We start from the raw sequence: 68,009 nt of genomic DNA on the forward strand, positions 1-68,009 counted from the left end.
TTGAAGTGCACTAAATCTCTCTCTCCGCGACGATAAAACACAACTTAGTTGCCAACAATAAGTTAGGAGATCGAGTTATCACGAAGACGACGATGAAACACGACTTAGTTGCCAACAATAAGTTAGGAGATCGAGTTATCACGAAGACGAGGGTTAATATAGAATCATTACTGATCCTCTGGAAAAAATAAAGCCTCCCAAAGCATACTAGTTGCAAAAATTCAACTGCATAAAACATGAATTGCAGTTCTCATTGTGTGAATTGTATTCTCTCATGACGTACAAAATTGCAGCCTTTTTCTAAGTGAAACCAACTCCGACATTTCTAATTGATGCAAGAAAGCCTTATGCAATATCATTGCACCCAAATAATATTGAAGCTATACTCCGATGCACCGGAGAACGAACTAAACATTACAAAATTTCACTCACGAATAAACCCGTATGGCATTTCAGTTGCCGATTGATTCAGCTATCGGATGAAATATTCACGCAGTCGGAGAAGACAACTGTTCTAAGACTTCCAGTGATGTGTTGCCTTACGGCTTTGACTGCGTCGAAGTAGGCACCACTAGAAGGGGATTCCAATCCATCAACAACCTACGAGAAGTTGAGAACACCGAGATGTAAAAACTAACGAGGACACGTGGATGAAAATGTTTTGCAGAGAAAACTGTTATGCATGACAGATTAGTAAAATACCAGCAAGGAAACTCCAGATATGTCAACGGCCTCTAATGCGACAACTTCCAAAAGTCTATCGGGGGTGGAGACGAGAAACTCTGGTTCACAATTGTTTAAACTGCCAAATACAATGAGAACATGTCAAGAAAATCACTCCCATTGATATCAAATACACATATACGAAACAGCAGTAGAATGAAGGCATTGCTTTTCACATCAATAAGTTTTGGAAAAAGAACAGGACGCGAGCACGTAGATTTACATCAACTTGCAACATAATGAGTCAGAAAACAGTCACCCCTTTATCTAATGCCCGTCACTACTAATTGAAAAAAAATCCGCTGACTCTTAGATACGAGACTAAACAATCAGTGACCAAGATAAAGTAACGTGCATCTCTAGAAATCACAAACATCCGAATATTGCGTGTTGGCAGTAATCTGTTTTTGCATAAAAGGAGTAAACAGTTTGGAGACTAACCCGTCTATTTGATGGTCTATGGAGGCACCTGAATGCAAACTCACTGTATGTACGCCAAGCCCTTTCAACGGCTTGCAGACTCCGCGTACCTGTAGATGATGCAGGGCAGCATAATAAATTATCAAGACAGATTATCTTGGAACAGAAACCTTCAATAGTGATATAGTATCGTATCAATTAAAATTAGATGCACACTGTCGCGCAGTATATGTGATTGCACATTTCAGATATATGATTAACAACATAGCATCATCTAAGATCCCGACAGGTATATACACAGACAATTAATAGCCGACTAGATGGGAAATGGATAAGCGTCCTACAAACCTCGGAGGCTTTATCTTGAGATGGCACTAAATATAGAAGGAAAGGACCAGTAAACGATACACCCTCTTTCTCCTTCATTGAAATTATACCAGCAGCAGTAGATGCGATCCAAGAAATTTGCTCCCTTTTCGAGTCAGCTCCACTGGCCTCCAGCACATCTATTCCAGTACAGTAACAATTCCAAAAATCAAGTCCCCAAGCACTAGCAAATAGAGGTTCGTCCTTTTCACCACTTATGGCTGCTCCATTGTGCATAGCATCCTGTATCGTGTTCAAACACATAAGCAAAAACTTTGACGGGCTCCCAGAAACATTGTCCGAGACCATTTCTTCCCAAGAGCCTTTGGACCCTTCCCTCTTAATAATCTGGTGAGTCGGTTTCCCCAGATTGGTTGCGATCTCCGAACCCATAAACTTAATACACAAATGCAATGCTATCTTTCCCTTCTCCACGATCTGAGACTTCTCCGTTTTGTTCCCAGGAAGACGTCCACGTTGATCATTTCCTTTCACAAACTCCTTCTTCAACCTAGGAGATTTCTTATGCTTTAGCTTCCAATCTTCTTTCGAATCCCTCTTTCTTTTCCCTGTGGGTTCGGGTTTCCCCTTTCTTTCATTGAAAGGGTCCTCAAGAGAAGGAAGGCTGAAGCACATACCCTAAATAGCAACCAAAAAGCAAAAAAAAATCCCAATTTTCAACAACGTATCCCACCACTTTTAACATAAAACAGATTAGCTATAGCAAAGCCATAGCTTGAATTAACTATAACCAATACTTTTGCTTCAAATCATCAAATAATTAGCAAATCCAGCTTGAAATTAGCAACCAAATAGAATAAAACCTTAAAGATTAAACATTTACCTTCAAACAGCACGAACACCAAAATTAAACTCATATATTCCATAACAAGGAAATCAGAAATTGAACATCCAATAGCTCAATATTGGAAAATTTTCAATTGAATACGTTACCTGGCACTGGCGGCGCTTGCCGGATTGGCGGCGTTTCTTGGCGGCGATGAAAGCAGCGACGCGGCTGGAGACTTTTGACGAGGCATCCCTTTTACTTTCCGCCTTTCGATTGATCCTTTTGTTCCTCCTTCTGGTTATGGAATTATCGCTTAGCCCCATTTTCTCGCACCACGAAAGCTGAGAGAGAGAGAGTGGCGACTGCGAGCAGGTTTCCACTGGTTTTTGCTGTGTGATTTTTCACGCACTGAGTGTGTGTCTTTAGATTTTGGGTTTTAGGGATATGTTCGGTATTACATGTGATGTTGGGGGTATTTTCGTCATGGAAGTTTCGGGCCGAGGTAGTTTGGACTTTGGAATTTGTAGTTTGGGCCTTATAATCTAACTAATTTATAATGAATATAATAATTTCAATTATCTGTATTTTAAGAGATGATTAACTCAATTTTCTGTCAATAAAAAATATTATAATGCGTCTTTTTTTGTATATGTCACACATCACACCTTAGATTAGTGATAAATTAACTGTCTTTAACATGCAACAAAAATTCGATAAAAAAACCTAGCCACCTTATTTTACTATTATCCCTTTATATAGTATATTAGAACATGGAGTATAAGATAAGTCTTCCATATTTTAATACCGACAAAATCTATACTAATATAAATGGAGACTTGTTTGGAAAATTTACAAAAGTGCCACTGGGCTCACATTTAGCGGGAAACATCATGAAATATTGCCACCATCTTAGTTTATTTTTTATTATCTTATTGTAAAAGTCACTTTGTTTAATGTGAATCTTATGTGTGATTAATTATGTATGGACCGATCATTCCATGTAGGGTTGCAGCCTACATATTTCTATTAGCCTTTCATAGGCTTGATATAAAATACCACATATTTTTGTTAGCCTTTCATAGGCTTGATATAAAATACCACATATTTCTGTTGATATAAAATACCACTATTTTATTACAATATATCTATTTTTTCTTCTTCCAAAGCAATTCACTATTAGTTTCCCATGACTTTTGTCTGTGTAAAAGAAAATTTTGATATGTTACATACATATTCAAAACCTTTCATTCTTATGAGTCAAACGACATGTCAGAAATTCATTTTTTAAATGAAAATCAGAAACTGTAAAAGTATTAATTACCTTGATGCAGTTGTGAAAAAATACTGTTTGTCATCCAAGATTTACTTCTCATTGCAATTTGTCCCTGAAAAAATTTCTGTAGTGTCAAGATGTGTCAACACTAAATTTAGATACATAAAATTAATACAATAGGCAATATATTGATCCCTAACTTTCATTTCTCTGGGTCCATTAAATTTGAAAGGATTTCAAATTCTTTTCTGCAATGAAAATTCCAATTTGTTTGTATTATATAAAATATGATAAGCTTTCCAGTTACCACCAAAGATTAACATCTTTAGAGCTGTTTTTATTGTTTTGTATTCGTAATGAGTCCTAAAAACTGGCGCACCATTGTTAAGTAATTATGATGAGTAGTATTCAAAATCTTACTCAATTCAAGTGATCATTTTTTGAACCATTTGTCAGCTTACTGCATTTGTAATATTGAACACAGTACATTGTTCATGATTCTGAGGAAATTTCTAAGTAATTATAAGTTGGAATTTATTGAATAATGAATATGAAGGGTATGGATGATAGAATTAGTTGCACTTATAAAGGAAAGATGTCATACCTTTTTTTATCTTCTTCTCTCTCTTTAATCCTACTCCTTTATGTTATAATCATAGTGTAGGCTTCAAGCTCCCATGCGTGCTATGTAACATATGTTCATCTGTAATCATTTTGTAGATTCTGCTCTTTCATCTTCCTAGGCTGCTTCTCTCCTTTTTTGCATATATAGGCGACTGATATAGTATTATATTTGTCTAGGATTTGGTTTTGTTTTATTTTCAGTAAATAAGCCACATTTACATAGTATATCTGCACATGTTAATAATATGACAAGTTCTGTGGGCCTTAAATGAAGATTAATAGTTATAAACTTAAGTAATTAAATGGGTTTGCTTTGACCAATTTTAATAATAGAACTATATATACTAAAAAATTGGCTGATTTATGTGGTACATAGTTTTTTATTATATTCTGGAAACTAAATTTTTTTTAGTGATAGATTTTTATTTTGCTATATAGAACGTCAGATTAATGATTGTGTTTTCTAGGGAACCTGCAATGGTTTCTTTGATATATTTTAAAATGGCATGCAGACTCTTTTTTACCTTATAAATACTCTTCCTAAACACTTCTACAATAATTCATTTACCTTTAGTCCTTTACTACTTCAGATATCTCAGCAGTATCCTCAACTGTAACTAATCCTCTCACAATTTAGGTAGTTCTTTTTCTATCTAAACTACTCAACTATACTTTTAATCATAAACTGACTGTTGTTTAGTACCTTATTCATGTTTTCTCAGTAAGCTGACTTCTATTTTCAGTAATGAGATTGTTGTTTACCTTCTTTGACAGTTCGTATTGCAGTTAAGTCCTGTCTTGCTAATTGATTTTTCAAATTTTGTACCTTGATACCTGCATAACATACGATAATGAGTAAATTTTGTGTTGAAATATATTTTGATAAGAAATTTTATAACATAGTATATGAGGGAGAGGCTGAGTTTTTTCTCTATTTGTTTCCTATATATAATCAGCTTAATAGGACTCATAATTTAGAAAAACCAATCCAGTAGAATCCTACACAAGAAATAAAATGATATCTACTATTAGTTAATATCTCATGACACTATCTGATTCTATTAGAAGCTCTATGTAGTGTTCTAAACTTATAATGAGCTTGTTGTCTACCTTATGTGACATTCTGTTTTGAATTTGAAAGAATCTGAGTTCCTTTCTTGCTACTTGATTTGCAATTTGTGTTCCTGAATCCCTGCAAAAAAACAGTTCTTAATTAGTAAATGTTAAGTTGAAATACAAATTGACATAGAGATGTTTATTATTCAGAAGTAACTGAATTAATGGCACCTTTTATCACCTTGGTTGATAATCTTCATCCCAAGATCTCTAATTATGAATAAACCATTTTTTGTATATCTATGGTACAATATCAATGAGAAAATATTGTTAGTTATAATTTCAAGGCAAAATGAACAAATTTTAAATCAAAAGGCAATTTCACAACAATTAACTTTAGATGTGTTTTCAAATAATTTTACGATCTATTAAACCCATATGTTGGACCCTATTTTTAAAATTAGGGCATATGAAAAGGTATTTTTGGGTTTTGTGACACTTTTTAGGTTAACTGCTACTTAAGTGAAGACAACACTGGAATTTTGATATAAGTTAAAATTACTGGATTGTTGTTGTTTATCTAAGTTATTTGAGTTTTGTGACACTTTTTGGGTTTTGTGACACTTTTTAGGTTAAAAGCTATTTTGTGACACTTTTTAGGTTAAAATTACTGGATTGTTGTTGTTTATCTAAGTTTTGGTTCCTATATTTGAATATTTATATTTTGTTGATCACATTTGTTGAGCTCTTTGTTTATTCCAATTATATGATTTTTACTTTCTGATCTTTACTCACACAGTATTTTCTTTACAGGGGCGGACCTACATATAAATGGGGTAGGGCTTTAGCCCCTAATGAATCTAATTTTTTTTAAATTTTCTATTATAAAGTTTCAAAATGTATCCATATTTTACACATATTATAGTATAAAAGCCCCTATTTATAATCTAAATTACTTGTAAATTTATTTTTAAATAAAATTTTGAAAATTTATCCCATACTCGTATTTATTTCTGCGTCCGCCCCTGTTTCTTTATTTGTATATCTTAATCTAATTAACTCATACTCTTTTATCATTAATCACACATCATCTTTTTATCATTTATTTTATTTTATTTACTCCATTTATATCATAAATTAAAATTGTATAAATTATCAGTATAATTTGAACTGTTTCATTCACTAGAAAATAATAAATTCTTCATTTAAAATGAGATAATATAAGTATATTTTTTATTTTTGTAAATCTTCACCTTGTTTCAAGTTCTTATTTTCTATAAGTTCGTAAAAACTTTATACATTTTTTGAAACTCTTATGTCACGTGCATAGCACGTGTGTTAATACTAGTTTATATTAATAATACAAGGAAACATACATTTTTATGTTCCAATTATTAGTGTCTTTTAGTAATATTCTTCAATTTAATAAATTTTAAACATACATACAATAGTTAATTTGAGCTTCAACCCGCAAATTTTCAACTATTCTAGAATATATCCCACATTCGTTTTTAGTATCAACCATCCCTAACTATAAGTACTTATTTTTTTAATAAAATATCTCTATATAAATTCAGTAACGAAAATCGATTCATATTGTCAGATTCTAATGTTTCTTTTTCCCATTTGAACACATGAAACTACGCTGTTTTTGCATTATAGCAAAATGTACCAATGAATAACAATATTTTTGTATTCTCAATTTTTAGCGTGTTTCATAAAGTGTCATCAACATTGAAAAAAATAAATTTTTTGATATTTTTTTGTGAAATGACATCGTTTCAAACTACGATGAAATGAATAACCTTTTGGTGAAATGCTACTATAATTTTGTAAAAATTATGATCATTTGATAAAAAAAAGTAAATTGAACATATTCATGAGCTAAATTTGACAAAATATAATTTTGATTTACAATTTATTTTTGTAGTACTAACTAACAAGCGGTTGGGCCCGCGTCAGATGGGGCCTACGTAGTGACGTGTCACGCTGACGTTGATCACCCGCATCAACACACAAATTCGTCAATTCACAAATTTAGCACAATTTTTCTCTCAATTTGTCACCGATTAAGCTGAATCCTTTCCCCAATTCGATCTGTATATGCAACCGTATGTCTATACCGAGAGCGAGGTCCGGACGGTCGACGCCGCTCCGTCAACCGGAGCCGGAGAAAATCGACGGCGACGGCAGCTGGGACACCCTCGAATGGACCAAAGTTGATGTATTGTCAATTTCATCGCAATGCGCTGTTTTTTCTGTAATTTCTAGGTTTTCGGAAAATGTGCGTGATTGATTTGTGATTTTCCTTTTTTTTTCCAGCAAGTTTCGACTCTGAGGCCTGTGCCGCAGGGTTTGCAGCAGTTGTTGTTCGATGGGGAGTTTGTCATAGTAGAGGTGATGTTGAAAATTTGAGCTTCTTTGGTGGTTGTGTGGCTATCAATTTGGATTGTATGATTTCTTGTAGTGTTTGATTTTGAGGATGTGAATTTGGATTAAAATTCGTATTAACTTATTTGAAGTAGCTTCAAGATGCTAATCATAACTATGCAATATGGAAATTTTTCTGGTAAGTGTAATGTAAGATTTCTGGATGATGAAATTTTTTAGAAAAGCTTGTATTAAGTGAAGGTGTAATCTAGTGTTTATGGATGTTTACGTGATTTCTGGTGAGTATTAGGATTTTAGCTGCTGGTAATCTGTGTATTGCTTAGAAGAGGTGTAATTTGTAGATTATGCGTTAAGAGTACTGAGACTATATAAGGCCATTCTCGTTCTTGATGTTGCTAGAGAGTGGTGGTTATGTATTGGTAAGGATGCAAATATGCTTTATGCTGATTGATAATATTTTGAAAAAAAGAAGCTATCTTCCACATTCTTTGCATCTTCAATAAGAATATTCTGGGGTGACTTAATTGAAGATTTATTTCCAGGGACATGGCGTTGTTCTTGTGAATACGGACGAGGCAGGAGATTTATATGTGACAAATTTTCGTCTTCTTTTCTTGGTAAGACACTAAAGTTCATTCCTCTGTTGATAATACAGTCTCTTTCATTTTGTACTAAAATTTAGGGCGTTTCTACTTTATTGGCAGTTTGCCATATATCATGCTGCTAAAACATTAAGGTTAGGACTGTAGTCTTGCACTTATTCTGGTTTGATTATTCTCGTTACACACTTCGTACGAGGGAAAGGCCATCTGCACAAGCAAGAGCTATAGCTTAACTAATGAATAAGTATCTTGTGTGGAAGCCATTGTTAATCATAATTTACCCACTAAACTTTATGCTGACTGCTTGGATGTCTAGATCTCATTCAGTCACATTAAAACTTGTTGAGTTTTGATTCGGTCTTCACCATCAGGACATATGCGTCAAATACAATCTTTTGTGCTTTACCTTATGAAATTCAACCACATTCGCAGGCAAATTTCTGGATTGCATTTGTTTTATAAATCAAAGTATTTCCTTTTGATGTAATATTTGGAAAATAAATGTAACCTTTTGCTTATAGGACTGTTCCTTTTTTTTCCTAGAGCGATGGATCTAGAAGCATTATAGGACTTGGCACAATACCATTGGCGGCAATTGAGAAGTTCAGCAGAACTGTAAGTTGTAATGAATGGAGTCTGTAACCTTCACTCTTCTTCTGGTGTGTACATGCTAGTTTGTCTATTTTTATATTTTGTTACTATACATCCTTTGGAGAAGCTAATCACAAAGAATTTTACATCCTAATAGTTTTCTATGTTAGGAATCATTATTGCAAATCATTTTCAAGAGTTAAATCCTAATAGTTTTCTCTAATTTCTGTGATAGACAATTTAAGCACTTTGCCCCTTCCCATCGGGAAATTGCCCTTTTGGCCCCGAGTTATGGCTTTAACCTACTTGTCACAGCAATTATTTTTCCAGTTTGATAAAATTGTACTTTCCTAAGAAAAATGTGATGGTTTTCCTTTCACACTTCTATGCATCTCATGCTACTTTTTGCTTTGTTTATTTCTTGAACTCTCTCCCTAAAGCAGTTGTTTTGCTAGTTCATAATGCATGATCTTGAACTCTGATATTCTTTATTGGCTGAAGGGTATGAAGCTGCCATCAGCTCCTAAGCAGATTGATAAGAATCCATCTCAACGATTGCTTCAGGTCATTGGTATGCTTCTTAGCATCATTTCTCAAAAAGTAAATATATAGAGAGGCGAGAGCAATCAAAAATATTTGGATAAGAATACTGAGATAGTTGAATGAAGGTTTTGAATTTTCTTGCGGTAATTGAATGTCAGCTTAATTGTAAATTACTACCTCATGTGTCCAATTATAATGACCCACAATTTCTGGGCATGATTATTAAGAAGCCTACTTGTTTAGACCCTTCCTGTTGAAGGCAAATGGGATAGATGGGGTAATTTTTAGCTTTTGCATAAATGATTGTTCTGTCACTGTGTTTGTATCTCATGATTATGATGTGTGGTTGTTTGCGTTTGATTGTATTATTCTTATAAACCTTTGCAGGTAAAGATATGAGAATTGTTGTCTTTGGCTTTCGGCCTCGGACGAAACAGGTCAGTCATCCTGGATGTGGAAGTTTATGTATATGATGATTTTCCTAACCTAATCTGGTGATTATATTCATGATGTTTATGGTATTCGATGAAGAGAAACAATTTCTAAAATAAGCTTGCCTTAAAACCTTTAAATAATTCTTTTAATTTGTTTGAATACTACAAAGTAGTATATTTATAATGCAAGGCGCTACGTAGAGTCAGGAAAGTCTCACCTTTTTCGGGGTTTCCAAAAACCTGAGATAAGTATCAACATTCATTTGTTTGGTGTGGGATATGCACTGGGGCAACTAAATCAGTTTACCTTTTTAAGCATCTCAGTTATGCTTATAGGTTCTACTATTGTTGTTGAAGATGGTCATCTGAATCCCATTGTTATGCAATAAAATGCTTATTTTACAGAGGCGTGCTGTTTTTGATGCTATATCAAGGTGGACTAGACCAGCTAGACTTTGGGATCTCTATGCTTTTGCTGCTGGAACTTCAAGATACAGTAACACGACCCCTAAGGTGCGGTTATTGAATGAGTACTTCCGGCTTCTTGGGCTAGAATCACGCAATGCTTGCCCTAGAACACTTGAAGATGGATCATTCACACTGTCCAATGAATGGTGGAGAATAAGCAATTTGAACTCTAACTATACAATGTGCCCTACCTATCCATTTGCCTTGCTTATTCCAAACTCCATCAGGTAAGAAAATCTATGTGGTTCTGTTTTTTCATGCGAGCCACTGCTAGATTTCAAGCTAATAGTCTTAGTGGTTTCGATCATGCCTTTCCTTGCAACTTCTGTCAGCGATGTCGAGATACTGCAGGCTTGTTCCTTCCGTGCACGGTGTAGATTGCCTGTAATTTGCTGGTGTAACCCAGGTGCGAGCTGAATTCACATTATAATATTTCTATATATCATGTTGAAGTTAGGCTGACTGGTTAGCTGCAGGAACTGGAGCTGTCCTAGCGCGATCTTCACAACCGCTGGTTGGCCTCATGATGAACATGAGAAGGTGATTATAGGATGTAAAAAATATCCTGTCAGTCTGCTGGTTTGAAAGGGTTGTGGGTGATTTCATAGATACTGTAATTTATGACTGTGATCATAGTGAGAAATAGTTCTAAATGAACTTGTAGTTTCATTCCTCTCTCATAATCCATATATGGTCTTCTGAACCCATACACTCTTTTTGCAGCAATTCTGATGAGAAACTAGTTGCCGCACTTTGGACTCAACTTTCTGGAGTAAGGGAGCGCAGGAGGTAACTTATTTTCATTGAGTTTACATCACTATTCATATTCTTCTCTATAGTTCAACCATGTTTGGCCCTCCATGATCGTACTTTGTTTGTTATCAAGCAACTGAATCACCTGAAATTCATATTGAGTTTGAGGTATTTAACTAAAATATCTCCAGTACTTTCATTGGTGAATCATCAAATCCAAATTTTCATCTAGGAAGCTATATATAGCAGATGCAAGGCCTAGGAAAAATGCATTGGCGAATGGTGCAATGGGAGGTGGGTCAGAGTCCTCCGCCAACTACTCTCAGTCTGAGGTCTATCTAAATCCATAGTCAAATTGTGCATCCTAACTTTTAGAAGCACTTATTACTGTGTTTCTGTAAGTGGTTCCTTCTTCTCATCCTCCCTTTTCCACTCTTCAGATCGTCTTCTTTGGTATAGACAATATACACGCAATGCGCGATAGTCTTGCTCGGCTTAGAGACTATGTTGATACTCATGGTGCCAAATCATCAGATGGGATGTCTTCTTTTTTGGTATGATTTTGTTGCACCTCAAGAGAATAATTTGTTTATCCACATTGGTTCTTTTTTGGGAGATTAATGATATCCTTTACATGTAGAGCTGGGATTTTGTTTACATTTGTTGTTGCAATCACTCTTCACTCATTTACTTTAAGTCTACTTAAGGAATTTACTGACATTACCTTTTTTACAGTCTTCCATTAGTCTTCTTTCTGTAGAGTCCTTGTGTCTGCAAAAGGTGTTTTCAAAGGGATTGAAAAATCAGCATTCTTTCTCTTGGGTTTATGTTATGATGTAAAGAAGAGAAAGTTCTGTTAGCAAAGTTCTTCAGTTGTTTCCATCGAGTAATGTGGTGTCGTGATGTTTTCATCTTTCAGAAATTATAGCAGAGTTAGGGGTTACAAGAAATGATATTTAGTCTATTTGCTAGTAATATTTATAAGTTTATACTTGTATTCTTGCCCTTCTATTGACAGAGGCATGGTGGATGGACTTGGGGAGGAGGAAATCTCAGCAGTATGTCTGCTTCAGTCTCAACTTTGGGGGACAGCGGTTGGTTGATACATGTTCAGAGTGTTTTGGCTGGCTCAGCATGGATTGCTGCTCGCATTGCTCTAGAATCAGCTACAGTGCTAGTCCATTGTAGGTAGGATATTTTATTGTATCTTCCTGGTTGAACCTGTTTGCTGACTGGTCCTATTGGTGGTATAATATAAATGTTTCTTGATTCTGAAAACCTCACCCTTAGTTATCTACAGATCATAACATAGGGAATATATATATGTTGCTAGTGCTTTCTCTAAAGTAGCACTTATTAAATACTATACATTAATCTTTGGTCCTCATCAAGATACTTGGCAAATGGAACTCCATTTGTACTTAGTATTTTTTGCACTTATGTGTCATCCAGAACATATTATCTCTTTCCAATATTTCCTGGAAGCCCAGGACAGGGAGAAGAAATTTAAAAACTGTTTTATGAATGCATAATACAGAAGTGATGCACATCTAAGTTTTCAACCATAATTTTTGGCTGCTTCAAATGGATATAATTTGTTCATTTTGTGCATCATTTTCAAATCTATTATTATTAAAGACCGAGAACAACTGATTGATTTGATCTTTTATGAATGTTCCAAAATGATGTTTGCAGTGATGGATGGGACAGAACAAGTCAGCTGGTTTCTCTTGCAAGTTTGTTGCTTGATCCATACTACCGGACATTCAAGGGTTTCCAGGTATGGCTAGTCATTGTGTTTGATGCAATAGCCAATTATGTAGATTACATCTTGTTCATTATACCTGTTGCTAAGGTTTTATTAAATACTCCCTCTGTCCTATATATTGGCCTATTTTTCTTGGCAAGGGTTTTCAGGAATGTTGCTTATTGGTGTAAAGGTGAGTGGGTAGTAAAGTATTAGTTAAAGGTGTGTGAGTGATACAAGTGTTCCAAAAAGGAAATAGTCCAATATATATGCCCGAAAAGGAAAACAAGTCAATATATATGGGACGAGGGAGTATGAGAAGAGATTGGCTTTTGTAACTGAGTTCAAATCTTTCTGAATAAACAGGCTCTTGTAGAAAAAGACTGGCTTGCGTTTGGTCATCCATTTTCAGATCGTCTAGGACTGCCTACTGTGTCAGGAAGTGAAAGCATTCCTGAATTTACACGGCAGGCATCTACTGGGAGTTTAACTTCATCTCCAAGTCGCCAATCATCTGCCCAGGCTAATTCTTCTCATGCACAAAATAATTGTTCACCCATCTTTCTGCAGGTAGATGTACTAGAAACATTGGCAGATCAATTGATGCTTAATTATTGCTACCATTATATTTTTGTCTCTACTTGTTGAGATCATTCATGGAAGTAGCTATCTTTTAGAAAGTAGATTTTGTAGCACCAGTCTAGTAAATGATTTTAGGGGGGTTTGAAAAGGGTAATTGCTTTGCCTTAAATAATTAGAGCTAAAGAGCATATTCATGCTGTGCATTTATGTTATAGTCACCACTCTACGATTTTCAATGGGTTAAAGAAATACTAATGCTTGCATCTCAATTTCATTAAGACTAGATTTTACTGTATGGCAGTTGGACACCAGCTCATTATCTACTTTAGTAACCAGTGCCAAAATAATATGAACAGATGAAGCAGATTTGATCATGATTTCGGAAGTGATTATAGTCATTTGTCACTTATAGAAGCGCAGTCCAACTGGCATAGTTACAGTCTGATTATTTTTGTCACAAAGAGCCCTATGTGTGAATTGAGTTTTGTGATGAATATCTTATGACACCTTTTCTTTTGGGGTCACTGACTACAGTTTTTTTCTACAGTGGGTTGATTGCATTTCCCAATTGTTACGAATGTATCCCTTTGCCTTTGAGTTTTCTTCGGTAATGTACCTTCATCCGATGCATAATGAGATAGCTAATTTTGATGATATTAAGCTATAACGCTGCCTGCTAACTCTATCTTATGGCTTTGCAGGTATTCCTGGTAGATTTACTAGACTGTGTTCTTTCTTGCCGGTTTGGAAACTTTTTCTGCAACAGGTATAGACCTTTTCTTTCCTTGCTAGTTCTCTGCCATAATAATGGAATAATTATGTTATCTTCTTTGCAGGTTGTCTGTTTTATGTATAGTTTTTTTAGTATGGATATTGCTGAATAAATCATAAAATAATGAACTATTTTGCAAATTCAATACAGCTTTAAAACATTTCAATAATACCACCATCTTTTTTTTCAAATCTGTGGAAACTCCACATTCCCAAAATTTTCAAGAAATTTGGACTGTATACCGCTGAAATGACATTGTTTTAATGCTGAAAAAATTGGGGGTGTTGGATTTGCCACAAACGGGAAGGTGATGATATTATTGAGACGTTTTAAAAGTTGTGCTCAATTTACAAAGTAGAGTAGAACTTGTGATCTATTCAACAATCACCAAAGACGTACAAAGTTTAATCATAAAGCAGGGATTTCATCTATAAAAGCTAGTTCTTTCCTATTTACCCCAATATCTGCTCATATATAAAGTATATGAATTAGAATTACAATCGACAACCATGCTGTGTGGTGAGGGATTTTAGTTGGTAACCACGGCCATGATTATAGAAGTCTGAGCTTGGCTTTTGCATCATGCAACAAACAACTTGACTGTGGAAAAAACGTATCGATATTTTGGTTTATATTGTTAGTTTTGTCTGATTTATTCTTTGTAAAACCAGTGAGAAAGAAAGGCATCAAGCTGGTATTTATGATGCGTGTGGGTGCATGTGGGTGTATTTAGCTGAGTTGCGGGATTCAGATAGGCCTTCCGGTCATTATAACCACTTCTACGATGCATCAAAATTTCAAGGTCCATTATTACCTCCAGCAGCAGCTTTAGCACCAACGCTTTGGCCGCAGTTCCACCTTCGATGGGCTTGTCCATCAGAATCCCAAGGTGGAGAGTTAGAAGCACACTGTAGAAACATGGCTGAGAAATTATCTGAATTGCAGAAGGTACGTAATTTGTTTCTCTTCATCATCGTTCACCTAAGATCCTCTCTTTCTGCTGTGTCGTATACTTCCTTTCTAGTTTAAAATCCATGTGTTGCATATATGCACAAACAATAGTGTGAGAAATCGCCAAATCGACAAGCTTAGGCAGGGTGTGGAATAATGGATGCATGGTAGATTCAGTTTCATATGTTGGTATTTAATCGAGAACACAACATAAACCACATTAAAAGGAACTGTTTGTTTAACATGAGGAATGAGGAAGATAATATTTCCAGTCCTTTTCTAGAAAACAAACAAAATTAAAATTGTGGTCTCCAAAAGAAATGACCATCTGTTAACCCCAGCATGAGCTCTAAACTACGTTCCACTCTAAGTAGGAATAACTACCTGGATTTGGATTCTTTTGTACAAGTAGGATCATCTAACTGGATTCGTATGTTTATATCGGTTTGGGTAGTCGGGAACGGCTTAGTATATAAGATGGGCTGGGATGGTGATTTTATTATTTTTGCTTACACAAAAAACCCCTTTAGAAAAAGCTCTAGATTGCTGTAAAGCCCAATAATTATTTTCCCAATAATTGATATAATCGAAGAGTAATCAGATAGTATCAAATGTTGGCAGGCAAAAGATTTAGCAGAGGCAAAACTTAGAGAAACAACATCAGCTGTGGAGTCTTTGACAGATGAGTTGCGAAACGAGAAACTCAGCAGCAGCTCAGCAAGGGACTGGGCTAGGAGTGCCAAAAAGGAAAATGTTGCTATAAAACGGGCAATACAAGCACTCGGGTCCAAAGTCCAGTTTTCTGAAGAAGGTGATTGCATTGTTAGCATCGAAAGCATAGCAACAGAGATTCCTCAAAAATCTCTCTTTTCCACTGCGGGCACGCGGAGTGATGAGAAACCAGATGGTCCCGTGTATGTTGCTCGTCATGAAGATGATGACGACTCCATCAACCCTATATGCCGGGTATGTGAATCTTTGTGCCCTCTACGCACCCACCGCGAGGGAGGGTGTAGATGGCCCGAAGCTGGCTGTGCCCAGTTCGGTAGTCAGTTTGTTGGCCTAAAGGCTAACTTTGATGCTTTCGACCGGCTTTCTATATACGATAGCTATTTTGATTCACAATAGCAGCTTAGGAGTTTTTTACAAGACATTTTTGTGAGACAAAATTATAAAGACCCTCAGTTGGACACGGGTCTTCGGGAGTGTATATACATCTTGAACAGAGTTAGCACAAGCCGGACTCGATTTCTGGCGATCCACGTAGGTAGAAACAAGGCTAAGTTCCTTCTTTTAACTCAAGCTTATTGTCATCATGGATCAGGTAGTATTTAGCATTCTGGTGAATAGAATCCCAATCCCAATCCCAATCCCAAATCAGTAGCTCTAGCTCTAACTTTTTCGCAATCCTTTAGATGAATAAATGCATTTTGTCTCTTTCATACTTCAACTAAGATCAATAACTACAATATATTGAAATATCTTTGGAGGAATGGTCAGATGCATTTTGTCAGATGCAATCATTAATTTACTCTTTTGGCATATTCTGATAGATTCTACGTGCCGTGTTGCAAATTTTGTCCTTGTATGAAATTGCTAACCAGTTGTGATTGTTATTGTCATCGTCCTGTTCTGGATTATTATAGAATAAATAAATGTATAGCTGTCACTTTTTAATTAAAAAATTTACTATGTAGCACATGCCATAAAATGATAGACCTGTGCTCCTCTCTCTCTCTAGGACACAGAATGGATACATTTATCCAAAAATGGATCAAAGGTAGTGTATGGCTAGAAGAAGTAGACAGCTCTCAACCACAAGTCATTTATGCTTCATTTTTACTCCTGTCCCAAATTAATTGAGACATTATTTCAATACAAGAATTAAGAAAGTGTGTGTTTATTGAGTTAAGAGTAACAAGAATTAAATAATTGAAGAGAAAAATTAAAATAAGAGAAATTAAAGAGTTGATTTTTGCCAAAAACTGAAATGATTCATTTGCATACGACAATTTTGGTGCAAGATTATATTTCAAGAACGAAGAAAAAGGAAAGAGAAGTACTAATAGTTTAAAAACTGTAGAAAGATTTAATGAACCAAGAGAAAAAAGGGGCAGAGCAGTTGGTAAGAAAGTTGATGTTTTGAGTGTATGAACTACATTTTCTTCATAGAATAGACCATGATTATGAACACCATATATCTATCCATTTACTTGAGGGATCAAAGAGGCTAGTCTTGAGACGGGGGAGGACCATCGTCTGGCTTCTTCTGTCCCTTCCTCTCATTCCACCGCATCCATGCCCACCTCGCAACTAAAATTCCGCCTAAAGCATAGACCTGCGACCAGCCAGACACAACGGTAGATGAACTATTGTAGAACAGCAAGCATTATGATAGCAAAAACGGTTTCTTGTTCTCATCGACTCCAATGACTCATAACAAGAGATTCAAATATACCTTATGAAAGAATATATTCTTTGTCGATCATAAGCTCATAGCAACAAGTTCAAATACCTAATAAAAGTATGTATTTTTCCCAGATTTTATCCTCCCAAACCCCACCAAATCACAAACAACAAAAAAGATACTACTATTAAATTTTTCACTGCTAGATACAACACAGATCGAAATTCAGAAGAGGCTCAAAAATCCTATAGCAATCACAACCTTACAAGAGAGAATTTGTTCCATAGATATCATAGAATAAGCAAAAACTTGCCTATCAATCACAGTTCACGATAAACATTATAAATTGCAATCCTCCTATAACTTGGTATATGGTCAAAGTTATGAATAAAACGACCAATTAAGCAACTGTGGCGATCAACCAACTGATCGAATTCCCATCCTACCTAACTACCTCACCAATTACAGTTTCAGTAATTCAGCAGTCGACATAACATCCTTCAAGTTACAAGCAACCTTTTTTAAACCTTTTAATCAACTCAACAAACAACAGATATTCAGCATATAACCTATACAGTATCAAAGGAGCAAGATGAATACAGCATCAGTCAATTCAGCTTTCTACATAATATTCTACAAGTAAAAAGCAACCTTCTTTTTACCTTTTTTACTTAGCTCAACAAACAAGAGATTCAGTATATAACTTAAACAGCATCAAAGGAGCAAAATGAGTTCAATTTCAGTCAATTCAGTATTCTACAAGTTACAAGAAACTCTTCCTTAACCTTTTTAATGAACTCAATAAACAAGAGATATTCACAGCATAAAGTCAATACAGAATCAAAGGAGCAAGGTGAATAGCAATTACAGTTTCAGTCAATCCAGCACTCTACAAGCTACAAGCAACTGTTTTTTACCTTTTCAAATAATCAATAAACAAGTGGATATTCAGCATATAACCTATACATAATCAAATGAGCAAGATGAATATCAATTACAGTTTCAGTTAATTCAGCAGTTTACAAGTTTCAAGCAACTTTTTTTACCTTTTAAATTAAATCAAAGGAGCAAGATGAGTGTCAATTATAGTTCCAGTTAATTCAGCAGTCTGCAATTTTTTTTACTATGTTTAGTTTAATTAACTCAATAAACAAGAGATATTCATCATATAGCCTAAACAGTATCAAAGGAGTAAGATGAAAATCAACAACAAAAAACAAACATAAATTCACACGAATATCATTCATCGCATGCATCGAAACATATCTCAATTAAAATCAATTCGACCACGAACGAATCAATACCTGCCATAAAATCAACGGATTAGTAGTCCGTCCAGCTGCATCAGCCTCCCCTTCCAATTTGATCTGCTCCACGTTCTGCCGCGGAAACGTCACGAATCCTGGATTCTTCTCGTCATCCGCCGCCGATTTCAGCGGCTCCGCTGCTTCCACGGCGTGTTCCGGCTTAGCGCCGTTTTTCTTCGGGGGGGAGGGGAGCTTAATTGAGGAGAGTAAGTTCGTGAAGAAGACCACGAAGGGGTTCTTCTGCTCCTCCGCTATGTTGCCGGAGTCTCCCATTTTGAACGCGGGGTTTTGGAGAGAGGTTTGGTGAGCTTTTGGCTATGGCGGAGGCAACAATAGAGAGAGAGAAGGCAGAAGAAGCTTGTTGATTAAAATACCGGAAACGGCGTCGTTCGTGCGTCTTTTGTTCAACGACTTTGGAAATCAACAACTAGTTTACTGCGATTTCTTTAACAAGTTTTATTAATTAATTGATAATGTTTAATAGAGATTTATTGACGTAGACAGATTGCGCGTACGTTTCGATAAAAATACAAAGATCATATATTGACATGATAAATACTATTCCCTCCGTCCCATTAAATATGCAATATTGGAGAATAAGCATGAATTTTTATGTAGTGTTGTTTTGTGAGTTAATGAAGAGAGAGTAAAGTAAAAGAGATGAAAAAGTAGAGATATATATTTTTTCATTTTAGGAAACGTTTCATTTTTAATGAGATAAACTAAAAAGAAAAACGTTTTATTTCTAATGGGATAGATGGAGTACTACATATGGCAGAATCCTCGATTTATTGGTTAAAAAATGAAGAACATCTTATAGAATTTTGTGAAGTATTATTATATAAGATTGAGTTTATGAATATAGTTGGAGAAATGAAGAAGTCTTATATAATTTTGTAAGGTACTCCTATTATAGTAGGTAATCACATGTGGAATTATTATTTTGTTTACTAGTCCTGGGCTTCCTATGGTGGGTTGATACATGTGATTATGTGGGTTGATATTTCTAGCTTGACATTAATTGATTTTGTAGGTATAATGGTTTAAGAAAATTTATGAGATATGGTATGCATAAAATGATTGATGAAGTTTAAATTAGTGATCATTATTCACAAATTCATCTCCCAATAGGGTTAAATCTCTAATTTTTATGTAGTTTGGAAACAAGTGAATAATGAAAATCAGATTGGATTTACTTTACCAATAAAACAAATTTCAGATTGGATTTAGGAATTAGCAAAAATTGTAGCCGACGAAATTTATTACTGTTGGAAATAACGAAGCATGAGTTGTTAGCTAGCTGTAGGCATCTCTTTTTTATTTTATCTAATTAATGAATAGTATAAATTGATTATGTAACATATGATTATGAAAATATTGATTTTTGCGTAAATCTATTTAATACGAGTTTATTGAAAAACAGAGTGGATATATTAATGCCTTATTGAGAAGTCAAATAAAAATCGAGAGTTCTAATATAAATAAATTGTTTTAAATTAAATTGGTGTGGAAATTAATTATCATAGTGTCGACATTTGTTCGGATTTCCACAAGACAAAAAGTTGAGTGTAAAATACAAAATTATTAATATTGTCCAATTAAATTTGAACAAAAAAGTTGGATCCCTTTAGAAGAGATATTGACGTTTCTTGACAAAAAATGCCAAATAAAAATTATGGTGTTAATATATTCCTATATTAATATCATTTATATGTGAAACAGTAAATCTAAAATTTATAGTGCAAAGTATGTAAACACTATCATACTCCAATTCCAAGAATTTTACTATTATACTTCATTTTATAAAATCAAACATTCAGAAATAGTAATTCTGAGTGAACAACACCACACATTAAAACAAAATATCCGAAATATGTACAAAAAAACATTTTGAGCATTGAAAGGTTGAAAACACATTCTGTATGCAGTCTAATAATACACAACTACCATCACCCGTATTTTATGATATCCCGACCTCAAATCTATCTTAGACGACACTCTTGTTCCTCGATTCAAATTCGAGAAATCAAGCCTATAACCACCCCATCCTCTCCTATAACTGTCCCATTTGTCGAAAAAATATATATATAGCATAAGAAATTCAGTCATATGAGGCAACAGCAAGTGCAACCCCAAGATCATTCGAAGTTCCAGATACGTACATTCTGTAGGTTTCTATGTCCTGTTGATGGAGCCTTGGGGACGAGGCGGCATAGTAGCTTCCACTCGCATGGTCACGCTTAGAGAATATAATCTCCCTTAGGATAGGCTCGTGGCCGTTGAGGAGATTGCCCATGCTCAATACTCTCCTCCATGACTGGTTTGCTGTTGGCGGAGGAAACATACTAAGGATTAAGTCCCTGTCGTCTGACCTTATTTGTTGCTTCTTGTCGAATTCCTGTTGTATACAAACAGCATCGTTATCAAACAACGGAAGTTAGTGTTCAACGAAAAGTTGGGGAAGAATCCAGTAGAAGCTTACCCTTTGGGTATCATTGTGGGCATTGGCAGAGCTTGTTCCCATATTTGGGAGGTAGAAGTTGAAGCAGTCGGTGAAGATTGCTTGGCCAAGGTATGGTGATTGCAAGAATTTGACATGAAGAGATGCCGCGAGTAGAACTAGCTTCTCAATGTGTTCGAAAGTAGTGGATAGCCTCCTGAGGTCCTCAAGAACTTCGGTATCAGTGGCCGTATTCTGTACTGTATTAGGATCAGTTAATTGTTACTTCGAAGTTGCAACCATACATAATTAATTACATAAGCAAAATGTATTAAGAGAAAGTTACCTAGGAAAATTCTGAGAACTGATGCAATTGTTATGTATAACTGTTCTATTTTTATGTTCATCTGCTTTAAATCACCGAACGAGGTCCGGTTAAGAGTATCGGCTGCTGCTCTAAAGGCAGCACAGACCATTTCTTCCAGCAGTTGGTATGGTCTTAGAGTCTCCAGGTAATGAAGAACCTGATTTCAGATAATAAATGTCCAACATGACTGAAGAAATCGATGAAATGGAACCCACGACTCTATGTCGAAATAATAGTAAGAAAAGACACGATTATGATCAGTAATTGTAGAACCTTTTCTCCTTCTCTATTCGGGTCCCAAAGTGGTTTCTGTTCAGAAGCAGGCACGGCAGGGGCTTCGTTCCAGATCTTTCTCCATGAGTTCCCCGGATCAGACATTCTCTCCGAAAGTTTTCCACGAGGAGGCCATGAACTGGACTCAGATGCTCCATTTTCCTCATTTTCATCGTTTTCCCAGTCCCGTGGTGAGTGCCATCGGATAAAATCTTCAAAGACAGCATCTGGATTTGCAGCCTTGAAAGCAGACATATCTGCAGTCACATAGATGAGAAAAGGATATGATATTTTTATAAGAACATATATATATGCTTTTATTTTGTCAAATAGAGAACTTCGGGGCAAAATATGAATAAATGATATGCAACGGCTTGCCAACGAAGGTTCAATGCGAACAAAAATAGAAGTTTTGGAGGCTAAATTAAACCAAGTGCAAGAAAATGTCCAAGGATTCATTGAAAAATAAGTGCATAATAAAGAAAGCCAGTCACCTGAGGCCAAAATTTCCGTTTCGAGTTGAGCAGAGAAGCTCTGCAATGACATGCACGAAACAATTGTCAGTTTACATATAAATCTAACAAAAACGAATTAGGAACATAGATAGTACTTTTTTCAGCGACTCAAAGATTTTGAAGAAATATATCTAGGAAGAGACAACTCTAACTTGAACCAGCAAAAAGTCGATTTTATTAACTAACATCATTAGTTTCCCAATGGTCACTTAGTGGTTTGATGTGAAATGCTTACTGTCAAATTGTTGATCACAATACTATTTTCCACGAAGGAGACAAGCAACGACATTAGAAATTAAGAGAGTCATGTTTAGACAGTGAAAATAGCATATGAAATGGTAATTTTTGCTTACATATGAATCACCCAAGGCTACAGCAGCTTTCAGACGTTCTTCGTGCATATCTTCTGTCATAGGAGGTGGTTCCTACAGTAAAGTGAGAAAGAGATAATTTTACCATTATTTGAGACAAAGCAGCACAAAGTGAACTACCAGGGTGATTGGAACATGCATAATCTTGTTCGACTTTAAGAGCATCATCGGCTTTGCCACATTAGCTGCATCATTGCTGGCATTTAGGGATATTTATTAGCAAATGCAGAAATATGAAGTATCTACAATAACTCGCTACTTGCATTCGAGAACCAACTACCAAGCAAGCAATCCCAGAACTTATGAAGGATAATCTCATCATTGGCTTCACTTTAAACAACTTCATAATGCAAGAACACACATTAATATAAGGAATTCAAGTACTTTCACGAAAGAAACATCAAGAATTTAAGATAATTGTTATCTATAAACAAAAAAAAAACATGTTGCATAATCTGCAAAAATGGTTCTACATTGATGTATTCAGTATCTTAAATACCCAAATTCTAGTATTATCTTTATACCTATTGTCTTTCCTGTCAGAACCTTCTTTACTAGCTCCTTGAGAAGATGAATTGTGTGTTGGATTCTGAAGATCTTCCTGCAGTCAAATGGATACTAACGTAAGAAGGTGGATGGCAGCGTAACAGAAAAATCACAAGGAACAAAATCAAAACAAAACAGCAGGACCTGGGTAGTCATAGTGTCATTCGCATCAACAAATTGTCCTTCTGCCACTCTATGCTTTTGATCAATGCACACAGCAAGCTAAAAACACAAAGTGAGAGCTTTAAATGCAAAGTCAGGGGACATATAAAAGGAATAAATAGAGAGAGAGAGAGTCGATTGGACCAACCATGTGCAGTTTCTGGTTAATCAAACAAGTGGACAGTTCGATTGGGCCACTGGATGGCATTCTTGGTAGTGATTGTGATTCTTCCCAACACCAGCGAACCTCGCGAACGAACTCTATCCAGAGTACGGAAATTGCTAATCAAATAAACAAGAAGAGTAGTGAGAAAATTGCGAAATTGATAGGGCAGGCAAAAAATGAATACACTGTTTTAACAGAAATACCCCGAATACTACAGTTCCCAAACCAAAGAGCGTGTAAACAGAACTGTTCAAAGAGTGATTCCTGCGGAGCGCCTTTAATGGATCGAGAATTCTTATGCTCAGTTGGAGAGGAAATCATCTCTGTTTCCACAGCTGCAAAAAAAAAAAAAGAAAATGAAATTAACTAAAGTAACACTTCAGACAGATAATGGATCTTTGAAACTAGCATTGACGAATTGAATTTTTTGAGACAAAAGTTCAGTAAGGGACAGTTCTTATCTAAGAATCAAATAACTAAGATACAACAACAATAAGAAAAAATTGTATGTACCCTCATGAAAGAGATCTTTTAGCACACGATCAAGAACTGTCTGTGGAGGTACAACCGCTGAAGACTTCAAAGCTTCAGAACCTGAGTTTGCAAAAACTAAATTATAAGACATACAGTATTTTCAAAATTACTGGAAGTTTAATTTTTCAACATGGTCGGAGAACATAATCCGAAGTCACTATGAGAAACTACAGCATGTGTCAACAACAATCCACATTCGATACATGAACTTATGCAGTAGGAGAATTTCAACCTGATATAAAATCCTCAATGAACTTGGCCTCCGATGACATTTCCAGTGCCTTAACTAGAAGGTGCAGCTGGGATGCAAATCCAATTGTGCTTCCACCAGAAATGTCACTGCTAAACATGGATGAATACAAATCATTCCATTTCATCAACAAGAATTGGAACTATTTCAGATATGAAATATTAGATCGGAAGATGGAAGATGAGAAGTTAGAAGTAACTTCTCTTTCTTAGGTTAAACAGAACTATATTCTTCATAAACATTGGGATTGGGACAAATATTTCGTATTTCAAACAAACTTTTACTAGGTGAGGAGTTGATAGTAATATAATTTCCAAAAAAGATACTTCGGCCACTGCTAAAATCATGCGATATATCTTATAAGAGCCATGAAGAACAGAAGTATGGCATAAGGCTAATGGAGTTGAATCAACAAATAGATAGAACATGTAAAATATTAGTGTAAGAGTCCTAGTCCACATATATTGCCCATATAGATGTTATTCTCCTTTACTTAATGCAACACTCTCCCTTCTCCCGACAGTTTAAACAAGTTACTTGCAGCTGACAACATGGTGTGCTAAAAATCAAAATTCTCAAAACATGATGGGGGAAATTTTGAGAGTCCCACATATTACAACGGCGTTCTTACAGATATTCAGATAGGCATGGGCTTAAGAACCACTTATCAGCTTCTACTGGTGATGCATTCTCTAGTTCAGCCATATCCAGAGAACTTTCAGCTGTTATCTCTAACCATATGGCAAGCAATTCAAATCCTGCATAAGGAACAATCATGGTACTTAGGAATCCAAGATATACCATCGGGTATAATGCTAAAATTATGTACTGTTACCAGATAATCAGTAAAAAAGACTTTGACCAACAAAAATTATGCAATCAAAACAAATTTTTAATATAGCTAGCAGAAGTGTTTCACCATTTACTGGGTCCTCTGCAGAATACCACTTGCTCCAAGGAAAATTGTCATCCCATTGAGCTTTCACATGATTATCAACCTCAGGATTTTCACTGGATCCTGTGATGTCAGCATCAGGATCATGAATTTCATCCTCATCATCATGGATGGGAGTTCTGTAGGTTAGCTTCATCTTAAAATGGACTTCAAAATGATTCATAGACCAGTCCACAGCAGTATACGCCTTGGGAATATATCCAGAAAATGGATTTTTGTAAGTAAACGGTATAACAGTTAATCCCTTAGTAATTGAAGCCAATCCCCAAAAGGTAAATTGATACCAATATTGCAGTGGAACATGCTAATGCATTCGATATACATACAACTATACAAAACAAAGCTATCAAAATAATAAGCAATTCGAGTAATTATTGAAATGCATCTGCTATGCAAATGAATACAGTCATGTTCATGTGCGTTCCATAGATGTTAAACCTAAAAAATATACCAGTGCGTGCATTTGTGTGTGTGTGTGTGAGTGAGAGAGAGAGAGAGAGAGAGAGAGAAAGAAGGAACTCACAAATTTGGATACAAACAGCTCGTACAGTCCTTCTAAATGCATAAGCTTTACTGGAACCTGGCTGGCAATGCGGTCAGCTTCAAACCTTCTAGTGAAAACAGTTCCCATATTTTGAATACCAATATATGCTTTACGCGAAGAGTCATGAACAGGAACAAACGCAGGCCATAGGCTACAAAGGATGAGCAAGCCCAACACATATTAACAGCACTTCATTATTAGTCCTCAGTCAAAAGAAGAAAAGCAACTTATAAGTGTAAACATGAGCACTGAACTACATTATGACCAAAGAAGATGAAAGCAAGAGGATAGAAGGTCATGAAATCCAACATACATCAAATTTGGAAATCTGGTAGTACAAGATAAAATTACATTAACACAGTTGGAATAAGCATATACAAATATCGGCACATAAACTAATACTATGTAATTGTCTTCTTATTCTTCCTACTAATCTTCTGAATCCAAGAAGCTCACTCTGCTAGCTTGATTGTGTTATATTTGGTAGTTATTGAACATATTTAATACATCCTCCAGCCATTTGTCCACATTGTGAACTCCTAAGAAGTTTTTATAGGGACCATGAATAAGCCATGAGTTTCTAAAAAACACTTGGCTTCTAAATGCTCCGGAAATCTCAGCCAGTAAGATTTTTATCTACATCCAATTGATCCTCAAGTTTATCGACATTCTAGATCCCTAGAGTTTTACTGTTAAGCTCACTGCCCCTCCTTACCTACGCTCTTAAGACTAAGACCATTTCTTTAATTTACAAAATATACCAATGTTGGAAACGGAAGGAAGAAACACTTGAGCAAGAATACAATAGCAATCAAACCATGAACAGTTGGACAAAGCAATCGCAACTGCACTCAAAAGTTTGCTTGCCTCTGGTGCATCAAGAACTACACCACTCGCACTTTGCGGAGCAATCACCTGACAGTTTGAGAACAATGAGCTCAGAGGTATTATCCAAAAACAATAGTTTACACACACACATGGAGAGAGAGGGAGAGAGAGAGAGAGAGAGAGAGAGAGAGAGAGAGAGAGAGAGAGAGAGACCACAAACTCCTTCACCCCAAATGAAAGCTGCAGATCGTGCAATGCATGATCCCAATCAAGGGTTTTACCTGAGACGGTAAGATATCCTAGTAAGAAACGTGCTAGAGAAAAAGCGCCTTCTAAGAAGGTATATATTGTAGTTAAGTTTGCGTATGAGTACCATCATCAACTGTTGCAAAATAGTACTCCATGCAATAACTTTTCGTAGCATATTTGAATTCAGATTTGATCTTGTACAAATCTTTTAGCTGATTCACCTGAACAGCACCCTTTGCCTATGACCAAATATAACAGAAGTCAATCTGCACATCAAGTGCAAATTATTTATGGATATAACCAAATGCAGTTTAAAATAAAGCCAACTTGTTATATTGGTTTTCAACAGAGCCTCTCCTGAAGATTTATCAGGTAAAGCAGAAACTAATTTGACAATGACATAAATTCAGTTTTTTACAATACCCCACAGCTGCCTCAATGACATTATTTGCAGCTGTATATAGTAGGATTTAATATGGAACCATCAAGATCTTGTGACTTAACAGAAACATGATTCGAGCAACATAGCTACATATTAACCTTCTAATTCGGTTCAAATAGATAAAAGAAATGAGAAAGAAATAAAGTTTAAGGTTGCTGCTTGACAGTATAGAGGGATTTATCGAATTTGAACAAATCCACCAGGGAATAAGGCTTACCAATAGGTTCTTTGGGCCATCAGCTAACCACTGTCGACAGACGGCCTCTATCTCAGATATGAACCTAAAAGATTATGCAGCTGTTAGCAGTGTGCTCTTTTTGAAGATAACCTAATATGCATTGCCAAAACACTGCCATACCTTTCCCATGACGAGGCAAGAGTAAAATCATCAAAATGCTCAAACTGCAGAAATTAGACAAATACACATTGACAAATTTGCTTGGATAAAACCATATTAGTAACAATGATATGTTATCTAGGTCACACCTCCTCTTCTTCATCATTGTCCTCCATGATGCCTTTAGAATTGTCGGCTGACTTCATATGGATAACAACTGCTGCAAAAAACTAACTAGTAAATACAGTGATTAAAGACTTTTTTTGGAGAATAAGGATGTACTAGTAATGCTCTTATGAGATGGATACTTCAGCGATCGCAACGTCGAGAGGATCTAGTGGCTTGTTTAGATCAATGTAACAATTAAAACAACCAAAGAATATGAGCTTACAAGGCCTAGGACTCCTGAATAAGTCATAGAAACGGCAACCACTAGAATCTTTAGCAATATATCTATCTTCCTTAACAACAATCGAAGCTCAATCTATGGAGAGGAGGCACATACGATCAGGGGGAAAAGATGGAATCTTTCCCCTACACTTATAATCAGGCTATTGTTTGATCATAATGATGAAAATCGAAGCTATTGTTAGATAGCAATAGATAATTCTTCTTTTCTTCATTTCTATGAACAGAAATCTGAATGAAATGCATATCACATTTTCACATCATTGAAACTAAATCGGTCGATTTACCTAACTCAAAATACTTCGACTGTTAATGTCGAGAGTTCAACAATATGACTTAAAACCCGATAACATTTTTCTAATAGATGCAAAAAAGCTGCAAAATTCACTTGATCAAAACACCAAAACGACGCTCCAGTGGCAAATTGAGATCACATATTCAGTAATCCAAATTCGTATAAAATGCAACAAATAATCGGATTGCAATCCGCCGAATTCGAATGAGGAAGAGAAAATCGCACCTCGCCGGAGTTTGTCGTCTTCAACAAAGAGAATTGCAGGATTTTCGACTGTTATAGTTGCATTTCTATTTCTTCATATTGTTCAAATAATAACTGGATTTTAACTTTCTTTATTAATTCGAATTGAACGAAATTCTAAATTAAGTGAAGAATGAAATTTAATTTGATCCAAATATCCAAATAAATTTTAATATTTCGATTTAGTTCGACTCATTGAGTTAGATTACAATTTTACCTTACTCCCTCTTTTTAGAGCTTGCAGGAGTAGTAGTTTTTCCAATTTTTATGTCATTTCATTTTTTTAAAATACTCCATTTATTTACAAATATAATGCTATATGCCTTTTTCTTTTTTACTTGAGCAATGGTTAGTAATTTAATTCAACTTTACCTTGAACCTTTAGTTTGCTTCATGTTTTTCTAAACATGAGTCAATTATTTCAGATGAGGAATAATTTCATTATGCAAATATAATAATAAAAATTATACACATGTAACAACAATTTCAAACTCAATAATTTCACTTCATAAAATCAAATATTCTGAAATAAGTGGCGACGTATTGAGTTTGATTCTTACACAAATATTATATTTTTTATTATATACATTTGAGAGTTTGAATCTCACTATAAGAACAATTACAATATTTTCTTTCATTTTACATTAATTTTTTTGTTTTATATTTTATGTGTTCCTATTTTTATTAACAATCACCTTACACATGCCTCTACCTTTTATAATTGATTCTCTTATTCATCGGCGCTAAAAATTTATCACAATAAGGAACACTGGTTTGGAACCCCATCATAAAAATCCTGCATCCGCCGGTGTCTGAAATATACTCTTTCATATCAGAAGAAAAAAACAAAACAAGATGAAAAAAACACAATACCCAAAATATGTGCACAAAAAAATATTATGAGCATTGAAAGTTTGAACACACAACGATGATATCCCGACCTCAAATCTATTTTGCACTGACACTCGTGTTTCTAGATGCAAATTCGAGAAATCGCCTATAACTACTAACTGCTACAACTATCTCATTTGACAAAAAAAGTTGAAGAAATTCAATCAAATGAGGCCAATTTATTATTGATCAGTACCAACTCTTGAAAAACACTACACCACTAACTGCAACTAATCCCACAAAGTATCCCACCCCAAAAGGGATTCGAACACCACACCAAAAACTCCCACCACCTTCCTCTTCCTCCACCGCCGCCGGCCTAAAACCAATTCCGCCGCAGCTCCTATTCACCACCTCACCGCACAGCTTCGGATTCCCTTCAAACGCAGCAAATCCAAACGTCTCAAACTGCCCCCCCTTCGGAATCTCCCCTTCGAGATCATTATCCGCCACGCTGAACGCCGACAGGAAATGCAGCTTCGTCAGCGCCTCCGGGATCTCCCCCGAGAGCTCGTTCCCCGACATGTCGAGCTTCTCTAAATTCATTAGTTTTGACACCGACTCTGGAATGCTTCCGCTCAAGTTGTTGTTGCTGAGGTCCAGGATGTGGAGGAGCCTCAGCTCCCCAATCCCGGGAGGGATGATCCCGGTGAGGCTGTTGTTCCCGAGCTTCACCCCGCGGGGGAGGTTGAAGAGGCGGTTGTATTGGAGCTTGTCGAATAGGAATGGCAGCGCGAGGTGGCTTAAATCCGTGCTCGTGTTGTCGGAAATTAGAGCGGGGAGTTGAGTTATCTCGGGCGGGATTTCTCCGGTTAACGAGTTTTGTGTTAGGTTGAGTACGTATAAGCTGTCCATTGTCCCTAGCCATCCCGGGATTGGGCCGTGGATTTTGTTGAATGAGAGATTCAGGACTTTGAGCTTCTTTAGTTTTGAGATCCAGAATGGGATTTGGCCGTTTAGTCTGCATCCTCCTAAGGTGAGTATTTGGAGATTCTTGAACGTGTCGGGGTGGAGGAGGTCGTCGTTGTCCGGTACTCTCTCGTCGTGGAAGCATCGGGAGAGGAAGAGGACTGCGAGGTTGTGGCAGTGTTTGAGCGTGGTGAGGGCTCCGGCCGCGTTGGAGAGGAGGTTGTCGGAGAGGGAGAGGTGTGTGAGGTTTTTCAGAGAGGCCATGCACGGAGGGACCTCGCCGCTGAGCTCGTTGAAGGCGAGGCGGATCGCTGTGAGGGGCATGCATAGGCAGAGGGTGTCGGGGATGGTGCCGGTGAAGGTGTTGTTTCCGAGGTCTAGGGCTTGTAAGCGTTGGAGTTTGGAGAAGTCGAGCGCGGAGATTTGGCCGTTGAGGAGGTTGTTGCGGAGGAGGAGAGTGGTGAGGTTGGTGCATTTTGTTAGAGATGGTGGGAATGTGCCGTTGAGGTTGTTGGAGTGGAGTTGGAGTTGTTCGAGTCTTGAAAGCATCCCTATATTTTGAGGTATCGAACCGGTTAGTTGGTTGACATGGAGTTCTAAGATAACGAGGTTTGAGAGGTTGACAATGGCGTCGTTGATTGGCCCGGAAAGTTGGTTGTTAGGTAGGGAGATTTCTTGCAAACTCGTCAGGGTGTAAAGGTCGCGTGGCAGTGGACCCGAGAGGGTGTTGGAGCCTCCTCTGAAGACTAGAAGGTTTGAGCATTGGGTGATGGAAGAAGATACAGGGCTAGTGAATTGATTCGCGGAGAAATCCAAGATTTTGATCGATTGGGAGACGTTGCAGATAGACGAAGGGTTGGGGCCGGTGAAGGCGTTGTTGCTGATGTTGAGGATGGCTAAACCGGATGGTTGAAGGAGAAGGAAGGTGGGATCGAGCGAGCCATTGAAGCGATTGCTTGAGAGGTCTAGCGTGTGGATGGTGGTGGGGAGGGTGCGGTTGAGTGGGCCGGTGAGGGCGTTGAAGCTCAAGTCGAGTGTGATGAGGCGAGGAGGGAGGGAGGGGAGGAGGCCGGAGAGGCGGTTGTGGGAGAGGTTTACATGGGCTAGGTATGGGAGGTTTGGTAGAGACAGAGAGGCGGCGGTGAGGTTTTTTCCCGAGAGCCAGAGTCGTGTGACCCGGCCGTCGGGTGTGCAGGCTATGCCTTCCCAATGGCAGCAGTTGGAGGAGGGAGACCAGTTGAGGTTGAGAGGAGGTGATTGAGAAGAAATGAATGATAGTAAGGAATTTTGTTCTTGTTTGTCACAACTTAGTACTCTGTTTTGTGTGAGGAGGATTAGATTGAGAGAGAGGGTTAGGAGTAGCATAGGTTTGGCCATTTGATTAGTCTCACTTGTGTTCCCTTCATCAATTCTTGATATCATTTATATTCATGAGAGATAGATATATCACTGTATATAATATTGGAGTTGAATAGAAGTAGACTATGGTAGGGTAGGATAGGGTCAAAGTTGAAAATCATGATTCCTTGGTGGTGAGGGAAATGAGATAGGTAGGTCCATCCATATGCATATGGATTTGGTTAAATCCATTTCTTTTGAACTATACTATGTATCATTGCAAATGGCAAATATTAATATCAAGCGTAGAATGTATACTTTATATTCATACTTAAGAAGAATAAAAAATAGACAATTGTTTGATGGAAGACTTGGTCCACATACAATATGAAAAACAAGCTCCATACCCCACGCTCTAACCCCACAAGTTCTGTTTTCTGAATCCGTCACTGTCTAGGCGTGCAATTATATTATATCTAGATAGCTATAAGGGACATATCTTACCAACTCTCATGTAGACTAAACTTAAGAATTCTTGTTTTTAAATCCGTCACTATTTAGGGGTGCAATTATATTATACCTAAGTAGCGATAAGCCGTACATCTTACCGACTCACATGTCGACCAAGCATAGGAATTCATGTGAATTTTCATAAATGTGAATTAGGATGGAAGAATCGCGAGACGTTTACTTGTCATGTGAGTTGATTTAAGGTAAAGATGAACTTTATTAGTTTTGGGTTTATATTGCAAGTTGGGATATAGTATGATAGATTAATTTTTGGTTTGTGAATATTGAGATTCCTTTCAACTTATTGTTTGGCAATTGGCATAATTGAGTCAACTTGACTTGGAATACACATTTTCTAAATTACGAAGAAGACTTAACGTCTTAACGTGAAAATCTACTCCAACTCCAACTAAATAATTAATTCATTTAAAATGATTCATCCATCCACTAAAACATACTACCACTAGTTGATTTTTCCTAATAAACAAGGAGCAATTCGGGTTGTTGGTAAAAATTTATGAATTTTATTACTCCCTCCATCAATTTAATCACATTCCATTTTCTGCACTCATTTTTAAAAATGATAATAATAATTAAAGTGGTGAGGGGTAAAGTAAGAAATAAAATAATATAGATAAGACTCTCATCTACGTTATTCTCTCGCTTACTTTATCATCTCTCCACTTTAGCTATTTATTATCATTTTTCTAAAACGAGTGCAAAAAATGAAATGCGACAAAATTTCAGACACAGAGAGAGTATATTATATCTGATCTAATGTAGTTGAGTCGTATTCTTTATTTAATTATCCTGTCATTATTTATGAGTCCAATCTTTCAAAATATAAGGGCCTTTCTCTTTCTACCAAGGATATAAAGATAAAACATGGGTTAATTCTTTTTTAGTTCTAAGGTGTTTTTTACATTCCATAAGTGTACTGGGCTTTTATTAAATTCCGGCTTTGGGAGAGACGCATGACCCTCATGCGTCTCCCGTTAATGAAACACATGACCGTGATGCGTTTTAGGGTAAGACGCATGAGCGTAATGCGTCTTTCAATTTTTTTTGTTTTAATTAAAAGACGCATGATGGACATGCGTCTTAGGGTAAAACGCATGACACACATGCGTCTATCTTTTAAACATAAAGTGGCTCTGTAGTTTAGTGGTAAGAAATCTATATTGTGGCTATGGAGACCTGTTGTTGAATCCCAACAGCCACAATACAATTGATTAATTGTATATATAATTTTATGTTCATGTAAAATGAGTTTTACCTCAACTTAAACACCTTTTTTTCTCTCTAAATTTTTATCATTTTCCAAGAAAAATTAAGTGTGTATAATTTTATGTTCATATAAAATGAGTTTTTTTTCCAGTAAATTGGGTGTTTAATAATGATTAAATATACAAAAAATATGAAAAATGTTGGTCCCCGTGGATGCGATCGATAAAATGTTAGTCTAACCAAAAATCAATTAATGTGCTTTTATTTAAAATGATAAATTAAAGAAAAGATAGAAGGCCGGTCCTCTTGTTAATATAAAGTTGTACTAGTAATTAATTAAAAAAATTGTAGTGTTGCTGCTGGGATTCGAACCCAGGTCTCCACAGCTACAACATGGAATTCTTACCACTAAATTATATGTTTAAAAGAGAGACGCATGTGTATCATGTGTTTTACCCTAAGACGCATGTGCATCTTGCGTCTTTTAATTAAAATAAAAAAAATTGAAAAACGCATTACACTCATGCGTCTTACCCTAAAACGCATCACGGTCATGCGTTTCATTAACGGGAGACGCATGAGGGTCATGCGTCTCTCTCAAAGCCGGAATTTAAAAAAAGCCCAGTACACTTATGGAATGTAAAAAATTCCCTAGAACTAAAAAAGAATTACCCTGATAAAACATACATATATATATTTCGTCGAGTGTAACATCTACGAGACCCATTATTCGACGCCAAACATCACCACGACACCAAATCCGAACTCAAATTTCACAGACTCTACAACAAGCCTCATTGCAATTTACTTTAGCACAAACAATTTATTGGTTCAATATCTCAGCACAAACAATTTATTGGTTCAATATCTCAATATGGCCCAGTAATCGGACAAAGAATTACACTATTCATAGTAGAAAATGATGGAAACAACGAGTCTTCTTCAAGAAATGGGCAAGAACTGCACCAACAGAACAAGCTCGAACACGAGCTTAGTTCTTCACGGTTGTCACATGCCTTAGAAGCATGGAGACAATGTCATGAGAAATTCTTGAAGCCTCTGTTTTCAGGTGATCGATCTTTGCATCAGTTTCTTGCTCAAGGCGCTTCACATTAGCACCTGAATCTCCACTGCTCTGTAAAAACACGAAAAAGTTCAATCTCATGTGCTTAGAGACTCTAGATCTCCTATCGGACCAGATGGTCAATTGCAAGAGTTTGCTCTGTCGTAGAAGTAGAACTCAGAATAGGATATAAACTGGAATAATCTGCCAAAACATGCTTCTATAAAATGAATAAGATGAGGGAAAAAACAAGTGCATTGAAAATATCGTCTTGAGCATAAGACGACGTAAATTAGACATGTTAAATTAACAGGAAAATAATTCAACAGAGTTCCATCAAACTACCCTATAAATCCTCACCTCCTCAACCTTATTCTGAAAGTCCGCCTCCATTTGAGCACGGAATTCAGCAATTCCCTTCTCGGCCTCTTCTTTTGCCTGCTTCAGTCTAGCTTGTTTTGCTGCACACGAAGGCCGCGTTATGTTCAAATCACTCGTTCCAAGCTTAAGTAGTGTGTCTATCACACACTAATACAAATTGCTAACTATACATATATGACACATTTTTAATGTAGGAACTTATAAGTTACTTTCTTCCAACTAAACTCTAGGTTGTAATGCATATTAGCCACACACCAAAGATCAACTTTCAGCACTCGGCACAACCAGAAAGAGCTTGAAAGTTGAAACTAGATTCACAAACCAATATTTGTAAGACAGCAGAGTCAGACTGCTTGAGCAATACAACTTCGACAAAAAGGGTAATGAGTTCTCACCAGTTCTAGCAGTATTCACAATGTGCTGAGCTTCTTGCTCTGCAGGTAACAAGAGCTGAATTCCGTTCTGGCTACTGCTGGCTGCCATATTCATAGAACTTCAAGAAAGGTGTACTGGCAAAGAGAAGCACGTTAATGCACATCGAGTACCACTAGAAAACGCAACACAAATCTCAAAATCCATCATGTCAATATCAACAAGAATATCGTACTATACAACTACAAGGTCCGCTACCACTAGGAAGACGCAACACAAAAACTCAAAGTCCGACATGGTAACATTTGCTTCCAACATCGACAAGAATATGGTACTCTACACAACTACAAGGTCCGCGCGTGTTTACATAATTCATCACCAAGCTAACCTACATTATAGATTTTGATAAACCCTCTTTAAGCTCAGACTACCAACAAATTCAACTGCTAAGAAGAGCTATTAATCCCATCTCCACCTCGTCAATAAGTAATTTCCACCACCCAATCCAGATTGAATTGCCATCTTATACAGGAAATGGAAATTTTCAATGCGATCTTATCCTAGTTAGCATTTACTAGCTCACCACAAAGCTCAGATCATAAACCCTAGATGTGATCCAACACGAGATTCTAGATTTCACCAGTTTTTTCCACCCGTTTACATTTGAATTTTAAGAGAAACAAATTTAATTATCAATCCATGATTTTGGTGAATCAAGTTAGACAGCAAAAATCGTAAATGTACTATTTCAATAACAAAAAAGGACTGGATCCGATCCTAGACCAAAAATTGAGAATATACTACTTCAAAAGGAGAATCTAACTTTCCATAGTAAGTATATACCTGCGTAGGGAAGATCGTCCTCGAAGATAGTGAGCTGAAGCAGCAAAAACTGATTAATAGAGAATGAAAGTTGAGAAACAGAGAAATCTTGAGTTGAAGAGTAGAAACAGAGTTTTGAAGAACGTGGGAGCTTGACCTGCCAAAGAAAAAAAATCTGTACATATTTTCTTCTTTCTTTTATTTGTATAGGCAAATTATTAGAAAAAATTACTCCGCATGAAGTTTGGTCAAACTATAGTTCGTCTCGCAAATTGTGTCCTCAAGACTGAGTAACACAATAGCGTCTATTCATATTAAAACGACATCGTTTGATTGAAAAACATCAATAGTATGTTATGTGTTGGCATCTGATATTATTCGTCATGAAATAATTGAGAATATTGCAAAACTTCATGGTTTTCTCAGGTGATTTTTAAAGTCGCGTAGTATGGACCAACATTTAACCAAACTTCATGATTTTTTCAACAATTTACCAACCAATTAAAATCTTGAAACAAACACTCAAATTAAACCCAATATATTTTCTCATACAAATTTAAATGAATCAAATGTTTTTTCTGGTCTTTTACACTTCATAGTCTGTAGATTTCATCAACCAAATATGAAGTACAACGATGAACTAAAATCAAAGCAAAAACATGATCTAAAAATTAAATGACATTTGAAATGGGAGATTTTTTGCAACAAAACTGGTGGATAACACATCCATGAGAGCATCATCAATTCATCTTAAACAGCTAGAACAACGACTATCCTCGAACGAAAGCTTCCAAACGGAGCAGCATCCGAAACTATTCCCGGGTCGCCTCAAGTTTTCTTTTTTCCACTTTGTGTTCTACCATTGTGTCATAAGTATATCCAGAAGTATGTGTTGTCACCCCAGTAAGCAATTTACCGGTTTTGAAGGGCCTCGATCGCCTTCTTCCACTGCGCTGCTCGTTGCTTTGCATCATCGAAGCACATGACCTTCTTCGGCTGTATCAAGATACAGTTTTTTTAATTACATGAGGATGTATTCATGCTAAAAATAGTAATGTTTGATAGCTAACACAAATAATGACACTCGGCCCGGGTCCAAACCTCCACCAACCAAAATCAACGTCGTTAAACTACCACCTATTTATGCCATAAAATCAAGTATCAACATCATAAAAGAGGAGTGAGACTAACCGTGCAAATCTTGAAATTCGAAGGGCTTATAACTTGAACGTTCAGCTCGGTAGGATTGTCGGACCATATGATGTTTCCTCGGACCTCCAGTTTCGCTGGGTCGACATAGATCAATTTAGGTTTATTCGTAAGGATGAGCTGCACCTTCTTGCTAGTTATCTTCTGCATTTTCTTGACCATTGAGATCATAAGAACTGACTCGCCCGGCTCCAGAAACTGTTGCCTGTCAAACAAACAAAAAAATCAACAAAGAACATAAGATGCAATCTATTTTCAAATTGAGCTGAACGTTCTAGACAAATTGTCGTGCAACGGATTTACATGCAGAGTAACATGAATAGCACTCGTTGAGAAACATCACGTGATCCATCTACGAAGCAAAATGATCCAAAGGTCTCAAATTTTTTAAACAAAAAACAACTCTAGGGACTAACCATTTTGAGTCAAATGAATCGATTGAAGCAAGTCTATTGATGCTACCGGTATCAGAGGCAGAAGCAACTGCAGCACTTCCATCAGTTGTTTTCACCGAACCATCTCCAATGTGTGTGGGATTCCACGAAGAATCGTGATCTTCACATCCAGGAGACTGAGCCTGGCCAATGTTTTTGAAATTTTCAACAAGAAGAGTTTTGGAAATTTCACATGTTTCCTGAAACCTCGGTTTTCAAAGAAAAGAACTCTATAGAAAACAAAACGAAATAAAAAGTATATTACCGCTGGGTCCAGAGCTAGTTTAGGTGGGTTCACATCCCTCAAATTTATCCAATCAACACCTTTAAAAAAGGGATGGCTTTTCAGAGCTAGATAGCCATTGGGTCCCGCCCCCAGCCTCTGACTCGGGTCAATATCCTGCACCGGAAACACACCAGTAAACAATGAGAGGCAGAGATTTACTGCTAAAAATATGTAAATGGTTAGACGAGGCAAACATCATATGAATCAACGTGCAGATGAACATAGATCCTTTTATACTAGCATGTGCAATATTTTCGTGAAAGCATCAGAAACCGATATTATGTCCATACATAGAGCTATCTAATTCACATATCAAGAGAAAATGAATGATTCTGATACGAATTAGCAAAAGAAAAGTTGAAAAGTAGGTATGAAACAGAGAGGAAACAAATAGCAATGAGGTTTAGTATTTCTTGCCAATAATTTATCTATCAGATCCCGAGCTGCTTCCGAAAAGTAATTTGGAAATCTGATGTCTCTGGCAACAATTCTTTTGAAAATAAGCCATTCACTGGCATCCTTGAAAGGAGACGTCCCCGAAAGCATTTGGTACAACGTACATCCAAGGGCCCACAGATCATTCCTGGTCGTACGCATTTCAAATGAGCACCGAGTCATAACTGATGAAAAGAATAATACAAGTTCGAACACAACAGGAAAAGAAAAAAAACTCGATAAATAATACTCCAACAAATTCATACCCAAAAGTTGCCGGAGAGGAATTTAAAACTTCCGGAGGTACATAGGCGGCTGTCCCCACAAAGGTACATGCTTTATCATCTGAATATATTAAAAAGCATAAAGAATTATCATTTCGAATTCGCCTAATCTTTGTAGGCAGTACAATAATATCACAGACTGACCCGATGATGCGTTTGGAAGGACAGTTATCTGGCTGCCTTGCATAGGCTTTACGCTACCAAAATCAGCAACTTTGATGTGGCCGTCTTCAGTGAGCAGCAGATTCTCCGGCTGTCGTCTATAAACTATTAGCATTGCTAAGTATAACACAATAACAACTTTGAAGGAGACAAAATACCTTAATATCTCGATGTATCAAGCCCATACTGTGGATATATTCGAGAGCATCCACCACTTCAGCTGCATAGAAACGAGCATCTTCCTCCGATAGACGGCCCTTCTGCATTCCAACCAACGAAGATACTTCAGCAGGAGAAATCACTAGGAAAAAACGATGCTTTTGTGAAAAATCTACTTACCCTCGTAATTTGATCAAAAAGTTCTCCGCCTTCACAAGATTCAAGTGCCATGTCTTGAGAATATAATCAAAACAGGAACATCAAATTACCGCCGTGAACCAAGAAAATAAAGGGAATGTATGGCAATGTCATGAGTAATACTCACAGAGCGAGAAATTATCTTGAAATGTGAAAAACAATCGCACTACACCGGGATGATCTAACTGGTCCAATACGATGCGCTCCAATTTTACATAAGCCGTTTTGTTTTCTTTTGTAATGAACTCTTTGTCCATGATCTTCATAGCATAGATCTTTCCTGTGTCTTTCTTCTTGGCTCTGACAACCTGTCGATCGATAAAGCAAATGAGAAATACGCATCGCCCGCATTACACACATAAAGACTAATACTTTCCCGTTGTTACCATAATCGGAAAGTTGGGATGATATACAGAATCATTCTGAAGTACTCAAGCGGGAAGAAATCGAGTTTGATAGCGTAAATCTAAGAAGAAACGAGCAACTAGAAGCTATACTAAATAGCGTGTGAAAAGGTTCTACAAAAACAATAACCAACCGATGAAAAGGGAAACAAGCATCAAATTCTCGATGTCCATAGCACACTAAACCAGAAACATACTTCAACTAAAGCCAGAAACATACACCATAATATCTGTAAATAGAGTTTTCAGGAAGATTTAACATCTCACCCATCGATTTTTAACCATCCGATTATTCTAAATTTGCAGCATTCAAAAGAACTCATTGACTCAACAACCAGTTCAAAAATTCCCAGCTCTCATTATCAGAAATGGAAGCATTGATTATATTACAGTCTTGTGCTCTAACTGAGAAGAAACAACAACACAAAAAGGTTGGATATGCGAAATTTCAAAGCACCTTCAAAGAAAAGGAACTCAAAAGAATCAAGAAAAGAGATAAGGAATAGCAAGAAACATTAAACTCAATGGAATCAATAACAATTCAAACAATGCATCAAAACAACATGAATCCACACAATCAAGAAATGAAAAGAGAGGAAAAAGCAATGAAGAATAGACCTTTAAATAAATACCAACACCATAAATCTTGTAGTCTTGTGCTATAACTTAAAGAAACATTATAAACAGAAACAACACAAAAAAAATTGATATTGCGAAATTCCAAAGCACCTTCTGCTCCTCTAATTACAAAGAACAAGCACTCAAAGGAATCAAAATTAAAGGCAAGAAACATCAAACTCAATGGAATCAATATCAATTCCAACAATGCATCAAATCAACACATGAATCCACACAATCAACAGAAATATACACAGAAAAGCAAAAAATTGAAAAAAACAAAAATAACACAGAAATGAAAAAGGGGAAGAATAGACCTTTGAATAGGAACCAACACCATAAATCTTGCCCAATTCAAAATCCTGAATGCTGAAATTCTCCTGTGGAGCTCTGAATGAAAAAACCTTAGATCTCTGAGAATCATCATTCCCACCATCATTGTTGGAAGAAGAACTGCTGCTCTCAATCCTCAGCTTCGAATCAAATTCCTTCTCCATTGTTGGATTAACTGTTGCCAACATAATTTTCCCCCAAAACTACATGCAAAACAACACAGAACACCTAATTCCCCTTTAAAAAAGCAATTTTTCTCTCTCTAGAGACAAAAAAATGAATCTTGAGGCAAGAGCTCGATGTATTTTTCAATGAAAGTGAAGACCGTTGAATAGCAGAGAAACAACCTGAGGAAACTACCCATCAAACATCAGATTAGATTCTCCGCAAATATTCCCTCCTTTCTCTGTTTCAGACAGCAATCTGATAAAGCCACCATTTCAAATGAGACCCCAGAAAAGCAAATGATTCCTTACACAAATTTGTGATTGAATACATATACAATTGCAATTCCCCCCTTTTTATTCTTTGGTTTTTGTATACAAGCATGAAAATGTGATGTCTGAAAAAGGTATGAACTTTGTGAATCTTTGAAGGCCTTGTAAAGGAAAAGCTTCGGATTAGGATGGATGGAAAAACTACATGAAAATGAAAAAAATAATATAAAAACAAATCAAAATCATTGGCAGATGAAGCATTCTAATTCTTGAAACATTGTAAATTTGTATTAAAGCAATATGGGATTCCATTAATTTAGGAGAAACGTATTTCTGCATCTTTTATTTATTTTTTGAAAGAGTAAATAAATTTTGCATTTCATTTCCATCTCATTGGTTTAAATGTGAATTATGTGATGTTGCACGGTTATAATATGAATAAACATTCTCTTTTTTTTTTTACTTTTTTGTTATAGGAGTAACTTATAAATGTGTGTATTTTTACTATATTTAGCACTGAATTAGTTTTGAGTTTCTTTGTAGAATTAAATTAACCACGTGTTTTTAATGTCAAGTACCAATTTTAATGTAAACTAAAAGAAAAAAAAATCTTCCTTTATAAAGCATTTAAAGAAAAATCATCCTTTAATCAATGATAATGGAAAATGTGTCGATAATTTAATTTAATTTTTTATTATTTTCCGGATTATCAGTTTACTTTATCATTTTCTAATAATTAAAAAGTCTAAGCGTTGAGTTTCAATCAAATGCATATTAGTACAAAAATTAATAATAAAGGAAATTAATTTAAAAAAGATTTCATTCGGCCTACTCTGCTTATTTTTTTATGCTAAAATTAGTGTTGTCATTAAGCTCTTTGATTTTCTTCCAACTTCGTGTTGAACTCCCAATATTTTATAATTCTTGTCCCTAAATATTTTTAAATACTATTCTAAATGATTTAATTGTGTGACTTAAATGACTTCAATAAGTTATACAATAAAATAAATTTCATTGGATAGTAAATGCAACAAGAATAAAAGTCTACTCCAAAGTACAACCACTTCTTACAACACAGATAATATAATACCGCAATAAATATAATATACTGTAATATAATTACACTATTAATAATGTTTCAAAACTATTTTGAGAAAATTTAACATATCAATTGTTGCACTTTTTAATGAAAAAGAGAGTACACATCAAGTGTTCGAGGCCATCTATTTCAATTTTGCCAGTTTTCAAAGTTTTAAAAACTCTTTACTTTTACAAATAAATAAACAAAATATCAAAAATCATGTCACAACAAATTCGAAAACCTTGAGTTTCAGGCATAACCATAAGACAAGGTAAGAATTAAGAAACAACAAGGCAATGAAACATATAGGCCTAACAACTAAAAGTACCTAAAAATTAGACCATCCGCAGCGGTGAGCAGCATGCTCACCGCCGTCCTTGCCGCTGGCAAGGACGGAGCTCGTCCGTTGATGCGCCCTGCCGCTGGCAGGGTGGTGCTCTTAGCTAAGAGCACGTCCGTGCCAGCGGCAAGAGCACGAGGTGGCGACGTGGCAGCTTCTGATTGGCCCGTTGATTTATCATTTTTTATTATTATTTTTTTAATAAAATCGAAAAAATCTGAAAAATTCAAAATTAATAAAAAAAATATTTTCTCACTTCCTAATAAAATATATCCATTTTTTCCACACTTTTAATTTATTTTTTTTTCATTATTTTTACCCCAATATTCATACTTTCATCTATAAATACTCTCATTTCAAACACAAAAAATGACACTATACTAAACAACTCTCTAAATCTCAATTTTTATGAGTTTAATTATGTAATTTTTAATTTTTAGGAGTTTAATTATGTAATTTTTAATTTTTAGGATTTTAATTATGTAATTTTTAATTTTTAGGATTTTAATTATGTAATTTTTAATTTTATTTGTAATTTGTAATATTTATTGTGGTTTTTAAATGAATTTTGATATTATGGAAATGTTTTTGTTTAATTGAATTTTATATTAATTGTGCTCGTCCTTGCGGAAGAGCACAGTTGTGGGTATTGTGCTCTTGCCAGAGAGCAGACATGAATAGTACCGCCCGGGCCCACAACCGTGCCGCTGGCAAGAGCACGGTTGTGGATGCTCTTATGTTTATAGATAAAAAAAATAACTCACTTAGAGCGTCCACTATGGAGTGGACGCGGCGGACGCCGCGAAGGGGGCGGTGGGGGGCGATAGGCGCGGCGGTCATAGTGGGGGGGTGTCCGCCGCGAGGGTGGACGCGGCTGGTGGGGGGAGGGCGGCGGACGAGGCTTCGCCGCAAGTGGGGCGAGGACGCGGCGGTGGGGTATAGGCGCGGCTATAGCCGCGGCTATTATAGTAGCGGATATCCGCCGCGGCGGTTGCATGCGATTTTTAATTTTTTTTTTACACTTCAATTCACCTATAAATACACCCCACTCCATTCATTATTTTCACACCATTCAAACACAACATCTATACAAATTTTAATTTTAATATAGTGTGTGATTTTAATTTTAATTTAGTGTGTAATTCTAATTTTAATTTTAATTTGTATTTTATTTTTATTTTTATTTTTATTTTTATTTTTATTTTTATTTTTAATTCGTATAGTCGGCTTCTTCTAATCCACTAAGAGCCCGATAAATTTGTTCATAATTACTTGAAATATTATAAAATGAAAGTTGATTATAAAATTTGGGGGCTATTGGAGGTGTCCACCATAGTGGCGGACACAAAATTTTGGAGCTATGGACAATAAAATTGGGGCTATGGACAAAAATTGGGGCGAGGCTATTGGGCGTGTCCGCCTTATAGTGGACACCCTTATGCTAAATTGCTAATTTATCCTCATCAAGAATGGGGACCCACATATGTCAAATTGGAAAAACAATTTTACTCAAATAATTGTGCTAAGAAATGGTCCATATTAGAAGATTGCAATTGGACACATCCAATAAATTAAAACATGTAAATAATATAGGGATGGCCATAGACACTCCTTTTCAATCAAACTATAGGCCAAAATATTTATTCAAATGAGAAATATGACTGCCAATGTCACTCTTCTACATTCTTCATCTATTTCATCAAATTTATATCAATCAAAACTCATTCCATCCTATATATATATATACAAACAAGATATACAGAAACCTGTAGACTATAAACAATTAACCAGAAATACATTGTGATAAGAAAAAGAAAGGGAAAAAGAAATCAAACAAAATAAACAACAAAATAGTAATCCCCAGCTATGCTATACTATACTATACATCCCACCCATCCTTCCTTCTTCTAAATTCAGACTTTCTGTGACTTAAACTCCCATAAATACCAGAAAACTCCTTCAAACACTTGCTCCTAACTCCATAATGTGCTTGTGTGTTCCTACTAATCGCCACGCCGGAGAATTTCGACGTGTCGATCGCCCACGCGGGCCTAACGTACTCCACCACGACGCTGTCCTTGCTCGCGTTCGCATACAAGTGGTTCATCAGCACGTCCTCGCAGTTGAATAGCTCGTCGACCAAGGCTCTCCCGGCCTCGGCCTCCTCGCTCCAATACCTCCTGAACGCGGCCTGGCCGTCGAGGAATGCGGCCCCCGTGAGGATCACGTTGTACCCGCCGTGCCTCCTCGCGTGCTTCTCGCCTCGGTACTTCGATCCGACAAGGCGCGGGTAGAACCCGACGATACGGGCGGGGTTCTTTCGCCAGATTTTGAACCCGCGCTCGACGTCGTCGCATGTCATCATGATGTCATCGTCGAGCTCTAGGACTGCTCGGGTCTTGATGAGGGGATCTGGCTTGAACCGGTTGTTGAGCGAGTTCCGGTTCTCGACCCTCACCCGAACCGGTACGGCCGAGTTGAAGTCGTTTGGCCGGGGCGGGGTTCCTTTGTTCCACACCACGACGATCTCTCTCACCGAGGTGCATCTCGAGTAGTGCTTTACGTACATTTTTAGATTCCATAGCCGAGCGTCGTAGGTCATCGTGAGTAGCGTGAACTGAGAGTAGTGCCCTTCCACCGCGTACGGCTCCTGCGCGCCGCTCCCTCCGTACATACACCGAACTCCGGTGCACACTAGTACCACGGCCATCAAGGCTGTTGAAACCACGACGAGAGGTCCGGTCCTCGTGTTCGGCCCTATCCTAGTTCGAAGAGCAGAGCATCCTCTGTTCAGGCGGCTGCAGAAGAGCCGTAGCTTGGATGAGAAAAAACTCGACCTCTCCAAAGCCAAGAAAGTGTCGCTCCTCTTCCCGACATCGTGTGGGCACCAACTCAATGGCACGACGCACTTCACAGCTCCGAGAAGCATTCCAAAGAGCACGGTCAGCATAGCGACCGCCATGACCGAAGCAAAACCAAGAACAAAGCGACGAACAGAGTCCCCTGAGGGAACTCTGTCTCCGTCTTGAACTGCAATCCACTCACCCGAGCTGAGCTGCTGCGCGTCAAGGTGATGGTTGCGGCCCCCATTCCACGAATTCCGTCCCTTGACCGGCTCGTTGACACCCAAGGGCACCTCGACTTCTTTGAAATCCTGAGTTGTTAGAACTGTTACATTGAATACACGTATCCTGTGCCCGTACGTCTCACCACAGTCTTGACCTACGCGGTAGAGGTTTCCATTATACACGAAAGGCCTCCCCCCATTCCGAGCCCCCACACTCTTGTCCGTGTTGTATATCGGGTTTTTCTTGTGAGGTCTCCACGGACCGAGAGGCGAGATGCTATACCAGATCTCCAGCTGCCCGTTTTTTCTCACGCCAATGCCACTGTGATCGGAACCAAAAAGCCAGTACTTCCCCTCATGAAGAATCATAAACGAATCCACAAGCGGCTTTCTCATGACGACCCTCTCCAACGTCCACTTCAGAGGGAAGTTGGTTGCGCGATAGAGACGGAGATCCCCTTTCACACTGCCCTCGGGCATCATATATATCTGCACAAAACAATACAGTGAGTGATTCGTTCAAGAAAGGTGAAAATGATACATGCTTAACGACTCGAGCTCTTACATTCCCATTGTACTCGAAGACATACGGATATGAGAGATGCCAATCCTCATCGAGGGCGATCCCCAACTGCTCCCACGTCGCTCCCTTATCTACACTTCGTGCAACACCGATGTCTCCTTCCATTGTTATCGAATTTTTTGTTTCAAAGAACAGGTAAAGAACATCTCCCTGAATCGTGTGATCAAACATTAGATGAACTGGAAATCGAAAGTGAATACTGCCTTGACCAAAATCAAGACAAGTAGATAAATCATAACTCTATTTCATTGTCATAAACATCAAACACATACACATACACACATACACAAACATGAGAAAAGATTGAATCTTTTGTAACACTTACCAAAGACAACACAGAATCAAGACTAAAAAAAATTTCTCAAGAAGAAAGAACATATTTTCCTCTCCACAAACTAACTTAATTCTTATCTTGATTCTTATCTCAGTTTTTTATCTTAGACTAAGATAACTTATCATTACCTAAACCATGCTATTAAACAAAGCCTTACAATAATATTACTATCAGATTACTTCTCAAGTAAGCCTTGTTCAAATTTTGATAATTACATTCCATCAAATTCCAAATCTCCACACAATGCTTAAATACAAAAAAGGGAAAGAATATATTCCCTTCTCGAACAGAAATTCGATTTTATTTCATTCCCCAGTTAGCCAGTGAGGATTCAAATCTACTTTATTTGCCAAATTTCTTTTCTTAAACTAAAAGAGGGACACTTCTTTACACTTATCCCAGATCCAATATACAACTCAACCCCACTTGCTATAATCTGATAAAGTTCCAACCTTTATCATCAGATTCTAATATAGTCTACTATAATGCAATTAACAATAAAAAGATGCAAATAAAGAGAGAGAGGGAGAGGTAGTTACATGTTGAAAAAGAAAAGGGTCAGCAACAAAATTACTGGGGAAACCAGAATGAGAAAGGGAGGCACAAGTGACAACTGGATTAGCCACAGGCCAAGCTGCACTCTTCTCCTTCCAAATATTCATCTGCCAACAAAATAATTTTCTTAATCTTCAATCAATTATCAATCTTGAATGCCCATATAGATGTATAGAGAGATGGTTGAATCATATATTACACATATCATTTGAAACTGAGAAATTATCTCACTAAAACCTATAAATTCAGAAAAAGAATCATGCCTAATATTTAATCTACATCCAAAAACATGACCAAGATGATCAACACTCCACCACCACAAAAAACCAAGAAAGAGTTCAACATAGTTACAAACAACAGTTTCAATGATCCAACAACATGCATATGATGATAAAAAAAATTTAAAACCAAAATAAACAATTGATTGAGGAAATTCAACAGAACAAGAAAAGCATCATACCTAAAGAAGTATTTAATCTACACCCAAAAACATGACCAGGATGATTAAAAGTCCTCAACCACAAAAACCAAGAAGCACTTACAACAAGCATATAATGAAAAAATATAATCTTGAAAAGAAAAATAGTAGTAATGAGTAAAATTATGTCTACATAAATATTTAATCTACACAGATTTGAAGGTATAAACAAACCAAGAAATAACTTATGTCCCCTAGCAAAAAACACAACCAAGATAATCAAAACTCCACTTCACCACCATAAAAACCAACACTTCAACAAAGTCACAAAAATCAATTTCAATGACCCAGCAACATTCATTAAATGAAAAATAATCAGAAACATACAGCTTCATTCATGCCTACGGATAATCAAAACTCCACAACCTCAAAAACCAAGAAACACTTCAACAAAGTTACAAAACTCAATTCCAATGATCCAACAACATACACACAATAAAAAAACAATCTTGAAAACCAAAAAATAAAATAAAAAGAAAAGAAACATACTTCTTCAATGGGTTTAAGAGAAAAGGGAGAATCTCCATAGTAAACTCCAATAGCCCACGAGCCCTCATTGTCCTCTTCGCAGCCGTGCGGCGCCGTGACCCCCGCGCGCACGTTAGCCGCCACCATGAACCTCGCGTAGAGCCCCCCAATCGACCCCAAAACGACAAACGAAAACAAGAAAAACGCAAAAGTTGACGACGCGCCGCCGCCGCAGCTCTCTCTACTCCCATTCTTGCTCCCGCCGCCGCAGCTCTGTCTACTCCCATTCTTGCTCCCGCCGCCGCCGATATGGCTCGAGCCCATCATCCAAAACAGTCAAGAAAGCGATAAAAATTGAATCTTTACTGCAAAGGAGAGGAAATTGGAGCAGCCCATTTGCATGAACTGTCGAAGCTGCTCAGCTTTTGCATATTTCTCCACAAAGAAAGATTTTGGAGAAAAAGGCTTTAAAGTTTTAATTCTATGTGAGATAGGGGTTTTTGGGATTGGGATTTAATGCGAATTTCTTGTTGTGTTTCGATTAAAGTTATGAGACTTTACACAAATACTGTAACAAGGTTACAAGAAAACCGCATATATATAGAGACAGACAACATAGAAAGTCAATTGGACAAAAATAGTCTGTATTTTTTGACAGAAAATTTGGGTTTTTGCTTTTTTTTTTTGGCTAAAGGGAAATTCTCAGGCGGTTTGTGGGATTATTGAATTCGATTTCTACAACACTAGTTGAGTTTTATTTTGACACCTCAAAGTTGAGGTGTTGTGACTAAGAAAAGCATAAGAAAATTTGTTTTTGACCAAAGTATACATATACTTTATAGTATTTTTAAATTTTTACTACTACTAGTTTTCAGTATTTATTTTTTAGTATAAAGAAATATTCGAGTGGCAGTTCTCAATATTCTCCCAAAAATTATTGTGTTTGTTGTGATTGATTATAAGTTAAAAGAGTTTTTTTTGCAATAAAACTTTTGTTATAATTCTATTTTGACCTAATACGCTCCTCTTCTTCTAGAAAAACTTCATTAAGATGTTTTAACATAGAAAGATTATATGTGGGGAAATTGACTAATCTCCAAGTTTTATAGTATGAAAATAAATACTAGTAGTACTTAATAAATGTGAGATCTATATATAATATTGTAATAAAGTAGTACTATAATTTCTGTATTGGTGTGAATTTTTAACCTACGAGGATTAGAGCTGGCAAAAAACAGGCTCGACTGGTAAAGGTTTACAGCTTTTAATTTGACTTTATAATATTACCAATTTATATTGAATGAGTTTGAATATGGCTAGTATGTATTTTGAAAAATAAATACTACTAGTAGGAGTACTATATATTACTCTTTTTGTTAATAATGTTCATTATGTTTTACATTAAATATTTGAAAGCATCATTCATCACATTGTATATACTACTATCTTCGTCCCATAATAAAAGTCACATTTGATTTGGACACGGATTTTAAAAAATATAAATAATAGTAAGTTGAAAAAGTTAATAGAATATGTGATCCAATTTTTATATTAATTTTATATAATAGAATGTGAGTGGATTGAGTTAGTGGGAAGTGAAACCTACTTATCATTTATGATAAAAAAAAATGAAATATGACTTTTATTGTGGAACAAATAAAAATGGTAAAATATAACTCTTATGGAATATTTATTACGACCATATGTGTATTTTATTTAGTATGTTAGGCAGAATAAAATGTGATATATTTAGGGGTCAGATAAAAAAAATTGACATTTTTTCTCCAATTGAAAATTTTAACGTGATGAAAACGTAGTAAAAAGAAAATGTCAAAGATGTCCATGGTCTAGCTAGTGCTCTAATGATCTAATATATAGCTTAATTAATTACTCACTACGTTTCTCATGTTTTATTTTTTGGCTAATTTATTAGGTTTGGCTGAGAATATGATAGGAAATTATCACCCTATAGCTTGCATTTTCCACATTGTATTTAATGGTATTTATGCTATACGACCATGACATAGTAATTATCTTCACATGGTATATAGCAATGAATGGTGTATGACGAAAAATGTAAATTAAATTCGATCCAGAAGTTTGGGCAGTTATAATTTGAGTTGTGGATTAGCTATGACTAATTATCTCATAATTATCCATCTATGATTGAGTTGTTGGGATTAAATCTAATGAACCAAACACACTACATATTTGATCACGATATACAATTTTACAAACCGAACTCCTCCTAGTAAATGTATTATCATTGTCACGCGCGGTTGATATTAATATATTAGTATTACATAAAACCAACTTAAATCCCTTTAATTAACTTAAATTTCGTAGCCCCCAATGCGCCGCCTGCTCACTAATTTATGATACCGATGTCGCAAAATTAATCCACAAAGATAACTAATCAATCAAAAACAAAAATATTATTAACTATTCACTTTTAGGGATAATACTCATTAATAACACTATTTTAACTATCATAAAAAACGCTATTTTATAAATAGAGTGATGCTAAATGGCCATAATGTGGCCGGCCATAAAAAGCTAATTTAGTCCATTTACATATATAAAAAAATTAGAATTACCGATATAAACTTATATGTGTGTGAATGGACTTGTGAGTTGATACTTATCTTTGAATTTCATTACGTAAAACATATTAATATCACGAATTACTGTATACGTTGAGCAACAATCAAGAAATGACAGTAGTAATAAGTTGAGCAAAACCTACGAAAGAGCAACACTAACATGTTGAGCAACATATAATGAAGATGATATAAAAGTAAAATCAAGTAGTATTAAACCAAAATTTGAAAAAAAAACAATTTTTTTTGTTATTTAATTAATTTATGGCTGGCCATAATGTGGCCGCATAGCTTTATTCTTATAAATACTACCTCCGTCCCTGAAAATTCGTCCCAGTTTTCCATTTTCGTCCGTCCCCCAAAATTTGTCCCATTTCACTTTTACCATTTTTGGTAGTGGGTCCCATATGCCACAAACTCATTCCTACTCACATTTTATTATAAAACTAATATATAAAAGTAGGTTCCACAATCCACTAACCTTTTCAACTCACTTTCTATTATATTTTTTAAAACCCGTGCCCGGTTAAACTGGGACGAATTTTGGGGGACGGAGGTAGTATGTGATATGATTGCAAAAAAATGAAATTTTATGACCTAATATTTTGTTTTACTTTGTGGATCCGATCAAAATTTAACAAAAAATCATTATTTAATTTGTATCATTTTTTTATAAATTGGATGACGAGGAAGATCTCTCTCAGAGCATCTCCAATGGTCGGCGTCACCACCGGAGCGCCGATTTTTCGCCCACGCCGGTTTGACGCCGAACCATTGGAACCGGCGTGGGCGAAATCGGCGTCAAAATCGGCGTCGCCATGCCGATTCCCGCGCTGACGCCGGTTCCCACGCCGATCCTCACGGGCGCCATTGTGGCTCCCGGATCGGCGCCAAACCGGCGTCGGATTTAAATATTTTTTTTTTTTTTTTTTCGCAAAACACAATATATACGCGCGTTGAACCTCATTTTCATTCGCACCACTTGTTTTAACGAGTACTCTCTCTCTACCTTACTTTCTGTACAAGATCAATAACGAGCAATGGAGAACAACTACGAAGGTACTCCAGTTAATCCCGGGGGATGGTCTCAGACTCCCCCGGCTCCCGGTGTAGGGTCTCAGACGCCCCCGACTCCCGGGGCAGGGTCCCATACTTCCCCGGCTCCTGGGGGAGGTGGTTGGCCTCCAATGAGCGGGTACTACAACGTGTACCCGTGGCAGCAGATGATTCCGGGGTGGGCACCCGGCATGCAGCCCCTATGCAGATGATGCCGGGGTGGGCACCCGGCATGCAGCCACCGGCGCAGCAGATGATGCCACCGGCGCAACATATGATGCAGACCAGTGGCCAAACAGAGCCTACCCCGATCCAGATGATGCAGACCAGTGGCCAAACAGAGGAAGACTGCAGGAGGATTGCGGAAAGAGCCTACCCCGATCCGGATAAGAAGTACTATGAGTTCACCTACTGGAACTGCTACGTTGTGCTCAACGAGTCGGAGAAATTCCGGGCAGGCGTCGACGCTGGCTGGCCGAAGAGGCAGAGACTGAACTATACCGGAGATTATAGCGGCAGCAGCGGTGGTTCGTCAGACCTCCCTGAGACGGCCCAGGAGGGTCCCGACTCCTCGGTCGTTCGGTCGCCGACCTCGCCCGGTTGGGCAAAGGCGGGCGCAGCAGGTTGCGAGGGGGGGCACACCGAGTTCCCAGGATGTCCATTCGGCATCCCCCCTCGGCAGGTCTACCGAGGAGCTCAAATTCTTCGCGCGCCAACAAACGCGCGCTCAAATGGTGAAGACCTTAGCCGACTTCCAAGCGGCGGTGGACCCCGAGGTGAAGGATTTTCTTCGCGTATTGCTCCAGAGCCAGCGTGAAGAACTGGAGGCGATGAGGAGGGACACCGGCGGGAATAGCCGCGGCGTAGGTGGCGACGGAGGCGGCGGCGACGGAAGTGAAGAAGCGTTGGGCGACGACGGAGACGAGGACGGCGGCGATGAGTGATTTTGTTTTACTTTTTTAAATTAATGTACTTTTTACTTTTTGTAATTTTTTTAAATTGTTGTACTTTTTTTTAAAAGTAATGTACTTTTTAAATTTTAATATTATTATTCGAATTTTCCGTATTTGTCTCGTAAATTAAATTATGTATGTTGATACAATTGTAAATTAAATTATATAATTGTTATTAGTGATGTGGATAGGTAGTGTGAAGGCTATTTGATGGCTATTTGATGTCCAGTTGATGTGGCAAGCTGATGTGGCAGGAGAATTGTAGTGCTGATGATGTGGCAGTGTGAAGGCTATTTGACGGCTATTTGACGTCCGCCAGCATTGGAGATGCTCTTACATTACTATTAAACCATACCTAATCTATTTGTCTGGCTAGCTATTACAATAGTTAAATAGGGTTATTGATTAATATGGACATTATTAAAAATATGTTGTTAGTGTTTTATATTTTTATAGTACTCCATATATTAAAACCAAACACTACGTAGCAGAATCCATGCCCAAGCTATAGGGTCTTTTGGATTTTGATTTTATTTTGTATCGTCAGCTTTATTTGTTCCCCAAGTAAAAACAAGATAGATTCCATATTATATGACGAATATTTAAGTAAAAAATTGTAATCAATACTAAGTTGGAATCTTTGCTAATTAGTAGTATTTGTATATTTTTGTTGGGGATAACTGAGAAACATCATAGTTAATCATGATCAATATACAACAAAAGTCATAAATAATTGAAAACTCCATATATAGGAACTTCAATGCTTAACCATATAATCCCTCCGTCCCAAGGAAGATGACCCCTTCTTGGGACGGCACATGATTTTATGCATGCTAATTTTAAAGTGTTTAAAGAGAGAGAGAAAGTTATTAGATGTTTAAAAGTAGAAGGATGAATACAGTGAGAGAGATAAAATGTTGTTGATGTTTAAAAGTAAGAGAGATGCAAAAAGTAAGAGAGAGAAAAAGTTGTTGAGTGTTTAAAAGTATGAGAGATAAATAAAGTAAGAAAAGAAAAATATAATTGCATATTTTAAATATTTTTTAAATAAGAAAGAGGTCATGTTGATTGGAACTAATGAAAAAGGAAAGTGAGGTCATCTTTGGTGGGACGGAGGAAGTACTATATTGTGGATTACTACAAGGATATATAAATACTCTGTTTTTTTTGGGTGTATGATAATATATATATTCATTTTTTGTAATGATTGAAAATTGTGGAACAACTTCTCACTTGAGAGATGTCGTCTAAAGTGACAATTATAAAATTTGATTAATTGAGATGCGTCTAAAGTGTCAATTTGGATCAAAATAATAATTTTTACTATGATCGAATGAAAAAGTTATAATGTACCACAATTGACCCATTCTTCTCCCCTTTAGATAATATAAAAGTGGATATATCCCACCATTATTATGTCGTTATAAGACAAATTTTAAAGTTAGTAGTACTTCTTTTACCCTAATTAATGTGGTTATTTCAATGGTTAAAAAATAATTTAATTTGTGCCACACTTATCCCTAGGATTTGAAGAAAAAGTTGGATGAGGTTGGCGGCTAACGTTGGGAATATACGATGTATATTTGCTTTATTTTCTTGTGTTAGTCAATTATTTTTGTTTTCTATTGGTCTTGGATGAAACGTTTAGTTTTATCAATACTTGATTAAGTAAAATTGTAGTAGTTGTTTTTTCTTAAACTGTTTCTGTTCTGTTCATCTATTCTGTTTCTCGTTAATATCTGACTTTGAGCATTTCTTTTGGTATAAAATATATAATCAACCTAATTAATGGATTTAGTCATAAAGCTCTATCATGACAAGGAGTGATAGAAATTGGAAAATTAGGAAAAATGCAAAGAAAAGAGTACAAAAGTCAATACTCCGTTAGGCATTAACTATGATGTGGTAATTGTTAATATACATTTTTAAGTAAATGTCAATTACTTATCTTGCAAGATTTTGATTTTATTAATAAATGTACACAGATTATGTAAACCTTCTCCAAATAATTCATGCTTTCCAATTAACTTACAATAGAATAGATTCTTACTCTCATGTGTATTGGTTAAATAAAAGAGCCCCACTAGCAATAATTTAAGAAGGAATATCTTTTTCTCCACAAACTTTGTCAAAGTATCATTTTAGGTCCGTGAACTTTGAAAATATCATTTGAGGTCCGTCAACTATGAGTTAATATCAATCGAAGTACTTTTTTATTATTTCCAAATTTTTCTGGACGAAAATACCCTCAATTTCTGGAAGGGTACATATTTTTAATAAACTTATCATCACATACTCATATTTTTTTATAAATATCTTTACTATATATTTTTGACCAATTTTCTAAATATTATTTGACCTTCAATATTATCACTTAATTTTGTGAAATGCAAGAAAAGTTTCTTCTTCAACTTTTTATAATTAAAGAATATTAAATATTTTTGAGGTATGGATACTCGTAAAAATTAATGTCGCAGTCAATAGACGATACTTGAATATTGATAAGAACTAAAAGTTTTAAACAATTTTTTTGATAACTTCTTGATCCCACCAGATTTATTAGAGAATGTTGATTCTAGTGAACGATTCATAAATATGAATGACCAATACAAAAATTCTAAACAATTATGAAAAACAGAAAACCGTTAAGAGTAGGGAACATGTTCCATGTCTTTGTTTCTATCTCATCGTATCCCATTATGTTCTCCGAGATTTGAAACTGACCGTCAATACCTTAGTGTATATCAATATTCAAGTGTCGTCTATTGACTGTGATATTAATTTTTATGAGTATCCATACCTCAAAAATATTTTAAAATTCTTTACTATAAAAAGTTGAAGAAGAAACTTTTCTTGCATGTCACACAATTAAGTGATAATACTGAAGGTCAAATTATATTTAGAAAATTCGTCAAAAATATATAGTAAAGATATTTATAAAAAAATATGAGTATGTGACAAGTTTATTAAAAATATGTACTCTTCAAGGTATTGAGGGTATTTTCGTCCAGAAAAACTTGGAAATAGTAAAAAAGTACTTTGATTGATATTAATTCATAGTTGACGGACCTCAAATGATATTTTCAAAATTCACGGACCTAAAATGATACTTGGACAAAATTCGTGTACAATAAAAGATGTTCCCTCATAATTTAATTGTAAAGGTTAGGGAAAATCTTAGAAGTAAATCCCTTTTGATGTGCCCATTGTTGACTAATTGAGTTTAGAAGTGGAAAAAACCATGAGTGGATAATTTAGATTAGATTTCACCCAAGTCTGAATGAATTCAAATTTTGAAAGATTATAAATCTAAATTTGATCCAAAAATTAGAATTTGAAATTGAAATTTTCACTAATCTGAGCTGAACCAAAAAATCCAATACAATAAATAAAATCGAAAAACCAAATTTTAATTAGTATTATCACATTAGAAATGTTAGTATGCCTCGAATCTTTTTTTCTTATCACAATTTTAATTAGCCAAACGAATAAATCTCAAACTTGACACTATGTATATAAACAACCTATAGTCAAATTATATACTATAAAAAAAGAGGTTGATAATAGTTAATTCCATAGAAAAAATTATTGAGAGGTTTGAATCCCATTGTTGTTGAAATATATACTTACATATCATTCTCAATTCCAACGTTATAATTAGCATTAGATGTTGTGTTTAAATTTAATTAATTCATTTTCGAAATTACAGAAATTCATTTGAAACTTACACTCGAGTGACACAAACAATGACTTGCTTGGAATTGATTAGAAGCTTATTTGATTTTCTATTAATAGGACAAGAAAATATGTGGGCTTAATGATTTTGCTTCATCATGCATTTTCCATTAATGAGACAAAAAAAAATATGTGGGTTTTTTTATTTAGTCATATAGCTTAATTATGCAATTGACACCTTTTAATAGTCTTTGTCGCTTTTGCCTCCAAAATTCACTCCTTTTTCCAATTGGACTTGAGTAGCTTGTGAAGGAATCAAGGAACTTTTTAGTTATGAACAAAGGGGCGTCTTCTAGTCTTCTTGTTTGAGCTTACAATTAAATGCAAAAGTAGCACAAGGAAAGACTAAACAATAGAGAAATTATAGTTTTTAAATAATGGTCAAAATGAAATGAGAAGCAATGAAACTATAGTTTATAAGTAGTTTGGAAACCTAGGGACTTTAAAGAAAATAAAATAAAAATTTGGAAATGAAAATAAAACCCCCTAAAAACAATAAATTTACAATGTTGCCCCTTGAACGATGTCCACTACAAAAAAACACTCGAATTACCAAGGGATTTACTGACATCACAATTTCCGTTGGCATTTTTTGATGGATTACCTAGGGATTTGCCGTTGGTAATATTCCTGACATCAATTCCAATGAGGTATGGATGGAGTTTGGCCGTTTATTTTACCAACGGAGAAATCTGTGGGTAAAACTATTATTTTTTAATAATTATGATTTAAAAGTATTATTTTTAATAATATTGTATCCGTTGATAATCCATTGGTAATATTGTTCATCAACGGAAAAATTGCTATTACCCACGGATTTTGTAGTGGTCGGGCCTATTTCGCAAGCTCGATGCGAATTTTAAATCATTCTGAATGAATTGATGCTTCTTTGATTTTCCATTAATAGGACAAGGAAATATGTGGCCTTATTTGATTCAGTTTCATTGTGCATTTTCCATTAATGGGACAGGAAAGTATGTGGTTATATGATTTAGCTTCATTTTCATTATGTATTATTCTACACCTTGTGAATATTTCGAAATTGACGAGCTTGTTTCATCAAACTTAAAAAGAAATTCGTAAAGCTGATGCTTCTAAATATGATAGAGTTCAATCATGAAACACATTTATATATGTATGGTTAGATTTAATTTATTTTTATTTAATTTAATTATTTATTTTAGAGTAATGGCCGAATTGGTTCTAACCATATGACCATTTTACGAATTAGAAAGAGGGCCAAAACTGGGGGATTTGAGAGTGGCGATGAGAGTGATGAAGAAGAAGAGGAAATTGGGGGTTTGTTGTTGGGAAGGAAATTGGGGGTTTGAGAGTGATTATTATTTTCGAATAATTAAAAATGTATCATTAAAACGATTAATTAGGTCAAAATCGGGTTAACATACGTTAACTGTTACTATTTGACGACTCAGTCCATTTTGGACTGAGTCTGGCCCGAGTTGATCTATTTAATCTAAATATTTCTTTTTATTCGGTTTTTGTCTTGTCCATGAATAAGAAAAAAAAACATGCAATGTGGGTTTTTTGGGTTTTGATTCACGAGAATAGTAAATAGTCTTTTACCCTTTTGCCTTTTCCAACATCAAAGTAGCCCGTTTTTTTCTTCTTAGCCCCAATCACACTTCTTCAAGTAAGTTAAAATTGATTGAAAAAGCTTTTCAGTGGAACCAGACTTGGAATATGACTCAAGTAATACTGACATCTTAAAAGAGAATACGACTTACGTAATTTGGGAAGGACGGGATATTATTTTAGTTTTGATCAACACTCATCATCGGTTATAGGCGATAATAAGTTAGTCAATCTTGGCTTTACTATTTTGTAATTTCCCATGGATTATAGGCGCAATTCTTACGTTAAATTAAAACCACAACTGCGACATTATCTTGGGATGAACTATTTCAAACAACTTCTACATTATTTGTGATATTAACTTAGTCGCGCTTCACTTTCTTCACTTGTCTTTCAAATTTGCAAGTTGGATTTCTGCTCACTATTTTGAATTTTCCCATGGATTATAGGCGCAATTCGTACGTTAAATTAAAAGCACAATTGCGACATTAACTTGAGATGAACTATTTCAAACAACTTCTACATTATTTGTGATAATAACTTAGTCGTGCTTCACTTTCATCATTTGTCTTTCAAATTTGCAAGTTGGACCACCACTCCAAAATTTATTCATTTCGCATTATTTTGGAAAATAATTGGACCACCACTCCAAGAAACTTGCTTTGTGTTTACATTTATTTAGGCTTCCCAAATAACATGTTTCTTGTCAGGATTGTCGGCATCGGCAGCATTAGTTTGATATTATCGGCTTTGGGTCTAGCTCGCATAGATTTATTTTTGGGTTACTCCCAAAAGGCTTCAAACTAATTGGGGTTGGACATGAATTATATACACCTTCAAACATCCCTCAGATTTCCGATGTGGGATAAGTTTGTACTCAACAAACCTCCCCCTCAAACCGAGACCACATCGAGACACATTACGGATCCGACTCAGACTTGTCAGGAACGTCGGTCCCACTCGAACATGGGTCTCTCAGGCCAGACCCGACGCCAACCTGGCTCTGATATCACTTGTCAGGATTGTCGTTACCTAAGAGGTACGTCTGATGTTGGTCTCGTTTATGGAGGTGATACTCAATGTTCTGTGACTGGCTATTCTGATTCTGATTACACTGGAGATGTTGACGGTAGGAGATCTATGACTGGCTATGTTTTTCACTCTTGGTGGTTACGTTGTTAGTTGGAAGACAACTTTGCAGGGTTACTTTGTCTACGACTGAAGCAGAGTATATTGCATCGATAGAAGCTGCTAAAGATGGAATATGGCTGAAAGGGCTAGTTGGTGATCTTGGTCTACATCGAGAGCAAGCTGTTGTGTTCTGCGATAGTCAGAGCGCTATCTGTTTAGCCAAGGATCAGGTTCATCATGAAAGGACCAAACATATTGATGTGAGGTATCATTTTCTGAAGGATGAGAAGAGAGTTGAGGTGAAAAAAGTAGGTACTGCTGATAATCCTACTGATATGTTCACCAAACCGGTCCCGCAGAGCAAGTTCCAACATTGTTTGGACTTGCTTAACGTCATGAGTTGTTAAGTTGCCGGAAGAGGGCAAATCTGAGGCAAGTTGTTCGTCTGGCATTGTAATGATGCGTCTGCAAGGAGAATTCAAGTCAAGGTGGAGATTTGTTAGTATGCCTTGAATCTGCATAGATTTGTTAGTATGCCTTGAATTTAAGTCAGCAAGTCAGGGGGTCAAGGGGGTCGACGCCCCCTTGCCTGGGGGTCTGGGGGGCGGAGCGGCCCCGACCCGACGCTATGATATATTTCTGTTTTAGGCCCTAATTGTTATATTGGGCCTAGCCCGTCATCTGTGTGCCTATTTAAGTAGAAGTGGGCGCATAACTCTGTAATCCGAAAACAATCTGAATAAATCTATTTTCCGCTTTCTGTCGTGGACGTAGCCAACGCGACGTTGGTGAACCACGTAAATTATGTGTCTCTTTACGTTTCTGTTCTTGTCTAGATTACACAATTGTTCTATTATGTCACAACAAGAAATATTTAAATAAAGTTATATATTAATTATAATTTGAATTTCAATTCTTTATTAACTAATCTTTAAAACTTATCTAATTCAAAAAGCCAAAAAATCCAAACTGAATTTAATATATTGTTCAGTTATTCGGATTTAGAGTTTTTTATTCTGTTTATAGAAAACTAATGGTCCCCATTTAACATCTAAATGCACCACCTTATCTTACCATTAATGATTTTTGTGTTCATTATTAATGTTAAAAGTTTATTCATTAATTAGTAAATTTTCCCATTTTAGTGTGAGAATTTTTTTTAAAAGGAGGATCGACGGTGGTTCCCCACCTACCCCCGAAGTGACTCGGACCCCCGGCCTAACGGTCGGAGGTGAAGCGTCTTACCAAGCTGCGCTTCGTTGTCAAGGTGGGACCCAATGGGTCCACCAGCCCCACAGGAACGGTGGGTCCAGGATTTTTCACCTCCCCCAGCTCCTAGGTCCAGGCACGGGTACATGCTTAATCACCTCCCGAAGCTCTGGAGTCAGGCCAGTCAATCCACTAGGCCCCAGGGAAATTAATCCTCAAGATGCGCTTCCCAGGGATCGAACACGCAACCTCTAGGATGACGCGGTATCCTTGCCTCCCTTCTCAACCAGTTGAGCTAGGAGGCTTGGATCCATTTTAGTGTGAGATTAACCATCCCAAATTTCAACACTACCATATTGGGCCAGTTTTCAACTAAAAATATAGTCCTCCATTTGTAAGACCCAATTATTATTTTTTAATAACAAAATACTGAACCTAAAGATAATTTTTTTTAAATAATATAAATGTTCAATCCTAGTGCCCAAATTATTAACTAAAAACCAAAAATTAAAGAAAGAGTTTTTAGCAAAGAAAAACAGTGAAAACAAAAAAAAAAACAGTTGTGGTAATGGTAAAAAGAGTGAGATGAAAAACCTAAGTAGAGCAAAAATCAAGCTTTTGCACATAGCAAAAAGATAGCACAGCAATCATTCATCTTACATTAACTCTAGTATTTCTGTTTAAGCTGCTGACTGTCTCCCATGAATAAAAATAAACTGGATTATCTATCTAAGATGCCAAAATTTCGATTTCTACAACAGTAAAGGGATTGAGTAAGAAGAAAGAGCATACAACACCTTGTGGCTGTCGCTTTCAAGAAGCCGGTACCTTCCGTGCAAATCGTTGCAGAGACATGGGCAGTTGATTCTCCTCTTCAACTCTCTTTCTCTTCTTCACCTTCTCCTCTTGTTTCTCCAAGAAAGGTTTCTTGGCTCTCATTATGGCTTCTTGCTTCTTCTTAGTCACCTTGCTAGGTTTGCTCCGACCTTTCGTTTTCTTCTTGAGTTTAGTCTTCTTCGCATCTTCTATAGCAGCTTCCTTCTCTGCTTCTATATCCTGCTTCGTGGGCCCTTTTTTCTTCATAGCAGGCTTCACCGAACCAATTTTGGATGGGTCCAGCATGATGGTCTCTGGGGGCAGTTTATCGAGAAGAGACCGTACTTCCTTCTCGTTTCTTTGCTTTCGTGTCTCAAAGGGATTAGCCACCCAAGTGTCAAAGTTGGGCTCCCCAGATCCAGGAATCAATATGGAAGACCAGCCCTGTGAATGCCCAATGGCGAGAACGTCTTCGTAAGGTCTAAACTGTACTTTCCTTATTTGGTATCCTTTGGCTATGGAATGACCCATGTATCGGCTGTATTCTTGCGACCCGGATAGATCTCCAAATACCTGCACAAACGATCCGCCGGTGGCAGCGGCGAGCAGACCTTTCTGACTGAATTGCATAGACTTGGTGGTGCCTGGAAATGTTTGGAGAACCTCAAACTTCCTCAAATCCCACAGTTTTATTTTCCTCTCCATTCCGGCCGTTGCCATGAGATGTCCATTGGCGTGGAACGCCATAGCTGTGACGGGACCTTGATGACACAGCATCTTGACGAGTGGAGCAGCACTGGTAGGCTTCCACATGCTTACTGTGCCACCAGAATGACCGACACCAATGACATTATTGTAGGGATTAACCTCCATGGTATCAGTGCGACCCAGACCAGTTCGGTAATTGCCAATCATCTCCCCTGTTGTGATATCTTGGTAATGAAGCTGGCCAAGTTTATTGATGGAGGTCAACAGGAAATGCTTATTCAGAAACTGTAATTTCGTTACAGCACCATGGTCCTGAGAAACAAAGAAATATCATCAGCTGTAAACAATCAAAAGAATAATCTCTCAAGCTCCTTTTTGTGAAAAATTGGATCTATTAAACATATGGCCAATATTAACTTCATCTAGTGTTGAAAGTCATGAGCCATGATCCATACATACAGCATAAAAACCAGTTTTCCAGTCTCGAATCTCGATAGAGCCTTTTTGTTCTAAATGGTTGCAAGCTATATAAAATCATGTTCAGCCTAGTTAAAATTGCTAAAAGATTAACAACTGTCTATTACCAAGAGAGTAGATTGCTAACCTTGAGGCAGTGCATTTCAGTACCGTTGTCGCTATACATGTATACATACCTGCCACACATAAGTGCACCATTCAGATATGCTGTTAAAAACAACTTCTATAATTTGGAATTTAAGATATGACGTTCTAAACATCCTAATGTAAACAATTAACCCTCGAGAAAAAGCTTTTCATTTCACTGCACAACCAAATCAATTTTCATGTAAAGAAAATGACAAAAAGGGACTTACTTCTTTTGAGCAGCAGCGAAAAGCTTCTGATTATGCAAAAATACCACATCACGAACAGTCTCTCTAACCTGAAAATACTTGCACAGTTTAATATCTCACTTATAACAAAATCCAGTATAGCTTGCCAGAAAGTTACAACTAGTAGTGACTAGTGAGAACAAACATCAGATTATACGTGTGTGCATACACATACATATCTGTGCTTGTGTATGCTCGAGGAAAAATAAAGGAGAAGTCTCACATAAGACACCATGTGAAGAAAAATATTTTGGCTGATTACAATGAACCACCTTATTGTAATCCAAAAGCGAATATAATTCTAGAAAAATCTGACCTAAACATGAAGTCAGGAAGTAAAAGTTCCGTTGTACCTGAAATTCTTTAATGAGGTCCATATTTTTCATGTCCAGGAGGGCCATATGACCTTTTTTCCCAGCAGCTATCATATATCGGCCACTCAAGGAGAAATCCAGAGTGTAGGGGCCAAAATCTGCAAATAGAATATAACATGAGAATCTAGATAAGGAATTGATGAAGCAACAACATATATCCCCTGCGTCCAGATTGAATAAGAAGCAGGGTAAAAGAATATGTGGAGGAAATTAATCATATTAATATCCATTTTCTAAGCCAATAAACAAATACGAAGCATAATCTATCTAATTAAGAACATATATCTATTTCAAATTTTCAATATCACTCTGCATTTGGAAAATATCTTAATTTCCCCAAGCCCCAGAAGACATAACTTTGAGCCATTTCATATCATTGATCAATCAATATTTGAGTCCTCCAACTACGATACATCAAGAGTTTTTCATATGGTATGATACAAAGCTGCTAACACAGTCAAGACTCACTTTATCTAGCACATCATATCCAAGAATAACTATCCTCTGACTTCATCAGAAAAATATATGATTCCACATATGGGATCCGAACCTGGCAAGACAATATCGAATTGTTTCCTCAAACTCAAGATATCTACTTCAGCAGCTATTGCGTCCTGCTTAATCCTCCATGTTTTCTCTATACCCTCAACTTCGAGATAGCCTCCTTCACTGGGCATAAGCCACTACGCAAACATCAAACATGATTAATCTCTTCCAATGCTGAAAGTTCATTAATAGCTCAATGTTACTGAAAAAAAAGTAAGGAGTCACCTTCTCAGCCTGAGCAGCAGCTTGGGCAGACTTCCCATACAATTCTTCCCTCACAGCTAGCTGACCCTTCAATTTCTTATCTTGTAGTTCCTGCAACAAGCAGCAAACATTATTATCAAAACATCCAAACAAAAACCTCAGAGCAGACATATCACAGCTATAAATGTAAAAATTAATTTACCCCCAAATCAGCAGCTTCCCCTCGGAGATATTTCTTAACTGACATCTTCTCTTCTTCAGTCTGCCAATCCAAATCAACCTCAAACAATCAACTTAGAGTCAAATAATAGAAATTGGAGAGATTGCCAACATTAAGCTTTACTTCACCTGCTCTACGGCAGGTAAGGGATTTGTTTTCTGCACTCTTGCCACCTTCACCACCATCTTGTTCACCGCTGTAAATTACTGCTGCAGTCCAATTTTTTCAGGAAAACTTTTAAAAATGGAAGCGAGTGAACAGCGGCGGCTCACCGTCGGGAGATAACGATGGCGGCGCGAGTTCGGGCACACGGCGGCAGAGAGGAAGGAAGGGAGGGAGGGAGGCGACTCTGTTTTGAGAGAGAGGTCTGAGCCTGGGTCATTTTGTGTGTTTGGGTTGGGCCTTCGTTAAGTGTTTGGGCCGAGAAATCAAGATTCATATAATTATTTTGGGCTGAAGTTTTTATTTTTATTGGGTTGAAGGGAATCCTTTTGGGCTGCTCTATTATTTGTTCGATCATAATTTGCTTTGCTTTAATATATATTGTGTCGGTGAGTTCACATAAAAAGTTGTTCTTGATGAAGATGCTTTGTTTGAAGAACTTCTAACTGTTCGATGAAATGCCTAAAGAGATAAATTGGCAAATAGTATCTAAATTATCAGTGATGCCAAAGACTGGCCCTTGTGGTTGGACTCTCGTTTATAGAAAGCCCGAGAAACAGCTCATAATATGTTCTTACAAATAATTAAAGCAACAAAATATATAGTATTATCTAAACTAAGAAAATAATTCTTCAAACATAGTCATGAAATCGCATTGGGCGACGCGGTTGGCAATGATAGAGTTTGATTTGTTGTTGAGAACCATGGTCATGCAAATCTACAACGTTGTCCTCAACGTGGTTCTTATCCATCAAGATATGCGTATCAAAATGCCATACTTTTACTTTGTGCACATGGCATGAACGAGGTAATATTCGTATTTTTCATGATGCGTAAAACTGATGAATTCCAGCTTTGTGAGAGACGCATGAACCTCATGCGTCATTATTCATGCGTCTTTCACTTTAATGAAACGAATGAATAGAGACGCATGAGCCTCATCATCACTCATGCATCTTTCATCGGTTCCTTCTTCAACTGTATCTAGACTCATGACAAGTTCAAAGTGAATGAGGCTCATGCGTCTTTCCTTCTTCAACTGCTTCTGGACTCCTGACCAGTTCAAGTGAATGAGGCTCATGCGTCTTCAACTGCATCCAGACTCCGGACAAGTTCAAGTGAATGAGGCTCATGTATCTTCAACTGCATCTTTCATAAATACGCATGAGCCTCATTCGTTAAGTTAAAGTGAAAGACGCAAGAGGCTCATTCGTCTCTCACAAAGGCCGGAATTTTTTTTTAAAAAAATACTCCCCAATCTGTGAAGCTCTATCGCAGAATCAGCCAAAAGTAGAATTTCGTCCGTAAAACTTAAAATTACAACTTTTATTACCGCAAGACCTTAACTTGTTCACTCCAGCTCGTTCAATTCGCTAATCATCGAAAACTCAACGATGAAATAGACCGACAACAGGAGAGGACAACTTTCTTACAAAAGATAAATACCAAACAAACATAATCACCTTCATCACCTTATAAAATAATATCACACAAACAAAGAAAAGTAGTAACTTTCACACCTACACAAGATACTCAACACCCTCATTTATTTCTCAATGCATATCACCAACTTCTTTGTTATCCCCTAAATTCATTCCTCAACTCTAATCTTCTTCTTCTTCTTCTTCTTCTTCTTCTTCTTCGTCTTCTTCTTCTTCTTCTTCTTCTTCTTCTATTTTCTTCTCTTCTTTTCTCAGCTCTTCGGTTCAATATCTCCTCAGCAACCTCTTCTATCTTCTCAAAGTATGGCTCCCTAAAGCTTCTGCAACATAAAAGTGCCCAGAAAATGCTTCCTAATCCCACAACATAACCAAGAGCAGCAAACACATATTCCCATTCTATCTCCTTGTGTTTCGATTTTGATAGCATGATACCAGCCCCAGGCGACCTGTTGCAGTGTCTGTCGAGTGGGAAGCTGCATAACCCTTTGTTCCCTTCAAAGGAATTCGGAGAAAATGTTTGGGATTGAGGGCCATTCGGAATACCTCCGACAAGCACATTGTTAGACACATTCAAGAATGAAAGGAATGTGAGGCGTGCAAGCTCCTCCGGTATTCTTCCTCTGAGCTGGTTGACAGAGAGGTCGAGCACTTCTAGAAGCGTCAGGGCAGCTAGTGATCTTGGGATTGCGCCAGTGAGAGCATTGTGGGATAAGTTGAGAAGAAAGAGTGAGCTTAGCTCACCGATTGCATCTGGTATGCCTCCGTTGAAATTGTTGGAAGAGAACTCGAAGACTATACATCCTCTCCACAAGGCATGGAGGTATACTGTCACTCAAGTTATTCAAAGACAAGTCGAGCACTTGGGTCAATTCAGCACTACAAATGCACGTTGGAATCGATCCACTTATGCTGTTATTTGCAATGTATAGGAAAATCAGAACGAAATTGGAGCTTACAAAGTTGAGGAATGGGGCTGTGAAACTTGTTATGAGAAAAATCCGCGTACGAGGCGGTTTGAATGCAAATCCAGCTCAGCAAGGAAGTTGGGAATATGGTAAGGCTTTTGCAAATGAACCAGCATGTTGTATGAAAGGTTCAAATGGTAAAGATCTCCATTTCCAATTTCCCAAATCCAGTTAGGTATTTCCCCGGTGAGCCGGTTGTTTGAGAGATCCAAGAAGTTGAAGTTGGATTGTTTCAGAAACACAGGAATCTTGTGCAAGTTGCAAGAAGATAGGCTCAACTTCCTTAGTTGGGAAAATCTAGACCAATTTGAACTCAGGCTACTTGCATCAAGTGTCAAGTTGTTGTGAGAAAGATTGAGAGTTGTGAGATTGTGAAGGCTATGAAGATTTTCTAGTTCAGTAGTGTCATTGAACAAGTTATTAGCTAGGGAGAGAACCTCGAGACTTTCGAGATTGAGGAAGGAGTCGGAAATAGGGTCTTTGAGTTGGTTTCTGCTTAAATCTAACTCAATCAAGCTAGGGTGATTTAGAGTGGGAATGGTTCCATTTAGTGAATTGTTTGCTAAACTCAACCTCTCAACAAACTCAAGACTTACAAAACTTGATAAATCCTCAACTCCACCGGATATGCATTCGTTGTCGAGTTGCAGAAGCACAACATGGCATGCTGCGTCGCATCCCACGCCTTCCCACTCGCAACAATCACCGGATTGATTCCATTTCACCAATTTTGTTGAGACAGAAGAATTGAATATCAAGTTGTTTTTCAGGTTAAGTAAGAGTGTTTTCTGGTTATTTTGGCATAGGTTGTTGCATGACCAAAATTTGTGAGGCTAATAATTGATGAAAATATAGAGATGAGAAGGAGGTGTTGAAGCAAAGAAATAGGCATTATGGAGAGATTGTAAAATAAATTGAGATGTGAAGATAGGTGCATGGGGTGGATATATATAGTGTATAAATATGTAAATGGGAAGACTTGCAAAATCAGATTATGCCTGATTTTAAAAAATTAAAATAAAAGTTCATTTATTTTTTTTACAAAAGCAATAATGTTAGTAAGTAGTAGCACAAAATTTGGAAATAATTTATGTACTTACAAGCAATTAAACTTTTTTTTATTATATATCAAGAGACAGAATTTCGAATTCTCAAATATAATTAATTGCAATATAATATTTTTTTCAAAACTGCACTTGTTTTTTTCCTTTATGTATGAACTCATAAGTTTGAAAAATGGCAGGCGTAATCCACGGTTCATCTATGTTTCGTTGTAATTTCTTTAAAAGTGTGAAAATAAAGGTGAAAAAAATTAGACGTATTGAATGGGTTTGAGTTTTT

General features: G+C 36.6%; 10 protein-coding genes across 16 annotated transcripts; 1 reads left to right on the forward strand and 9 right to left on the reverse strand.

Moving 5' to 3' along the window:
- Window positions 1-208: 208 nt before the first annotated feature.
- LOC121765994 lies at window positions 209-2,696 on the reverse strand. The gene is made up of 5 exons (XM_042162318.1): window positions 2,464-2,696; window positions 1,492-2,148; window positions 1,165-1,253; window positions 703-802; window positions 209-600 (listed from the first exon to the last, which is right to left on the reverse strand). The coding sequence occupies exons 1-5, from the start codon at window positions 2,620-2,622 to the stop codon at window positions 469-471; spliced, it is 1,137 nt and encodes a 378-aa protein (XP_042018252.1). The 5' UTR covers window positions 2,623-2,696; the 3' UTR covers window positions 209-468.
- Window positions 2,697-7,303: 4,607 nt separating this feature from the next.
- Window positions 7,304-16,638, forward strand: LOC121765179 (phosphatidylinositol-3-phosphatase myotubularin-1-like). Of its 2 annotated transcripts, XM_042161231.1 has the most exons (19): window positions 7,304-7,476; window positions 7,575-7,649; window positions 8,186-8,260; window positions 8,789-8,860; window positions 9,338-9,407; window positions 9,767-9,816; window positions 10,219-10,508; window positions 10,614-10,687; window positions 10,758-10,821; window positions 11,005-11,070; window positions 11,267-11,366; window positions 11,475-11,588; window positions 12,053-12,222; window positions 12,730-12,814; window positions 13,148-13,351; window positions 13,911-13,970; window positions 14,065-14,129; window positions 14,807-15,083; window positions 15,708-16,638. In XM_042161231.1, exons 1-19 carry the CDS (start codon window positions 7,366-7,368, stop codon window positions 16,212-16,214), a joined length of 2,529 nt encoding a protein of 842 aa, XP_042017165.1. In that variant the 5' UTR covers window positions 7,304-7,365; the 3' UTR covers window positions 16,215-16,638. The 2 variants fall into 2 exon arrangements, with proteins under 2 accessions (XP_042017165.1, XP_042017166.1); XM_042161232.1 differs by lacking the exon at window positions 7,304-7,476 and having other exon boundaries at window positions 7,587-7,649; window positions 8,767-8,860.
- Window positions 16,639-17,149: 511 nt separating this feature from the next.
- Window positions 17,150-19,215, reverse strand: LOC121765180. The gene is made up of 2 exons (XM_042161233.1): window positions 18,798-19,215; window positions 17,150-17,424 (listed from the first exon to the last, which is right to left on the reverse strand). Exons 1-2 carry the CDS (start codon window positions 19,071-19,073, stop codon window positions 17,317-17,319), a joined length of 384 nt encoding a protein of 127 aa, XP_042017167.1. The 5' UTR covers window positions 19,074-19,215; the 3' UTR covers window positions 17,150-17,316.
- A 1,356-nt stretch (window positions 19,216-20,571) lies between these two features.
- Window positions 20,572-28,850, reverse strand: LOC121765330 (rab3 GTPase-activating protein catalytic subunit-like). Of its 6 annotated transcripts, none has more exons than XM_042161433.1 (23): window positions 28,708-28,848; window positions 27,929-27,996; window positions 27,801-27,844; window positions 27,660-27,723; window positions 27,125-27,239; window positions 26,965-27,032; window positions 26,741-26,838; window positions 25,903-26,074; window positions 25,344-25,566; window positions 25,056-25,182; window positions 24,407-24,513; window positions 24,154-24,234; window positions 23,844-23,975; window positions 23,623-23,756; window positions 23,457-23,534; window positions 23,291-23,367; window positions 22,887-22,962; window positions 22,749-22,820; window positions 22,375-22,414; window positions 21,881-22,137; window positions 21,587-21,764; window positions 21,283-21,500; window positions 20,572-21,198 (listed from the first exon to the last, which is right to left on the reverse strand). In XM_042161433.1, exons 2-23 carry the CDS (start codon window positions 27,983-27,985, stop codon window positions 20,902-20,904), a joined length of 2,715 nt encoding a protein of 904 aa, XP_042017367.1. In that variant the 5' UTR covers window positions 27,986-27,996; window positions 28,708-28,848; the 3' UTR covers window positions 20,572-20,901. The 6 variants fall into 6 exon arrangements, with proteins under 6 accessions (XP_042017367.1, XP_042017365.1, XP_042017366.1 ...); XM_042161431.1 differs by having other exon boundaries at window positions 24,407-24,516; XM_042161432.1 differs by having other exon boundaries at window positions 24,407-24,516; window positions 27,929-27,999; window positions 28,708-28,804.
- Window positions 28,851-29,608: 758 nt separating this feature from the next.
- Window positions 29,609-32,081, reverse strand: LOC121765881 (receptor-like protein 2). The gene has a single exon (XM_042162160.1). It carries the CDS (start codon window positions 31,945-31,947, stop codon window positions 29,806-29,808), a length of 2,142 nt encoding a protein of 713 aa, XP_042018094.1. The 5' UTR covers window positions 31,948-32,081; the 3' UTR covers window positions 29,609-29,805.
- A 2,316-nt stretch (window positions 32,082-34,397) lies between these two features.
- On the reverse strand, window positions 34,398-36,416 carry LOC121763663 (V-type proton ATPase subunit G 1-like). The gene is made up of 4 exons (XM_042159726.1): window positions 36,260-36,416; window positions 35,440-35,553; window positions 35,024-35,124; window positions 34,398-34,735 (listed from the first exon to the last, which is right to left on the reverse strand). Exons 2-4 carry the CDS (start codon window positions 35,531-35,533, stop codon window positions 34,592-34,594), a joined length of 339 nt encoding a protein of 112 aa, XP_042015660.1. The 5' UTR covers window positions 35,534-35,553; window positions 36,260-36,416; the 3' UTR covers window positions 34,398-34,591.
- A 349-nt stretch (window positions 36,417-36,765) lies between these two features.
- Window positions 36,766-41,502, reverse strand: LOC121763366 (3-phosphoinositide-dependent protein kinase 2-like). Its single transcript, XM_042159370.1, has 12 exons — window positions 41,108-41,502; window positions 40,745-40,963; window positions 39,533-39,713; window positions 39,388-39,440; window positions 39,207-39,308; window positions 39,031-39,139; window positions 38,869-38,947; window positions 38,585-38,750; window positions 38,147-38,281; window positions 37,864-38,024; window positions 37,430-37,652; window positions 36,766-37,234 (listed from the first exon to the last, which is right to left on the reverse strand). Exons 2-12 carry the CDS (start codon window positions 40,946-40,948, stop codon window positions 37,151-37,153), a joined length of 1,497 nt encoding a protein of 498 aa, XP_042015304.1. The 5' UTR covers window positions 40,949-40,963; window positions 41,108-41,502; the 3' UTR covers window positions 36,766-37,150.
- A 2,820-nt stretch (window positions 41,503-44,322) lies between these two features.
- LOC121765855 (glucosamine inositolphosphorylceramide transferase 1-like) lies at window positions 44,323-48,678 on the reverse strand. The gene is made up of 4 exons (XM_042162120.1): window positions 48,125-48,678; window positions 47,142-47,264; window positions 46,251-46,418; window positions 44,323-46,174 (listed from the first exon to the last, which is right to left on the reverse strand). Exons 1-4 carry the CDS (start codon window positions 48,428-48,430, stop codon window positions 44,498-44,500), a joined length of 2,274 nt encoding a protein of 757 aa, XP_042018054.1. The 5' UTR covers window positions 48,431-48,678; the 3' UTR covers window positions 44,323-44,497.
- A 12,338-nt stretch (window positions 48,679-61,016) lies between these two features.
- On the reverse strand, window positions 61,017-64,439 carry LOC121765521 (probable U3 small nucleolar RNA-associated protein 7). The gene is made up of 8 exons (XM_042161703.1): window positions 64,228-64,439; window positions 64,082-64,141; window positions 63,901-63,990; window positions 63,680-63,812; window positions 63,109-63,227; window positions 62,738-62,805; window positions 62,509-62,557; window positions 61,017-62,216 (listed from the first exon to the last, which is right to left on the reverse strand). Exons 1-8 carry the CDS (start codon window positions 64,282-64,284, stop codon window positions 61,194-61,196), a joined length of 1,599 nt encoding a protein of 532 aa, XP_042017637.1. The 5' UTR covers window positions 64,285-64,439; the 3' UTR covers window positions 61,017-61,193.
- Window positions 64,440-65,262: 823 nt separating this feature from the next.
- LOC121764518 (receptor like protein 22-like) lies at window positions 65,263-67,329 on the reverse strand. The gene is made up of 4 exons (XM_042160528.1): window positions 67,265-67,329; window positions 66,991-67,160; window positions 65,987-66,528; window positions 65,263-65,352 (listed from the first exon to the last, which is right to left on the reverse strand). The coding sequence occupies exons 1-4, from the start codon at window positions 67,327-67,329 to the stop codon at window positions 65,263-65,265; spliced, it is 867 nt and encodes a 288-aa protein (XP_042016462.1).
- Window positions 67,330-68,009: the final 680 nt, after the last annotated feature.

The sequence above is a fragment of the Salvia splendens genome, chromosome 14 (genome assembly GCF_004379255.2).
Source record: "Salvia splendens isolate huo1 chromosome 14, SspV2, whole genome shotgun sequence".
Lineage (NCBI taxonomy): Eukaryota > Viridiplantae > Streptophyta > Magnoliopsida > Lamiales > Lamiaceae > Salvia > Salvia splendens.

What these genes read in the sequence shown, in the direction of transcription:
- LOC121765994 (XM_042162318.1), bottom strand. Translation starts at nt 2,622, where the DNA reads ATGGGGCTAAGCGATAATTCCATAACCAGAAGGAGGAACAAAAGGATC. An exon ending in CTCAAGATAAAGCCTCCGAG is followed by an intron (nt 1,254 to 1,491) that starts GTTTGTAGGACG and finishes CATCATCTACAG; the next exon opens with GTACGCGGAGTCTGCAAGCC. An exon ending in TATCTGGAGTTTCCTTGCTG is followed by an intron (nt 601 to 702) that starts GTATTTTACTAA and finishes AACTTCTCGTAG; the next exon opens with GTTGTTGATGGATTGGAATC.
- LOC121765179 (XM_042161231.1), top strand. Translation starts at nt 7,366, where the DNA reads ATGTCTATACCGAGAGCGAGGTCCGGACGGTCGACGCCGCTCCGTCAA. An exon ending in CCAACTACTCTCAGTCTGAG is followed by an intron (nt 11,367 to 11,474) that starts GTCTATCTAAAT and finishes TCCACTCTTCAG; the next exon opens with ATCGTCTTCTTTGGTATAGA. An exon ending in GTTCACCCATCTTTCTGCAG is followed by an intron (nt 13,352 to 13,910) that starts GTAGATGTACTA and finishes TTTTTTCTACAG; the next exon opens with TGGGTTGATTGCATTTCCCA.
- LOC121765180 (XM_042161233.1), bottom strand. Translation starts at nt 19,073, where the DNA reads ATGGGAGACTCCGGCAACATAGCGGAGGAGCAGAAGAACCCCTTCGTG. An exon ending in ATCCGTTGATTTTATGGCAG is followed by an intron (nt 17,425 to 18,797) that starts GTATTGATTCGT and finishes GGCTGGTCGCAG; the next exon opens with GTCTATGCTTTAGGCGGAAT.
- LOC121765330 (XM_042161431.1), bottom strand. Translation starts at nt 27,985, where the DNA reads ATGAAGTCAGCCGACAATTCTAAAGGCATCATGGAGGACAATGATGAA. An exon ending in TGCAGAGGACCCAGTAAATG is followed by an intron (nt 25,183 to 25,343) that starts GTGAAACACTTC and finishes TTCCTTATGCAG; the next exon opens with GATTTGAATTGCTTGCCATA. An exon ending in CATTGAGGATTTTATATCAG is followed by an intron (nt 24,235 to 24,406) that starts GTTGAAATTCTC and finishes TTGCAAACTCAG; the next exon opens with GTTCTGAAGCTTTGAAGTCT.
- LOC121765881 (XM_042162160.1), bottom strand. Translation starts at nt 31,947, where the DNA reads ATGATATCAAGAATTGATGAAGGGAACACAAGTGAGACTAATCAAATG.
- LOC121763663 (XM_042159726.1), bottom strand. Translation starts at nt 35,533, where the DNA reads ATGAATATGGCAGCCAGCAGTAGCCAGAACGGAATTCAGCTCTTGTTA. An exon ending in TGTGAATACTGCTAGAACTG is followed by an intron (nt 35,125 to 35,439) that starts GTGAGAACTCAT and finishes CTTCGTGTGCAG; the next exon opens with CAAAACAAGCTAGACTGAAG. An exon ending in TTCAGAATAAGGTTGAGGAG is followed by an intron (nt 34,736 to 35,023) that starts GTGAGGATTTAT and finishes GTGTTTTTACAG; the next exon opens with AGCAGTGGAGATTCAGGTGC.
- LOC121763366 (XM_042159370.1), bottom strand. Translation starts at nt 40,948, where the DNA reads ATGTTGGCAACAGTTAATCCAACAATGGAGAAGGAATTTGATTCGAAG. An exon ending in CCTTCCAAACGCATCATCGG is followed by an intron (nt 38,948 to 39,030) that starts GTCAGTCTGTGA and finishes TAATATATTCAG; the next exon opens with ATGATAAAGCATGTACCTTT. An exon ending in GATTCATTTGACTCAAAATG is followed by an intron (nt 37,653 to 37,863) that starts GTTAGTCCCTAG and finishes TTTGTTTGACAG; the next exon opens with GCAACAGTTTCTGGAGCCGG.
- LOC121765855 (XM_042162120.1), bottom strand. Translation starts at nt 48,430, where the DNA reads ATGATGGGCTCGAGCCATATCGGCGGCGGCGGGAGCAAGAATGGGAGT. An exon ending in CTCTTAAACCCATTGAAGAA is followed by an intron (nt 47,265 to 48,124) that starts GTATGTTTCTTT and finishes TTTTGTTGGCAG; the next exon opens with ATGAATATTTGGAAGGAGAA. An exon ending in TCTTCGAGTACAATGGGAAT is followed by an intron (nt 46,175 to 46,250) that starts GTAAGAGCTCGA and finishes TGTTTTGTGCAG; the next exon opens with ATATATATGATGCCCGAGGG.
- LOC121765521 (XM_042161703.1), bottom strand. Translation starts at nt 64,284, where the DNA reads ATGGTGGTGAAGGTGGCAAGAGTGCAGAAAACAAATCCCTTACCTGCC. An exon ending in ACCTCATTAAAGAATTTCAG is followed by an intron (nt 62,806 to 63,108) that starts GTACAACGGAAC and finishes AAGTATTTTCAG; the next exon opens with GTTAGAGAGACTGTTCGTGA. An exon ending in TTCGCTGCTGCTCAAAAGAA is followed by an intron (nt 62,558 to 62,737) that starts GTAAGTCCCTTT and finishes TATGTGTGGCAG; the next exon opens with GTATGTATACATGTATAGCG.
- LOC121764518 (XM_042160528.1), bottom strand. Translation starts at nt 67,329, where the DNA reads ATGTTGTGCTTCTGCAACTCGACAACGAATGCATATCCGGTGGAGTTG. An exon ending in TTGAGGATTTATCAAGTTTT is followed by an intron (nt 67,161 to 67,264) that starts GTAAGTCTTGAG and finishes AGATTTAAGCAG; the next exon opens with AAACCAACTCAAAGACCCTA. An exon ending in ACTTTGAGAAGATAGAAGAG is followed by an intron (nt 65,353 to 65,986) that starts GTTGCTGAGGAG and finishes GTCTGGATGCAG; the next exon opens with TTGAAGACGCATGAGCCTCA.